The following is a 60484-nucleotide window of genomic DNA, read 5'->3' as shown; positions in this document are numbered from 1 at the left end:
CGCCCCCCCTTGTAAAAAAAGTCTCCAACTATTTCGGAGTGACTTGATTTAAGTGTGCCACGTCTTTCCTACTGCGAGCCAGACTGATACCCCCAGTCTCCCCGAGGGGTTTTCCTAGAGCACCCCCAATTGGCTTGAGGTAGGAAAGCCCTCATCCTCTTCTCACCCCACCCTCCCCACCAGGCTGAGACCTCAAAACTGCAACGATGTCTTCAAATCCACAGAACCCAACGTCCAGCATGGAGAGTGGATGTGGAGGAGTATAGGAGGGTGAGGTAATGAACTCCAGGAAGGTGTCAAACCCACTTGTTTTCAGGCTTCATTAGAAAGTGGGGTACTTCAGGGCTGGGATTGTGGCTCAGCAGTAGAGCGCTCACCTAGCACGGGCGGGACCCGGGTTCTATCCTCAGCACCACATAAAAATAAAAGCATTGTGTTGTGTCCATCTACACCTAAAAAAAATATTTTTAAAAAAAGAAAGTGGGGTACTTCACCCAAATGTGTCTTCAGATATAGGTCCTGGGGTTAAATTTCAAATCAGCAGCTGCACCCCCTCATGGGATTAAACTGGTAGACCAGCTTTTATGCGCAAAGCAATTGAAATGCAAGGGAGGAATCTAAAAGCTGCCGCATGGGTGGACACTGTGTGCTGTTGGGTGTGAGTGAGGGCATCAGTGTTTCTGGGTGTGCCGAGTGGGCACATCTGTGATGAAGAACGGAGAGGGGGTGGGGCAGTCCTGACAGGTACCAAGTAGATACCTAGAGACCCAAGGGCACCGGTGGGCAGCCAGCCTGTGGGAGGCTGGAGGGGCTGCCTGGAAGTCAAACTGAAATCCAGAGAGGAAAGAAGACAGGTTTAGGGAGGGCAGGGAGAGATGGGGAGTTGCAGAGAAAATCTGTGGAGCCCTCCCTTATCTCTCCCCACTCCTCACTTCCTCTTACTTTCCATCCCCTGGGCCCAGAATTTCTGGGGCCAAAGGGAAGAGGAAGGGGGCAGCCCAGAGTTTTAACCCACCTGGTTCTTGGAGGGGGCTTCGAACCTTCCCTGGTTGGGCTGAGGACCGTCCCAGGTTGGTTGATGCTGCACTGCTGCCCCCTGGTGGCTATAACTGGCTTCAGCGGCAGGAGATGAAAAAGAAAATGATCCTGGTGGCAACCAGGCTGTGTCTGGGAAAGGGATAGATTCAGGGACCAAGGATTGGAACAGAGAATACAGTGTGCATACTGTGACTTGCCAACATATCCCAACTTGACAAACGGGCAACCATGCTTAACTGAACCATGTACCCCCAAACTTAGTTGGGGAGGGAGATCATTCTGTCCTGGGCAATCCCTTTCCTATGGGAGACCCTCTTCACAGCTTAGCTTTAGGACTCCTCAGCCCATGGTAGCCGTGCAAGGGTACAACCAGGACCCTTCTCTGGGCTCAGCACCCCAGGTCCCTTGCCCCACTCCGGAAACTCCATCCTCTCTATGCCCCCAGAAGTCCTTGTCCTCAAACAGTGTGGCCTCTGAAGCTGCACTCCATTCCCTGAAAAGTGTGACCAGCACAGGGATCTCCTAGAAGCCCTCTGACTGCATCCAGGCAGAAGTTAGGGCTTATCCACCATCCATGAACTGCTTGTAATATGGACCCCATCAGCGCGTGGGTAGGTCAAATATATCTGACTCACATGGAGGGGAAGGCCCAAGTGTTGGTCCCTTGGAGTGAAGTTAAAAGCACAAAGATGAGGGGTGCATCAGTTGATGCTCCAGGCCCACCTCACTTGAGATCTGCACACTTCTCACCCACAAGCTTGTACTCCACCTAAAGCTAGCCGCCTCATCCACAACCCACAGAGAGCACCAAAGCCCTGGGGGTCAATGGCATTCAAACCCCAGCTCTCACATCAAAGCCATTTCTCTTTTGGGATCAAAAGCTTTCAGGTACCTCACTAATCAGATAACCTTGGGCTTCTAAGTTTCCTCAAGCTGAGGAATCATTACAAAAGGAGTAATTATATACATATCATATTCGATTTTTAAATTTGTTATTTGTTTATTTCATTTTTTATTTTCACCATCTGTCTTCTCCTGCAATAATGAGCATTCCCAGGAAGAACAGGGGTCTCTGCTTTAATCTCTGTGACGAGCACAGTACCCACACATAGTAGGCACAATTACCTGCTGAATTAATGAATGAATACAGTTTGTAGTGAGGAATAAATGAGGTAGACTATATAAACACTTTTGCATAAAATCCAGTACCAATGGGTACTGATTATATGTTAATTCCTTTCCTTACCAAGCAAATTGTTAAAGATTTCATATAAGCCTCACAGTGGCCTTTTGAGGCAGAAACATTATTATGATTGATCCATTCATTCATTTATTTGACAAACATTTAATAAGTGTCTACTATGGAGCAGATATGATTTGATATACTTGGTAAATAAATCATTGGTGAATTAAAAAGTCAAAGAAAGAAGTAATAAACAATAGACAAAATAAAATGTAACTATACAATGTGTTGAAAGGCGACAAGTGCCATGGGGGAAAACAGCAGAAAGGACTGGAGGCAGGGAGGTTGCTGTTTTAAAGAGAATGTTCAGTAAAGCCTCAGGAGCCAGTGAATCTAAGAGGGCATCTGAGGGAACACTTGAAGGAGGGGTGGGAGTTAGCCAAGGAGGAAAAGCCTTCCCAAAAAATGGACCAGCAAGTGTGATGACTCTAAGACCTGGCTTCCTGTGTAAGGAGGACTGTGGTGGAGTGAGCCCGGAAAAGAGGTCAGAGGTTCGGGAGATCTGGTTGGACACTGAGCAAGATGGAAAGCCTGGGAAAGGTTATAAGCAAGAGATCCAATCTGACTTCCATTTCAGGACTGTCCTTGCTACTGTATTGTGAATAGACCAGGGCTGGGGACATGGCTTAGTGAAAGAGCACTGGCCTAGAATGTGCAAGGCCTGGGTTCAATTTTTTAAAAAATAGGCCACAGCTGGGCAAGGTCAGAAGCAGCGAGAGCCAGGAGGAGCCATTGCTGAAATCCAGATGAAAGTGGAACCGGGGCTGGGACCAGGTCAGGGGCTGGGAACCAATACCTGTTGTATTAAAGGAAGAGCCAACAGGATTCCTGATGGATCGGGCTAGGGTGGGGGCCAGAGAAAGGGAGGAATGGAGGGTGCTGCAAGGTTTTTGCACACAGTGACCCTGAGCTCCAGAGGACTAGTGACAGGCCACAGAGCCGGTTAGCAGGTGTGGGCGGAGGAATGGAGCATGGGATCAGGGTGGTGCAAGGGCCCCCAGGTCTAGGATGGTGTCTGGGAGAGGGCTGGGCAGAGTAGGGGTGCCAGTCACCAACCAGCTCCAGGGAAGCTGGGTGTTGATTTGAGCAACAGCTTTTTCCTCTTCCCCTGAACTCCCCTATGATGGCCTTTTAATTGGGTCCATTTGTTCCAAGACCATGGGCTGAGCAGAGCAGACGCCAGATTATTAAATAGATTAGGAAATGACCCTCTGTCTTGAGTTGCCAGAAAAATCAGAGCAGCTTAACAGTGTCTCTGAGGAGTAACGCAAGTGGTCCTCCGTGCATTGCGGAGTCCATTCTAGGCACCCTGCCCCCCACCTCCCGCCTTCATCTGCAATGTCCTCCCCACTCCCTTCCCTCCCCATCTTCCCAGAGCAATTTTTGTTCAAAGCAACATCTTCTATGATTACATTTTCCTTCTTGCATAACTTTTTGTTTTTCCTGGAATTAATTATTGCCTAAGAGGGATATATTCTAAGGACAAAGAGAACGATAAAGGAATCTTAATCACATTACTACTAATAATATTGGTGTTTTTACTTTGAAACTACCACATATAGTAGAATATAACGTACATGTGATTATGTTGATGTCATTGGAAAAAACATTTTCAACATGAAAGAGATAGGAGTACGAAATCAAAGGAGTTACAGAAAAACTACTAAAGTCTTCAATTTAGGAATTGAAAAACATCAGTATGAACTCATGATGCATTTTTCTCTTAAAAAAAAAAAAAAAGCAAGTATTTCCAAGCTGGCTGCCGGGGTACATGCCAGGAATCTCAGCTACTTGGGAATCTGAGGCAGGAGGAGAGCAAGTTCCAGACCAGCCTGAGCAACTTGGCTGTACAGCGCTTTCCTATCATGTACAAGGCCCTGGGTTCAACCTCTAAAACCACCAAGGGGGAAAAGGTTAGGTATTTCCTAGCTAACCTTTCAGTTTTGAGACTGGAAATAATATAAGATGGGCACGGAACATTTTGTCATACAAAAAAAGCATGTTGTCACCATTGCTAATGTTGTGTTCAAAGGACATAGGAACTAACCTGAATGTGTTCCACTAATCACAGATGGGATATTTTAAATATCAAAAAAAGAATAAAAACCAGGGATGGTGCTACACACCTGTAATCCCAGCAACTCAGGAGGCTGAGAAAGGAGGATCCCAAGTTCCAGCCCAGCCTGAGCAACTTAGCAAGAGCCTATGTCAAAATAAAAAATAAAAAGGACTGGGATATAGCTCAGTGACAGAGCACCCCAGGATTCAATGTCCAGGGCCAAAAAAAAAATAAATAAATAAATAAAATAAAAAAGAATAAGATCTATAATAGATTGAGATAGATACCTATTTGAAACATGTTTCTTTTCCCCCCTGAATTTAGCATTCCTTTACTTTTTAATAAATTTATTTTTAAACTCATAAATAAAACACAAAATTGTAAATATTAATGTGATATTTTGATATATGTATACATTATACATATAAAGTCAGGTTAAACACATCTTTTTACTTACATGTTTATCAATTTCTTAGAGTAAAAACTTAAAAAATTTTTTTTTCACTACTAGAGATTGAACCCAAAAGGGCTCTACCACTGAGTACATCCCCAGCTCTTTGAATTTTTTATTTTGAGACAGGGCTTTGTTAAGTTGCCCAGGCTGATCTCAAACTTGCAATCCTCCTGACTCAGCCTCCTGAGTAGCTGAGGTTACAGGCTTGTATCACCTTCCCTGGCTTCTTCTAGCTTTTTGAAATGCACAGAACATTATGGTTATCTATTGTGAAATTCATGTTTTGATCCAGAAGTTTATAATGATACTAAAAGTAGATAAGCAAGCAAACTCATAGGTCAGGTTTGTGTGTTGCTAGTTTATCCATGCTTTACTCTGAAAAGTAATTTAGAAGGAAAATAATCTAACATTTACCCTGTCTTTCCTGATCAAACCATATTTCAGAGCGACCAAATGATTGATGAAAAATTCCTTACAGAAGAACTTGAGCCAATAAATGAAGAAGGAATGATAGAATTAAACATTGCAATTTTGTATTCCTGATAAAGTACTATTCTAGGCCTGCGCTGTCCATTAGGGTGGTGACAACCCATAAATTGCTACTGAACTCTTGAAATGTAACTTGTTTATACTGAGTTGTGATATAAATATAAAATGCACATTGGGTGTTGAAGACTTAGTACAAAAAATTTTTAAATATCTCAAAACTTTATATTAATTACATATTGAAATGTTAATATTTTGGTTATAATGGATGACATATCATACATTATTAAAATTAATTTAAAATCATACATGTGCCTTGTGTTATATTTCTATTGCACAGGCCTGGACAGTGATCATGAAGAGACGCTGTGGGTATAACCATTTGATAATACCTGAACCCAATGGCCAGTATTAACATCAGAAAATAGAGAGAAACAAACGTTGTCTTGCTGATATGATTCAAAAGGAAGTACATTCCACCATTTATGAAAAATCCATACCAAAAAGTAAACCGGAAGTTGATCACACCTCTAGATCTAACTACCAATTTTCAGGAAATATAAGGAATGGAGGAACAGATGGACGGCACAGGGAGGCAACTAGCCAGATCCAGAATTTGAGAAGTTTTATCAGATAAACAACCTGGTTTATTTAATAAGCAAATGGGCAAAAAATGGAGGAGAAACAGACATCAGAATGGAAGTCAAAGCCAGGTCCCAGCTCTCCTCTCAGCCCCAACTTTCTAAATACCCAGAAGCCATCTTGAAGGGAAATGGGGAGGAAATGTGAAACTGATAAGAACAATATTCTGAGTCTGTAAGGGTGTTTCTGGAAGAGGTGAGCATTTGAATTGGTAAACCAAGTAAAACAAATGACTTTTGCCAAAGCTGGCTGGCATCATGCAACCTGTGGAAGACCTCAATATAGGCAGAGGAAAGACAAATTCCCTCCCTCTGATGGGGCTGGAACATCTGACCTGCCCTTCATTTGACACTATGCTCCCGGTTCTCAGGCCTTCTGACTTGGGTTGAATTACTCCACCAGCTTTCTGGGTTCTTCAGCTTGCAGACAGCAGATCATAGGACTCCTCAGCTTCCATGATCATGTGAGCCAGTTCCCATACTAAATAAATAAATTACACGTACTATTTGTTCTGTTTCTCTAAAAAGCCTAATACAAGATCCAAATTTTAATTTCCTTGGTGTTTTGTCACAGCAGGGTTTTGTTCCTGACTGTCTTCATTCTACCGATGGAGGAATGGCCAGTCCTCCTTCACTAGACTCTGCTACTGCTTCCCCACAGGCATTCTTGGTTTGCTCTTTGCTTTGTCATCTCCTGAGCATCTCCTAAGCAAGTCTCACTGTGCTATTGTTTATATAGGGGACCTAGACACTTTCCCAATTCGGTTTGGCACAACTCTGAGTCCTGATTTTTTCCAAAACCTGAATGCACACTGAGTTCACACCACCTGGAGAAAAGTTAAATGTCATGGTTTGCTACCTAAACCCAGGTGGGCCAGGTACTTTGGAAGGGTGCTCTTTCTTGTCAGTCCTATACCTGGAAGATGTAGCAGGATTCCAAAGAAATGCCTTCCAACAGTGTGCAGGCTCAGCATGGAGCCACAGACCTTGAGCTCATGATTTTGTGTTGTTGTCCTCAGCACACTTATCCCCTTTCTTATCCCCTCTGACACTACCTAAGAGCCTCTGCCAGCCACAGCCTCAAATGGTGGCAGATGGAGATGGTTCCACACAAAATAAGCTCCTCTTGTGGCCCTCTCCACGAGACAGCAGAAGTCAGGATTTTTTTCCCCTTGAGATGTGTATCCATCCTTTTATTCTCAAACAAGTGCCCCAGTTAGTAGTTATTTCATCTTTCCAGATTATTGTGCATATATCTACCATCTCATCTATCTATCTATCAATGCCCTAAAAGCTGTGTGCTCTTTTTTTTTTTTCTTTTTTTTTTTTTTGTGGTCCTGGGAACTGCACCCAGGGCCTCACACCATTCTAGGCTAGTGCCCTACCACTGAGTTGCACCCCCAACTCTTTTTATTTTTTTGAGACAGGGCCTTGCTAAGTTGCCCAGGCTAGACTTGAACTTGCCATCCTTCTGCCTCAGTCTCCCAAGTACCTAGGCTTAAAGGTATGTGCATCATGCCTGCAAGTTGTGGGTTTTTCTTTCTTCCTTTATAGGTACACGAAAGGCTGTGTACTACATGCATATTTCTAGGCCTAGCTTCTTACAAAGATTTTCTTTCTTCCTTCCTCCTTCTCCCCACTCTCTCTCTCTCTCTCTCTCTCTCTTGGCTATATCCCTAGCCATTTTTATTTTTTATTTTTAGACAGGGTTTAAGTTGACCAGGAAAACCTTGAACTTATGATCCTCCTGCCTCAGCCTCCAGAGTAGCTGGGACCACAGCTGTGCACCATCACACCTGCCTATTCTGAAAATTTCTTGAAGGTGTTTCTACTCCAATACATAAAAGTCTTCCTTATTCTGTTCAAACAGCCATAATGTGTTTAACCATTATTTATCTACTTATTTATGTTTTTTCCAATTTTCCAGTATTGATTTGTTGATTTTCTAAAGAGGTGAAGTGAATGGAAACGTCAATTTTTTCTTTATTATGAAGCATAAACCATTTTACCAAATTATAATGTCTTGTCAAATCTCACATTCAATAAATCTGTTATAAAAGGGACAGGGATTTAGTTTTGACCATCCCACAGTGTACATATACTGCATAACATCATGTGTGTACAATAAAAACATACAATGTTAATTGATTTTTTAAAAACGGGCAGTGATCTATTGGTACCAAGTGAAAAATGTGCTCCTTTTCCTTCTTATCAACTTGGCTTCTTGCTCCACCTGTTGATTTTCTGGCCCTCTTTGTGGGCTTACATCCCAGGGCGAGTGTTGTAGAGGTCAAGGGACTCCACAGAGTTGGAGAAGCAGACCTTTGAGGACTGTCACCTCCTTTATCATAGGCACTATGCTCCTTTTAATGCCAGAGAGCATGCTGACTTTTGTGCCAGGAGGAGCTCTGGGCATGGGTCTGGTAAAAGTGAGTTATATGGGGCCTCCCGTCTGTTTGAATAGAGCCAGGAAAGGAATCCAGAGCCCTAAGGAAGAGATATCAGGGCAGGGATTCCTGAGCTGTGAACTGCAAAGTAACACTTAGTTGGACTGTGGAATGTGGTGAGAATGGGAGACAACTTCCAGGAATTGGTGCTCCCATACGGGATCCTGGCTGGCCGTGGCTGCCGGACTGACAGGCAAATGGGAGCCATTTGGGAGCTTCTGGACCTCAGGAAAGGAGTGAGAATCTTGGGGCTAGAGCTGAAGGAATAGCACTGGCCTAGAGAGGAGGCATCAGGCGCCAAAGGCTGTGGGGACAACAGGGCAAGGGCTAGAAATACCAGACACAGCTCATCAAGCAGCGGGTCTTGCTGGATGCTGCCAGCTGCTCAGGCTTCTGAGGTCATGGGCTGAGGCTGGGAGGGGGAGGGGGGAAAGAAGAGGAAGAGGAGGAAGCAAGTTTGCTCCAGACACAGTTGAACCAAGGGCTTCTTGACCATCCTGGGCCCAAGTGAATGGGACCTGGTTCTTGGGCCTGGTTCTGTGCCTGCAGCATTTCTCTGAGGCCCAGCTCCCTTGGCCTCAGTGACAGCACACTGCTCAGCTGCCTATATTACTGCTCTGGCTGAGGAGGACCTCAGTGCTATCCCCAGGCACCTCCTCTTGCCTCCTTTAACTGATGGCTCCATCCCAAAGAGTAGAAATGCCTTCACCCACCTTATGGCCTGGAAAACCAAGCTCTAAACTGATAGATCCCAAATCTCTAGCTTGCTACCAATACTGAGAGACTGGATTTGATTTTATGAAAGAGACATCAAGTTTCTTTCTTCCTTCCTTTTTTTTTAATTTTTTTGTTGTTATTGTTGTTCCTGGGGATTTAACCCCCAGGGGAACTTTACCAATGAGCTACATCCCCAGTGCCTTTTATTTTATTTTAATTTTGAGACAGGGTCTTGCTAAGTTTCCCAAACTGGCCTCAAACTTGCAATTCTCCTGCCTCAGCCTCCCCGAGTCACTGGAATTACAGGCAGGTGCTTCCGCACACAGCATCACCAAGCTTCCGGGTGTGAGTTTGGAGATCAGACCACTCAGGTAAGCTAATTGGAGTGAGTATGTCCCAGGACTGGAGCAGTTTCCATGGAAATCAAAACAATGTTCTGCACAGGCAGGAGGACCTGAGGACAGCGGATGACCAGGCAAGAAAGGCTAAGACTGAGGGCAGAATACTGCATCCAGAGACGCCTCCCACTCTAACTCCTCAAGACCCCATCTCCTGCTGCCTGGGAGCTCAGCCTGTGGGGATCAGATGGGGCTCCTTCGCCTCACAGCAGCCTTTGTGGCACCTAGAGCACTCACCATCCCAGCCATCTTCTCACAGAGAACCCCAGGCTCTGCCTGGCCTTAGCAGCACCCTTGGCCTCAAGTGAGGAAAGTTCAAGGATCAGCCAACTGATGACGCTGGAGTTGGCAGACAAATGCTCCAGCTTCCCTGCCCCTGGGAGAGACAGCTCCGGGCATGTTCTGCACAGCCTCCCGGAGGTTCCCAAGGGACTGACCCCCCAGTGCCGATCTGCTCTGCTCAGCCATCACCCTGAACAGCTTCCTTTCTTCACTGGATCACCTACTTGTCCTTGGGCCTTTGCCTCAGGCCTGCTCTGGAACCCAGGCCAGACACCCGCTCCTGCTCTTCCACCTTCACATCCCCTCTGCTGAAGTCCTGCGATTCTACCTCCTCCAGAGCCCAGCTCCATCTTCTAATCATCTCCCCACTTATCGGCCCTCCTCCACCCCAACTGCCTTGGTCACTTGCCTGAACTACTGGCCCCACCTCCTCGCACGACCCTCCCCCCCCCCAACTTATTCTGTGCAGCCAGCACAAGTCATCTTTCTAAAACACAGCTCGGAGCTTGTCCCCTCCCTGCCTAAACCCTTCAAAGGCTCCCATGGCCCTCAGGATAAACTGAGCTTCCCAGCCTGACATTTGAGATCCTGCAGGACCTGGTCTCTGCCCTCTGGGGAGCCTTGTTCTGTCCCCTGCCTCCCTTCCACTGGACTGTCCAGTATGACTGAACTTCATGAAGTTCCCAGAGTTTGCCGGGCTCAGCCCCACCTCCGGTCTTTACTTGATGCCTCCTTTCCCAGAAACGCCTTCCCCCTTCTTTACCCAGAGAATTCTAGTCATCCTTGAACACCCAGCCCAGGCCACACGTGGGCCTTGACCGCCCCCAGTCTCCAAACTCCTCTGGGTTCTTATGCCTCCGTGTAAGTCTTTCTGTCCCAGTATCTGCCACCTCCTGGTCTGTTCTGCCCTGATGCTGGCACCAAGAGCATTCACTTTTGTGTCCCTGGTGCTCTGCAAAGCCCTGGGCATAGAACAGGCATCAGAGAACACGTGAACAGTGATGATGGCTTTGGATACGAAGAAAACCCTGTGTCCATTCCTTCATTTAGATATTTACAGACCACCAGGTTAAGGGTGGGGGAAATAGGTTGGTGAATCACAGACACAGATCCTGGAAGAACTCTGCTGGGGAGGGGAGAAAGGCAGCATCGGGTCAGAGTGATCAGGGCATCACAGAGGCCAACACTGAAGAGGCCCTCAGCCCTGCCAGATGGGGAGGGGGCCAGAGAAGGCTTCTGGGGAGAGGTGTCACCTCTCTGCACTGGCCCACTCATTTCATCTTCACAGAGCATGTGGAAGAGTTGGAGAATCAGGAGAAAAAGAGAAGACATCATGTATCCCCAATAATCTTTCGTCTCCTTTCCCTTGAAGGTGACCACTACCTCTTAGTCACAAAATTCATGTCTTTGAATACTTTCTGTTTCAGACACATGATGCTTGTGTGATTTTAGTCTTCTTGAGGTGGCATTCTAATTAATTTTTTCTCTGCTGTATAGTGTTCCATTATATGAATATAGAGTCACCCTTTACTATTAGAATATAATCTGTTCCTGATAGCACATTTGTATGTAGTGAAAACTCATACTACAGATTTTTTTTTTTTTTTTTTTAGTACCAAGGATTGAACTCAGGGGCACTTAATCACTGAGCCACATCCAGCCCTATCTTTTTGTGCTTTATTTAGAGACAGGGTTTCACTGAGTTGTTTAGTACCTCGCTTTTCTGAGGCTGGCTTTGAACTCTTGATCCTCCTGCCTCAGCCTCCTGAGCCACTGGGATTACAGGTGTACAGCACTGAGCCCAGCCTCCTATTGCAGAATTTTAATAAACAAAAAAGGCTTCCAGTTTGGGCTAGGGATATAGCTCAGTTGGTAGAGTGCTTGCCTCACATGCACAAGGCCTGGGGTTCAATCCCCAGCACCATAAACAAACAAACAAACAAACAAAAAACTGTAAAAAAAAATGTTCCCAGTTCATTCAAAAATCCCAACTAACTTCCCACAAATATCATTACAATTCTTTAAAACTAATAATAAATCCCGAGGATCTGTGCATAATATAAAGTTGTAGAGTCCAACATAGTCACAAAAGTCTATTTCTATTTATTTATTTATTTGCAGTGCTGAGGGTTGAGATCAGGGACTCCCACATGCTGGGCAAGTGCTCTGCCACTCAGCTACATCCCCAGCCCACAGGTCATTTAAATTTAAACATAGCATGGGTGGCGGTACACACCTGTCATCCCAATGATTCGGGAGGTTGAAGCAGGAGGATTACATGTCTGAGACCAGCCTCAGTAACTTAATGAGAACCTCAGGAACTTAGCTAGGCCCTGTCTTAAAATTAAATAAATAAATAAAAGAAGCACCCTTGGGTATAATCCCCAATACCAAAAAAAAAAATTGATGTTAAAAATTCAGTTCCTGGACTGGGGTTGGGGCTCAGTGGTAGAGCGCTAACCTAGCACACGTGAGGCACTAGGTTTGATCCTCAGTACCACATATAAATAAATAGAATAAAGGTATTGTATCTTCCTACAACTAAGAAAAAAAAAGTAACTTTGTATTTTAAAAAAAAAATCAGTTCCTGGTTACCCTACATACGTTAAATATTTTTTTAAATATGGAATGCTTCATGAATTTTTGTGTCACCTTGCATAGGGGTCATGCTAATCTTCTCTTCATTGTTCACTGCTTTTGATACATTTTAAGTGCTCAAGAACAACAGAGGCCAAAGGCTACCATATTAGATAGCACATATAGGATATCTCCACCATCACAAAAGTTCTAAAGCATTGAAACCACTGATTACTTCATTCTGGGGCACTGAATGAGCTCTGCTTTCTCCCACACAGAAGTCCTCTTGCCTCGAGTGGATGAGGATGTGACTTATGTCTTTCATGTAAGCCAAGCTTATGTCTATCTAGCCCTCAGGATGAACTTGGTCACTTGCCCATTTTCTTCGAACATACGGCCTTTCTGAAGTCTCTCAGGATTACCTAGTTTCTCCTCAGGCTTTTCCACTTTATTAAAAACAATTTCTTTAAACAAGGAGGGAAGAGAGCAATTATGTCCCAAATAAGCTTAAAGACCATGAGCATGAGACGCGACCACATCCTCTGGAGAGGAGGCTGAGTTAGGACAGTGCTCTCTGTGTCCTCTCCCCCAGGTTCAGGTTGGTGAGCATGTGCAGATTCACTGTTGGATTTTCTATTAATAAAAATTTTGCAAGTCTCTACCATAACAAATTTCAAAACAGGGAGAGTTCAGACAGCCAGAGATGGCCTCATAAGGATCTATTTCTCCTTTCTTCTGTTGATGGGTATTAAGATTGCTCCCAGAGTCTTGCTGTTAGATCAACGCTGTGATGTATGTCAACACATGCATGAGTTTCTCCTAGTTCTCTGCAGTGACGTAGAATGTTCCATCTTAGACTTAGGTGCATCTTCAACTCCACTAAGTATTGACAAAATGTTCTTCAACTTGGCTCTGCTCAATTGCTTGTCCCATCAGCAGGGTATGAAAATTAAGGCTTTCTCTATACTCTTAACAAAATTTATCAAACTTTCAAATTTTTGCTAATCATGGTGTTTCACTGTGGTTAGAATTTAAAATTCCCAGGTCAGGCGCAAGGTTGAACACCTTTTTGTACATGTATCAACCATATTTGCTGCTCTCTGTGAAATGCCTGCTCCTTTCTTTTGCTCATTTTTAATTAGGTTGTTTTTCTCACCAATGTGTGGGAGTTCATTTATATGCTGAATAATAATCTTTGTTATTTTGTTGCAATGATCTCTCAGCCTGTAGTCTGTCTTTTCACTTTTGTTGTTGTTATTGTTGTAGTTTTTAGTGTTTTTAGATGTTGAATAGAATTCTCTTTTCACTATATTGAGCTTATCAATCCTTTTTCCTTTATGGTGCTTTCATTGTTGGTGGTGTTTTGTTTAATAAATCTTTCCTTAATCCTGGCACACACTAGGAATTCAGAATATGTTGAATAGCAGCTCTGAAGGGAGCCCAGAGGAGGGGCTGACATGAGTGCTGTCACTGAGATGAGGACGTGGAAGGGACTACAGTAGGAAAGTGGGTACAGTGGTCCTCAAAGGGGATCTGTCCAGGGAGGAGTAGATCTTGGGCTCAGGAGAAAGACGGGGCTGGGAATGGAGAGCGTGAGTGTCCAGCAGACATGGGTAAGGAGAAAGGGTGCCCTTCCCCAGGGAGAAGCATAGAGCAGAGCAGAGGGTAGCACTGAGCCCTGGGAGGGCGAGGCAGTCTGGGGAGGAGTCTGGGAAGTAAAAGAACCAGGAAGAGTGCTGGACAGGCCACATGGAGAGTCATCGATAATGTCCATAGAGTGACTGACAGCTGTACACATTGTTTCTGAGGCATGAAAGTCACTGATCCTTGGCAAAGTCATCCTGTAGGTGGTTTAGGGACAGAGACTACATGAGACAGGCAGAGGAGACAACCCCTCCCCGCAGTGCTGACAGCAAGAGGAAGACTTTCCTCTCTTGTGACCTCGGTGCAATTCCCTCTACCTGGGATATTCTCTCTCTCTCTCTCTCTCTCTCTCTCTGGTACCAGGGATTGAACTGAGGGGCACTTAACCACTGAGCCACGTCCCCAGCCCATTTTTGTATTTTATCTAGAGACAGGGTCTCACTGAGTTGCTTATGGCCTTGCTAAACTGCGGAGGCTGTCTTTGAACTCTTGATCCTCCTGCCTCAGCCTCCTGAGCTGCTGGGATTATAGGTATGCACCACCAAACCCCACTTACCTGGGATTCTCTTCCCCTCACCTTCATTTGGCTGAGCACCTCTTCCTTCCTGTCTCAACTTTAATGTCATTTCTTGTTCTTCACCCTCAGTGCCTAGTGCACAACCTGGCACAAAGTTGGAACTCTAACTGTTGAATAAAACCTGCAATGGTAGCTGAGAGGAGGGGCTGGCTTATGTCTGGGAACTGCAGGTCAGGGGAGGTTTCAGAGACAGAAGAACTGGAGGTCCCTGGCCATTAGTGGGATCTTAGGAGATAAAAGGGAAGCAGAGTGACAATCAGGAGGAATGTTGACCTTGGTGAGCACCAACATGCCAGGCACCCCATTACTCTCCTGACACTCACTGTCCCTGGCATCACTCCCATCCCTGCTCCCTCCCGGCCCCCATCTTCAGTCTGCCGTCCCGCTAGCTAAGTGACTTAGAGCAAGCTAGTCTCCCTGAGTCTCAGTTTCCTAATCTGTAAAATGGGCTGATAACAATGAGCTCCTGGGTTTTGTTATGAGCACCAGAAAGCGGTGTATGGTGTGGAAAGTGCCACACACCCACACTTCAGGGATAGTTGGGCCCTTAAGTCAGACTATCTGGCTTCAAATCTCAGGTCTACCACTAACTAGCTATGTGACCTTGAGCAGGTCACTTCATCTGTCTGTGCCTCAGTGTCCTCACTTGTAAAATGGGAGTAATGACATCTCTGGCATTGGTATAGGTTTAAATGAGGTAATGCATTAAAATAACTCGGCACATAGTAGGTGCCCAAGAAATTATACTTCATATTCTTCCTCACTCCTCCCCATGTCCCCTGCCGCCCCCAACTCCACCATTCCGGAACTGTAGGATATCAGAGTTGGGAAGATGGGAGAAATCACCATACCTCAACCGCACACCCCCATACACGCCAGAGTAGGAGTCCCTCCGAAGGGAATCCTCACTTGAGACCTGCAGTCGGGTCTGAGCCCAGGAGCCGCCCCCTGCAACCCGCGGCCTCTTCCAGACAGGATCACCGCCTCCTTGTCCCCCTCCTGGGCGAACAGCCCAGCTCAATCCTGGCTGGGCGGGACTCCAGCGCGGGTGCCAAGCAGTCAGAGTCACAGCTCCTCCCCGCCGCCTTTTGCTCTCACAGCGCGGGCGCCAGAGACATTTGGGGCCCCTGCAATCACAGCCTCTGAGGGCACCTGCCGCTCCGTTTGTGGGTTCGCCGCCCAGCACCTGAGCGACGACTAGACTTGTGGGAACTGGTGCTGCGCTGAGCAGGTGAGGGATGCGCATGGCGGACCAAAGGGACAGCGGGTGGGGGCGAGCATGCAGGGAAGGACTGCTCACTTGGTGACGGTCCTAATGAGATTCCCAGGGGTGAGTCGGGGTGAGGGGGGGGGCATCCTGGGCCGTGACTACTGTGAGCAGAGGGTTGTGCACAGTTAGTGTGTGTCCTGCACAGTGTGCCACAAGTGACCAATGGATTGTGGAGTGTCTGACTTCCAGAAGTGTGTAGGATACCCATCTGTAGCTGGGAGTGACTTTGCCAGGGTAGCCCAGGGCTTCCACCACGTGTGCGCCATGTGACAGGAGCCCTTGTCCCCAAAGTGCACTGCCTGTGTGTTGTACAAGTTGTGAGATGTTTTGTGAGCATAGCTGTGGCCCCTGTGGTGTGCAGAGCCAGGAATTGAGCGTTGTGCGGTGGTCGCACAGACAGGTTTCCCATGACCCCAGGGTGGCTCTCACTTTTGCACCCAGCACTTCTGAGCTTGGGAGAGCTGACCCCAACCTTAGTGGAGGGAACACACCAGATCCCATACTCGACCGTCCTCCACCCGACTCACACACACATCTATAAGCATGAGCTCTTCCATTTTTTTTAAATCTCCAAAATTCCTATGGGTTTCACATCCCTGTTTATAATATTTCTGCATTTGTTTTAATATAAAAATACTGCTCTGATAAAGGCTCACCTGTTGACTCAAGGTTTGCATGCTCCTATCCTGTGCTCAGAGCCCTCCAGCACCTTGTACAGCCCCTGCCTGTCCCCTGAACTGAGAAACAAGGACTTAGACTCCACAGAGCACGTTTACGTGGGTGGTGTGCGGTGTGTGTGTGTTGGGGGGTGTCTTCGTGACTTCTAGTAAAGGGGCAGGGGAGCTGGGCTTCTGGGGGAGAGCCCTGACCTTCAATGGCTCTCACCTCTACTATATCTACAGGACCCCAGGGGACCATGGAGAGTGGGTTTCTTTAGCAGGCTGCCATCTGGGATTGCCAAGGTGAACGGGCTATGCAGAAGTGGTTCAGACCCCAGCCCTGGCACATTACCTGATGTCCATGGGTGAAGCCCTCTGTGCCTCAATTTTTTTGCAAAATGGAGATGTTAAAGCATTTGCTTTCTAAGGCTATGACAAGAGGACTGACAAGAGTTCCTGGATATAAGTTGCTTAGCACAGTCTCTGGCCCAGAAAAACCCTAACAGTCAGTGACAAAACTGTAATGACAGTGATCGAGACTCCCACATGAGTGGGTCCCTGCCCACCCAGAACCCTCAGTTCTCATAGAGCCAATAATTCCAGTGAGCTGGGCAGGTGGGAATCTGAGACCCCCCCATTTGCAGGACCCGTTCCTGTCCCCAGGTGGTACCATTGTTGCATTCTCAGTGACTCCCTGATGCCTGGGCATATGGAGTCAGAGAACGCGCAAGTCTGCAGAGCATGGGAAAGAGGCTAATGGGGAAATGCAGGGCAGCCTGGGGCTTGGATAGAGACCCGCCCACCCTGATAACCACTGCAGGATCAGACACTTGTGCACTTCCGGGGTGGGATGGGGGGAGGGGTGAGAACTGGAAGAGACAGGGCTGGAGTCCCCCTGCCAGAAATGAAGAAAGGCAAGATGAGCAGGATGAGGGACGTTTGGTCCTTGGACCAATGCAGGCTCCGAGAGCTGGAAGGGAGCCTGTAAGGACAGAATTGAGCTGCAGGCCCAAGCGGAACAGTAGACCCCTCAGGCAGGGCTTTGTTTCTGGGGCTAAAACATTTGTGTTGGCAGAGCAAGAGCCCCTATTCCTGGTGACTTCATCGGGCCTGTTTTAATAAGGTGCCCAGAGGCCTTGGAGAACAAGGGGACATAAAAGGCAGTGTTGGGAGTTGTGGAAACATTTGAGGGGAGGGCACCTAAATATATCTCCCGTGGCAGGGTACCATGATGGGCTGGTGGGAGGCTTGGGCAAGGGTAAGGGCCATTGTCCTTGCTCCCCAGAGACCTCCAGCAGGGAGTGCTTCTGCTCCAGAAGCCCCAAGTACCACTACAGAAGCTCTGGAGGAAGGAGCCCTCCTGGGCAGAAGGAGGCCTGGCCCAGCCCTGACTTGCCTGGTGACCAATGAGGCCAGTTTTCTCTTCTCAGCTATTAAGGAGCTGGAACCACGTGAAGTTGGCGTCACTTCTGGTCCCAGTTTCCTTTCATCTACAGTTCTGGTTATAATTGTTTATGATTCCAGTCCTAGCCCTACAAGTCTATAATTTTTCAAACATTCTAAAAGTCTGTAATCCAAAGTCCAACTTTCTACAATTCAGCTCTAAGGATCCCTGATTCCAGCTCTCATGCTGGAGGATTCTGCCCCCAGTTTTGGCAATCGAACATTCTCAAGCTTCTAAACTACCAGAGAAGATGGACCGGGGCCCACTTGGGCAGAATCAAGAAGCCCCAGAAAACGCCCCCTCCATCCCATCCAGCCTGGGCTAAAGGTCTGTTCCTGATTTTAAAAGGCCAGCTGCTCTTGGGATGGTGACAGTGAACCTAGAGGCTCCTTATCATCAGGCAGAAGTGGTCAGAGGAGCCTGTGGCTGGTGCTCAGAGGAGGGTGTCTTCGGAGAGGGAAAGGTTCAGATTCCGGTGTATGCATTCCTCAGGATGGGGGGAGCTCGGGGGGCATGGGCACCTTCAAGGGCCTTTTAGAGGAAGAAAAGAGAGAACAAGAAATGGGGCTAGCAGGGCGCAGTGGTGCACCCCTGTAATCCCAGTGGCTCAGGAGACTGAGGTAGGAGGACCATGAGGTCAAAGCCAGCCTCAGCAAAAGCAAGGCACTAAGCAACTCAGTGAGACCCTGTCTCTAAATAAAATACAAAATAGGGCTGGGGATGTGGCTCAGTGGTTGAGTGCCCCTGAGTTCAATCCCTGGTACCACCCCCCCACACCACAAAAAAAGCAAAAGAAATGGAACTAAAGAGACCCAAAGGCAAGTCCTGTTCTCTGAGACCCACCCTCCAGTCTTAGTGGTGGACAAGACTCCAATGGAGTGAGCGGGAGCCACAGCTGCTCAGCCAACCTTGACCTCAGCGCGTGCTGGGAGTGGAGGGACTGCAATGCCAGCTGCAGCTCTGTGACTTTGGACCAGCCCTTTTCCCTCTCCAGAACTCACTTTCCTCATCCGTAAAACCGGCAAGTAGGACTACGACTGCTTGCCCTGCCTGTCTTCTACCACTGGGAAAGTCAGAGCGGTCCTTGGAGGACTGACCATCCCTAGACATGAGCCCAAAGAGTGAGTAGTGAATGAATGAACGAATAATCAAGTGAACAGATGTGAAAACCCTGCAAACTGCGTAATGACCATGATCTCCTTTCCGTCCTTCCACCCAGCCTGTACTGCCGTGTGAGAAACTGATCTCAAACTAAAAGACTGACAGCCTGCTGGGTGGGGGGCTGTTCTTTGGAGAACCCAGGATTGGCTGAGAGTTTAGATGGGGGCTGGGAACTCTCCAGGTGTCACCTGTTGCCCCGTAGCATTTCCACTGCCAGTAGTCCTGAGGGGTCCTGGGTTCCCAGGAGGTGGAGTGTGTGGCCCAGGACCAAGTAGCTGTTGGCACAGATAGAGGGGGAGGCAGCCCTCGTTCTCCAGGCCCAGGCAGTGTGAGGTGCTGGGTCAGTTCCCACAGCAGCCCTGGCAGGAGGGAGAGGCTTGGGCACAGCCTGGACTTCTTCCTTCATTTTTCCTTCTTGCTCATTCTCCCATTCAATATCAAGCCCCCATGAATCTGTCCCCAAGTATCTCTCCAGTGGTTCCCTTGTTTCCATCCCTGTGACCTTGGCCAAGCTCTAAAATCCTCCCAGCCCACCTCTCCCTCTACCCTCACCCATCAGAGTGACTTCTCCAACACAAGCCTGACCACTCTCTCCCTTTCCTGAAACAGTCCCATGGCTCTATTGCTCAGATGATGCCAAACTCCATGGGCTTCTTGTTGATTCAGGCCACCCCCATTGACCCTTGCAGACCCCTCTAGCCATAGTTCCTTCTCAGCCACACCCAACCCCTGCTCTTTCCTACATCCTGCTCTGCCCTGAAACGGGAATGGTGCCTCAGGCCTTGTGAGCTCTGGTCATGCTTCAGGACCAGCTCGTCCCCTCCCTGGGTATATCAGAGAGTCCACAGGAATGACTTTCTTGTGCACAGGCACAAGAAAGTGTGCCTGGATTCTTGTTCTGGATGCCATGTGCACTCCCTCAGCACTCTGCAGAAGCCCCCAGCTGCCTCCTGCCTGCCTTCACTGGGCAAGGTCCACACTCTATTTTTCTAAGCCTGACTGACCTTGGCCTTACCAGAGTTCTGGAGAGCAGGGGTAATGTTAGAGAATCACATACGAAAAGACAAGTCTAACCAGGTCTTCAGGCCTCTCTGCTCTTGGAATCCACTCACTTCCCTCCTGGGACCCTCTCCTAAGCATCCTCTAGTTCTTCCCTTAACCCCCATTAGAAGCTATGTCACAGGCACATCACCCATCACCCAGGCCCCAGTGTTCAGGGCCTCTCCCCACCTCAGGGCCAAAGCTAGAAGGAGAAAAGTCCTGCAATGCCATTGTCCCATCTCAACAACCAGTTCTTGAGCCCCAGAGAAGACAACCTTGTGGCTCTGAAAAAGCACCTTGACTCTCGTGTCCTTGCATCACTGTGACAAAGTTAAAAGGTCACTGGAGTGCTTCTCTCCAATCACAACTGCCCTGGCCCCAAGGTGCATTTGGGCTTCTACCTCACACAGCAAAAAGACCTGAAGAAGCTTTGCAAATTTTTTTCTTAATGTTCTTCAAAGCATTCCTAGGAATCAAGGTCAAAAGTCTAAGACTTCCACCCCATCTCAGCAGCCCTTGCACTTGGAAATTTTACCAAATACAGTATCATTTTTTTTGTGGGAATGGATGTGGGCAGCTCTGAAAGGTCACAGCCTTTTCCTTTCCTGCACTCTGTGCTGGTCTCTTTGCTTGTATCTCTCTCCCCCTCTTCAGTGAAGCCCCTGGAATTCCAAGACCATGACTTTGTACTTGTTATATGTGCTTCCATTTATATATCCCAGTGCAGCCCTAAGTCTGCACAGAGTTGGTGCTCAATATTGCTTACTGATGGGGGCTGGGGTTGTGGCTCAGCAGGAGAGCGCTCACCTAGCATGTGCGAGGCCCTGGGTTCAATCCTCAGCACCACATAAAAATAAATAAAATAAAGATATTGCGTCCAACTACAACTAAAAAATAAATAAATAAACATTTTTAATAAATAAATAAATATTTTTTTAAAAAATAATGCTTACTGAATTAGATTGTGCATCCCTTTGTGGCACTCATAGAACATTAAGCAGGATTATCCCAGTGATTAGATCCATTCCCCCAGACAAATATTTGTCTCCCTTTTATCATTAGAGAACCATAAATCCTTGCTATATTTTTCTTTTTTACTTTGTCCTCTGAGAAGCCCATCTTAGCCTAGGTTTTATCTCTCTCTATAATATGTGTGTGTATATATATATATATATATATATATATGTATATATATGTGTTGTAGATGAGCAATATGTGTGTGTATATATACATATGGCACAATATATTTATTTTTTTAATCTATTTCTTTTTTGGCCCTTTAGTAGGATCTTGCAGCTTATGTGGCTTTTTCTTTCTTTCTTTCTTTTTTTTGGTAGCAGGGATTGAACCCAGGGGTTTAACCACTGAGCCACATCCCTGGCCCTTTTTATATTTTATTTAGAAATAAAGTCTCACTAAGCTGCTTAGGGCCTCACTAAGTTGCTGAGGCTGGCTTTGAACTTGCTATCCTCCTGACGCAGCCTCCTGAGTTGCTGGGATTACAGACGTGCACCTGGCCATGTGTGGCTATTTTCTGAGCTACCTAGACCTTTCTGAACAGAGGTGTGAATTCTAAAGCAATCAATAATAAAACCCCATTATCTCCTAGATTATTATGACAAGGTCCACTGGCTTCTTGTATTTGTTACTTTTCTCTCTCTGCCACACTGATGCCTGCCCAGTCTTGGAGGGAGACACTGCGGCTATATGGGGCAGTGGATTGGTTCAAAGCATTATGTTCAAAGCCTGACTCAGCCACTACTAGCTCCATGAATGCTGGGCTAGTTGCTTACCCACTGGGTGCCTCGTTCCCCATCTGCAATATGAGGGTAATTATGTTACCTGCCTTAGATGGTGTGAGGGTTAGTTAAGCTCTTCTGTGTGTTAATAGCTAACAATTCCTGGCCAGTGGTGAGCACCATGCAAGTGTTTGACAGTGTTTGTGCCATTCCCTTCAGTGGGGACCATAGGGAGGGCTGGCTCTGTAGAGCATTCTATATCAGTGCTTCTCAAATGTTAGCATGCCCCAGCGTCACTGGGAGTTCTGACCAGTAGGTCAGCATGGGGCCTCATCCTGTAATTGAGTTGTGGCTGGGATCCACTGAGATGATCCAGAGGGGAATGAAGGACCCTGAGACTCGTGCCCCTGAGCCCCATTCTGAAGCTCCAGGCAGGCAAGACGCTATGCTGAGGACAAGAATCATGATTCTCTTGCACACCACAAAGTCACCAGCATTCAGAAGGGCTCAATAAATGTAGATTGAAGGAACGGACCAAAAGCCCAGTGAAGTACGGATTGAAGTTTGAGGATAGTGGTCAGGGCTCCCTTGGTCTAGGTATGGCTCTGTCCTCTTTGGAACATCCATTATCCCAAATTCTGCCCTTTGAATTCCAGAATTCAGAATGATTAGCCTGAAGCCTTATTTTGAGCTGGTAGCTGACTGAGTAAGTCAGGGACCACACTCCCAAAGGGACCTTTGCCTGCCTTCTTTGAGTGTTCTGGCCAGGGTTTGTAGGATGGCTGAAGAGGAGAGCCCACCAGACCACCAAACCACCTATCCTTGGGAAAACCTTGTAACCTCTGGGAGGGAGCAGAAGGTCTGGCATCCATCCAAAAATCAGCTCCTCCCTTTCCATCTTTCCTGGTTCAGAAAGTTCCTTATCTGCAACTTGTTGCTGAGCTAAACTAGAGCCCTGCCTGTGCCAGGCAGGATGTGGGTGCACACATATGTGGGTACATGTGGGTGTGCTATGGGGGAGCATGTCTTCGAGTGTGGCAGGTGCCTGAGCATGTGTGCACTCACACAGGTGGACTTGTGTGCCAGGGTCTGGATGTGCTGTGCGTGCCTCAGAACAGGATCACACCCACAGAAGTGTGCTCCTTGCACCCCTGCCAGCTCTCCACGGCCACTGCCTTCCTAAAATGTCCAACAGCAGACCCCAGGCCCTGGACAGGATGAGGGGTTCAGGGTGCAGAGCAGGAAAGCTGAGGCTCAGCGAGAGGGCCCAGTATCCCCTGTCTGAGGACACCACCAACCTTGCTGCCTCTAAGCCTGGAGTGTGGTCAACTAAATGGTTCCTGCCAGAGCTCATCCCAGGCCATAGAGACCCTTTTCAGCCCTTGCCAGTGGGTGGGGATAGTTCCATTCCATAATGGGGGAAACCACTGGTTCAAAAAGATGAGACCCACCCAGGGCCAGGAAGGAGGATCCTGAGACTGAGCCAGCAGTGGCTGCCTGGGGGCAGGGCCTCCTGAGGCAGGGCCCCAAGATCAGTCAGGGTGTTTTTGGTCAGCATCAACCAATAAGAACATGGGTATAAACTGCAGAGCACTTGACTCATTCTAACAGAGGCCATGGGGTCCCTGCTGGTGAGTGAGGGGAGGACAGTGACTAAATGGGCCAGTATCCATAAGCAGCTGAGGGTCTGAGGACAAGGGGGCTGTGACCTTGGCAACCCCCCCCCCCAAGAGCTGAGCTGGGAGGGCCTAGTTAATCCTCTAAGCTGTCCCCATCTTCTTAAGTAACTACTTTTGTTCTGGGGAAATTCAAGAGCCTGCGGTGCCTGGGAACCCCACAAATCTCTCTTGGCATGTGGGCCATTCTGGGACTGTGGCAAGGAGTGCCCGCCTGGGAAAACAAGGCTTGTGGACTGAGGGTTTGCAGGGCTCCCCACCGAGTGGGCAGGCACAGGCAAACACACATGAGAACAAACACATACTCTAGAGCACAGACACGCTTGTGCCCGTACACTCGACACAGCGATTCCAAATACACATCCCCTGGGAATACATGTGCATCTTCCAGGTCAGATCCACACACGGCTGATGAGCCTCAGAAGACATGCATGTACCAAACATTCACATACAGCTGCCATGCATGGCCTCTCCCCTCCTGGGGGCCTCAGGTGGTGATGGGTTGCCCTCAGTTACCTGGAGGCTATGTCTGCTCCTCCCAGGGGTCCCCCATCTGTCCCTTTCTCCTCTTTTCACCTTCTCACCAGAGGAACAGAGGACGGCCCTTCCTGTCGATGCCTGCCACCGGTCGGGAGCAGAGATGGATTTGTCTTTTTAAGAACAGGTTCTGTGGAATTTCCACTTATTTCTCATCAAGGATAAGGGCTTGCTCTTGGAGCTCCCTAAGGACCCCAAATTGTGAGGAGGCTGTTTTCAGATGAAAACCATTTCATCTGAAATGTTTTTTTTTTCATCTGTCATTTGGGGAGTGCTTCATGATGCCTCTAAGATGCAGGTGCCTTCATTTCTTCCAGATCGCTTAGAGAGTTGAGGCAGACTTAAACAAAACTCTCCCAAGCTTGGCCTGGAGGAAAGTGCTTTAAGCCCCCTGGTGCTTAGAATATGAGAATTGGGCCTGCTTCAGAGCCCAGAGCAAGTGGCAGGCTGGGACTACCAAGTGGGCTCGACATGAGAACTTCATACTCCTTTACCTGTGATGCCTGAGGTCACAGCCAGCTCCCTCTCAGGACAGCGTTCTTCTCTGAAGCTCAGACTGTAATTTACCTGTGTGCACATGCCACAGGAGAGGGAAGGAGGGAGAATAAAGACACCTGTACTTTGCTGCGTGACCTAAGAAAGACTCTGCCCCTCTCTGGGCCTGGCACCCTCCTCTTTGCAGCAGAATGCTGGGGTTGTCTGGGGGATATTCTGCCCTCTGAGCCTGCAGAGGGCTTTCCTAGAGAGAGAAGTGGAAGGCAAGCTCAGGATGTTCCAAACCAAAACCTGGAGATCCTGTGACCTGGAAGCCCAGACTTGGTCTTGGTTCACTGCTGGGATCCACCCAGGCTGGGCCTGGTACAGCACAGGGCCAGGGTCTCCTTTTGGCTGGATGGGCCTCCTCCAAAGAGAAATAAGAGGTGGTAGGTGGAGAAGGGGGTCCAGCAAATCCAGGTAGGGCCAGTCCTACAGATCTGAGACGGCAGCTCCTGAGTCTCTGCCCCTTACCCTCCCTCATGTTTCCTGAGGCTCTTATCACTACCTATTTACTCATTAACTAAAATAAATCCATTTCCCCTGCTAGAATGCTGGTGCCTCTAGGGTAGGGATTTCCTTTTGTGCCCTCAGGTGCCTCACTCCCTGGATCGAGCAGGTGGTCATTAAGTACTTGTAAAAAAGATGAGGAAGAGGAGGAGTGCTGAGGAGGAGGAGGAGGAGTAATCTTAGAAATGGGGAAGGGCCATCCCCGGCCTATCACAGACCAGAGGCAGAGCCACCCTCAGTCTAGGAGGGATTGGAGCTGGGGAGGGGGCTCTGCCCTTTCTCCCAATCACCTCTACCTGAGGCTCCCTCCTCAGTCCCTGGGGAGCACATGTCTGGATCTGTGGGGTTGGAGCCACAGACAACAGAACTGTTGTTCTCAGGGTCTCAGTCTCTCTTAATGGACCTTTCAGGCACTGCTGAGAAAACCAGGGTAATTGTTCCCTGTGGCAGTGATGAACAGGAACAGGACTCTCTCCAGACTTGAGAGAAGCCAGGAGAGGGCTGGGTGGGGGTGGGGAATGGTCTTGGGATGAGTGCCTTCCCTGGCCAGGCCCTGGCCCTTAAATCCTCCCTCTCTCCATCCTCCTAGCAGCCTTCGGTCTAGACTGCTTGTGCCCATTCTTGGGGTGAGGTGACTTGCTCCCAGCTGGGTGCTGGTTGAGTCAGCCTTGGCATTAGACACTTGAGCAAGGAGGTCCTCAGGAGCTGAGTGCGGCCCTGCCACTCGCCAGCTCTGCGTGGCAGCAAGTCACTTCCCCTCCTCCTCTTTCTCCGTTTCCTCATCTGCTGCTCCCCGGACTGCTGCAGGAGGCAGTCTGTGGTGCAGGGACTGACTAGCAGTAGGGGTTGCTCCACAGGGCAGGATCCACTCCCGTGTTCATGGACTGCAAGCAGAGTGCTCACTAACGCCGGTGAGTTTCCCAGGTGGGCCTTGGGTACTCCCAACTCCTCTGGAAGCTTCTGAGAGCATGCTGTGTTATCTACTTGCTGCCACTGGCGGCTCACTGCCGGGCGAAGCAGGTGCAGGACAGGTGTGGGGGGATCTGCCCACTTGTACCTGGAGCCTGCTGCACAGCTAGAAGGCACGCAAGGCAGGAGGGGAGGAGGCAGTGACCTGGGGACTGGGCTGTGCCTTGGTGGAGGAGTGGAAGAGTGGGACAGGATTTGGAGCCACATTGGTCTGAGTGTGGATCCTGAATGACACAGGACACTTTTCATTTCTGGGCCCCGATTTCTTACTATGGAAAGTGGGGGTAGTAATGATCTTTCCCTAAGATTTGTGGGTGTGTTTGTTTTGTTTTGTCTGGTGATATTGGGAATCAAACCCAGGGCCTCACACATGCCAGGTAAGCACTCCACCACCCAGCTACATCCCCAGCCCCTCCCCTGAGTTTTTAAAAACTGTTCATTGTAGTGTGGTGTTGAGGGTCCCCTTGGGACAGAAGCTGGGCCCTGCCCCAAAGGTTCCCCAAGAGCCTTGGTGGGAGTGAACAGGCAGGATGGCATGATCAAATTCCCATTTGGTCTGCAGAAGAGGCTTTAGGAAGCCTCTTTTTTTTTTTTTTTTGTATTGAGGATTGAACCCAGGAGGGCTCGACCCTTGAGCCACACTCCTAGCCCTTTTTAATATTTTATTTAGAGACAGGGTCTTACTGAGTTGCTAAGTGCCTCGCTCAATTGCTGAGGCTGGCTTTGAACTCTCAATCCTCCTGTCTCAGCCTCCCAAGCCGCTGGGATTATAGGCATGTGCCACTTATTTCTGTCTTCCCCCTTAAATCTTGGACAGACCAAGCTGACTCCATGTGAACAATGGGGAAATTGTGTCCCTTAGTCCAGGTGTGACTTGTGAAGTTAGAGAAAGCAGTGTGAATGAGTGTGTCCAAGGGAGCAGTATTTTCTATTGCACCCAACTCTGCTGATCCCACCACAGGGACAGCAGGCAGCACTCTGAGACATGCTCAGCCCTGGCTCCTGAAGGTCGTGGGATTTGCGTGTCTTACCACCTCTAGAATGGGCTGAAAGCCAACTCAGGGACAATCTCTCCACCCCTTGGTATGAAATGAAATGAAAAATGAGAAGGCTGTTGGCAGACTGTCAAGTGCTGTGCCTCTACACGTGTGTGCAAGTCCTTGGGTGTGTAGGCATGAGAATGTGCAGCTTGTGAACGTGTGCATGTGTGTGTAGCCTGTGCACACTCCACACTCTCCAGATCTGGCCAGGTGGGACTAACTTACACTGCCGAACTTACTCTTTGGCTGGGGCTCTTCTCCTCAAAGTTCTTATAATCATTTTTTTTTTTTTTTGTATTTCCTCGCCATTTGTTAGTTTACCAGAAAGGGAGGGGGCCACCAACCGGAAACCTAGCAATTGTGTCTGAGCCTGCCCCCCTGGCCCTATCCTGTGGCTTCCCTGGAGACCTGGCTGCTGGGAGCTCCCGCATGGCCCTGTTCGCAGGGCCAGGAGCTTGCTGGACACCTCTGTGCACTCCACCTGCCACCGCTTCTCCCTCTAAGGCTCTGTCCTGGCTGGCTGCTTTTGCATCATTGTCCCATCAACTCTTTATAACATCCCAGTATCCTCCAGGGATGCTGTCATTGTTCCCATTTTACTGGCAAGGAAATGAAGGCTCAGTAAGGGAAATGACTTACCCAGAATACCTACGGGACTAGTGGCAGTGCTCCGAAGTTTCAACCCAACTCACTCTGGAAATTTCTTTCTTCACTGTTGAGGCTGACCTGGTGGGCACGTGCTGCCTGGTTGACCGATGAACCCAGGAAAGAGCAAATGAGTAAATCTCACGTTCCGTGTTGAGCTGAAGGAGAAGGTTAAGCCGCCCCAGCAATGGCTGTCATTAATCCAATACCTACAATATGCCCAGTGTTTCACATAAAATGGACACAGCCCAGGCGATTGTCCTCTCCATTTTGCAGTGAAGGAAGCTGAGGATCAGAGAGGTTAAAGTGTCCTGTCCGCTGTGGGAGCTGGGATTACTGTGTCAGACTCCAGACCCAGAGCTCTGAGCTAGGATTTCTGGTTCCTTAGTGGAGGGCTGAGTTGCCAGAGCCTGGTGACAGATGGCCGTTCCAGAAGAGAACCTGGGGCAGGTCAAGAGTCTCAGGAGGCTGGGTTCACAGGGCAGGTGCTGCTTCACAGCACCCCAGCCCACCCCTCTCCCTGGGGCCATTTCCCCATTTGCCTCTGAAGTGGGTTTCTATTTTAGTCTGGCGTGGGGATCTGGCAGCCCAGCCTCTGACTCTTCTGCGCTGTCTGGTGACATGTCTAGTTATAGCCATTGTCCTGCTCAGGGAACATGGCATTTGTTCTCTTCCCGACACCCTCCCCCGCAACCTCCTGGTCTGAGGAGATGGCCCAAGCTGGGTCAGTGACCTCTGTGTCCACCCATGTACTGGACACCAGGGGCCCAGGAGCTAGGAGATCTAGGAATTCATGAAGTCCTCAGTAGCTGAGGCAGAGTCAGGCCCCCTGACTCCCAGGGCAGAACTTGTTTTCATGGCCTCAATGGAGTGAGACTGTTCAGTGGCACCAGGAGGCAGATCTCAGCTCAGAATAAGGAAAAGAATCTGTGTCATGCCAGAGGAAAGGGAAGCAGCCACTCAGATGGGCCCGCAGTTCTGGAGTGCCTTGTGCCTTCTGTTGGGGGATCAGGACATGACAGGGACAGACTCTGGCCAGGGGAAAGAAATCAGACTTCAAAATCCAAGCTGGGTTTGAATCCAAGCACCAGCATTTGCTGACTGTGGGATCTCAGACAAGTTACTGGACCTCTTGGAATCTCAATTTACCCATATGTAAAATGGGGTAATAGAACCCACCTGAGCAGTTTGTGGAATAGATAAAATAAGAAGCATATAACATTATCTGTATATCTTAGGAAGTCTTTATTCACCTCCCTCGGTGCCATGGAGAAATTCCCTTAGGCAACAGTTTGTCTGATGGTTGAAGCAAGAGACAAGATTTGTAAGATGTTAGAATCAACCCTGAAGAATCGCCAGTACTTGATATTATGGTGCACGGTGTCTCATCTCATGTCCTTGTCTTGGTTCTGGCCAAGCTCCTGAGGTAGACATGCCTCCCTAACATGGGGAGGAGCGCAAGAGAGGTTAGTGCCTCTGTTTTTTTTTTTTTTTTTTTAATGTGCAGGAGTAAATCAGAAAATAGATTGAAAATGAAACAACAGCCCTAGGCTTCCAGACCAAGCAGAAGATCTCCCCTCCCAACTCTTGGATTCATTGGTGAGATTCATTGAGGATTTGCTGTAGGCCATAATATCCACATCAGGTTTTATTAAATATTTAACTGAGTTAATACTGTAATTCACTTTTTTTTTTTTTTTTGCATCAGGGTTTGAACTCAGGGGCACTGGACCACCGAGCCACATCCCCAGCCCTATTTTGTATTTTATTTAGAGACAAGGTCTCCCTGAGTTGCTTAGTGCCTCGCTTTTGCTGAGGCTGGCTTTGAAATCATGATCCTCCTGCCTCAGCCTCCCAAGCCCCTGGGATTACAGGTGCGCACCACCACACCCCACAAGAGCTGGTTTTCTAAAGAACAACACTCCTCCTCTTGGAGGCTGCTTCTCCCTTTTCATTCCAGCTGCCAGGAAACTCAGTCAAAATTCCCTGATCACCTACCTTAGGATCAACATTAGACTGAAGCTTCTGTGTAATTTCTAAATCCCTGATCCTGGTTCTAAAAACATCAAGATGTAATTCACATTCCATAACACTTAACATTTCAAAGTATGCAATTCAGTAGATTTTAATATATTCACATTGTCCTGTGGAAATTCACAAGATCGTGCATTCATCATCACTATCTAATTTCATAATATTTTCATACCACGAAAAGAAACCCTGTGCCTCTTAGCAGTTACTCCCCATCCCTTTTCTCTTCCCACCCATCTGCCACAGAAACTACTAATCTTCTTTTCTTATGAATGTGCCTATTCTGGAAATTTCATGTAAATGAAATCAAACAATATATACTTTGGGGTGTCTGGCCTATTTCACTCAACATAGTGACTTCAGGGTTCATTCACATGGCATGGATCAGAATTTCATTTTCGTAGCTGAGTGATATTCCATTGTATGGGCATGCCATGTTTTGTTTACCTGTTCATCAATTGATGGACATTTAGATTGTCCATCAATTTTTGGCTGTTATTAATAATGCCAGTATCTATGTTCAAGTTTTTGGGTAGATATATGTTTTCAGTTTCCTTGGGTATATACTAGGCGTGGAACTACAGGGTCCTACAGGCGTTCCATGTTTAACTTGTTGAGGAGCCTCCAGACTGGTTTCCAGAGTGTCTGAGCCATCTTAGACTCAACAGCAGTGCGTGAAATTTCTGATTTCTCCATGTCCTTCCCAACTCTCTTCTTTGTATATCTTTTTCATGACAGCCATCCTAGTGGGTCTAAATTAATAGTATAGCGTCCGTCGACTTGCATTTCCCTAACCATTCCTTTTTGTGTGTTATAGATATTTTTGCCATTTTATTGTATGTATTTCAGAGGCCTTTTAGGACATCTTTTAGGGAGCAAGCTCCCCTTGGAATGGGAGAGTCCTGGGTTTGGATCCTACCTGTTTCTATCAGCTATATGACATTGTGTATTATTGGACACTGAGTCTCAGTTTCCCAACTTGTTAAATGTGAATTAAAGCCAGGTGTTGTGGCACACGCCTGTAATCCCAGTGGCTCGGAAGGCTGAGGCAGGAGGATCACGAGTTCAAAGCCAGCCTCAACAACTTAGCAAAACCCTGTTTCTAAATAAAAATAATAATAAAAAGGGGTGGGGATGTGGCTCAGTGGTTAAGAAGTCTTGGGTTCAATCCCTGGTACCAAAAAAGAAAAAGAGAAACCAGTTCTTTAGGTACTTAGCTCTAGTACCAAGACTCTGTACCCAGTAAACAGCAGCTCCTCTTTCCCCGTCTCCTCCCAGCTCCTGGAATCCACTATTCTACTTTTTGTCTCTATAACCTGGTCCACTCTAGGCATCTTATATAAGTGGAATCATACAATATTTGCCCCTTTCCATATGGATTATTTTACTTGGCATATTATTTTCAAGGTTCATCCATGTTATGGCACATTATCAGAATTTCATTGCTTTTTAAGGCTGCATAATAATATGTTGTGTGTATATAGCACATTTTGTTTATCAGTGTCAATGGGCATTGGGTTGATTTTTGGCTATTGTGAATAGTGCTGCTGTGATCCTTGCTGTAGAAATGGTTGTTTGAGTCCCTGCTTTCAGTTCTTTTGGTTGGAATTCTAAGAGTGGAATTGTGGGATGGTATGTTAATTCTATGTTTGTTTGTCTATTTATTTATTTATTGAGAAACGGTCATACTGTTTTTCACAGCTGCTATATCATTTGACCGTCAGGTCAGTAATGCAAAGGGTTCCAATTTCTCCATCTGCTCACCCACATTTTTTACTTCTTGTTTTAGGGGTTTTGTTTTCATACTAGCCATCCTAATGGGTGTGATGTGGTGGCTCCAGGTTTTAATTTTCATTTCCTTAATGGTGATGTTGAGCATCTTTGCGTCTTTATTGGCCATTTGCATATCCTCTTGGAGAAACATCTGTTCAAGTCCTTTGTTGATGTTTGAATTGGGTTGATTTTTGTTGCTTGCATCAAGTTGCAGGAATTCTTTATATATTCTGGATATTAGCCCTTTATCAGACATATGATTTTCAAATATTTTCTCCCATTCTGTGGACTGCCTCTTCACTCTGTTGATGATGCACTTTGATGCTCAAAAGTTCTGAATTTTGATGAGATGCCATGTATCTATTTTGTTGTTTTTGTTACCTGTGCTTTTGGTATCAAAGTGTTCGGGGCTGTTTTGATTGCAAGTGTCAAATGTAATTAACTTGGGCAAGAAAAAAATTCATGTAAATAAAGAGTCCAAGGTAGACCTAGATCTGACATGGCTAGATCCAGCAGTTACAGTGATTCTATCAGCATTCTATTTTTTGTATTTTTTGTTAGTCATATTTTCATCACTATAATCAAAGTACATAACCAGAACTACTTAGAGGAGAAAAAATTATTTGAGGCTCAAAGTTTCAGAGGTTCAGCCCCTGTTCATTGCTCTGGACCCAAGGTGAGGCCAAGAATCATGGCGGAGGTCCTGGCAGGGCAAGGCTACTCGGTTGAGTGCAGCCAGGAAGCAGAGGGAAAGAGAGTAAGGCTCCAGGGATAAAATATAAGCCCCCAAAGCATGCCCCTCCTGTGACCTACTTCATTTATTCCCCAGATGCCAAGAGTTACCACCCAGTTCAATAATCCTTTCAGATTATTAATCAAATAGATTAATCCACTGATTGGGTTACAGCTCTTATAATCATTTATTTCTGAACCTTGTTCCATCGTCTCACATAAGCTTCTGGGGGACAGCTCATATCCAAACCTTAGCAGTATCCTTTCTCCTGACTTTTTGCTGGGTTCCTACATTCTCACTTCAGTTCTTTCCAGCAGTACCATGGTCCTCACCGTTGATAATCCAGGAGAAAAGAGAGAGGGAAGCTTTCATGCTGGCTCCACCTAGATTGCTGAGGCAACTCTAATTGGTTGTCCCTGTTGGCTCTGGGTCAGGTGTCCACCTTGAATGAAAAAGATCAGCACTGAATAGGGCAGGAGGCTCCCCATAGAAAGAGGTGCTGAACAGTCAACCATTCCTCCCCCCAAAGAATCTGGGAATCTGATGGGCAGCCAGGGTTGGGAGGTCTGCTTGAAAGGGCGTCCCTCACCTTAGGCTTGTCAGCGAGGCCTGGGAGAAGGAGAAGGACTCCTAGTTGTTCCCTGCAGACTTCCTGAAGGAGGCAGCCCTGTGGCTGGTAGGAGACTGAGACCAGGACAGGCTGAACTGGTATACTGACAGCTCCAGCCCTGCTTGCCACCCTCAAGGGCCTCATTCAACCTCTGCCCTCCCTGTTCCCTCTACCTGAAGTGCCCTTTGCCGCATGTTCACTTGGCCATTTATTCCTGCCCCCTCAGTGAGCCTTCCCTGCCTGGGCTCCTGCATGACTCAGGCACTGATGTCTGCCTCACGTTACAGGGCACAGATATATGTCCCCTGTCCACACTGAGCTCCTGGGGGTGGACCTTGTTGTCAACCTCAGTCTCTGAGGTTTCAGTGGGAATTTTCCAGCTGCAGATGGCGGAAGAGGGAAGGCCAGAGACTGACAGAGCACTGACCAGGGAGCAAAGGAGAGCACAGCTGGTCCCAGGAACAGAAAGTAGATCAGGGCTTGACCCATCACGTGCAAGGGGCAGAGCAAGTGCTGAGAACCGAGAAGCCACAGTCTGCCTCTCTTCTCAGGAACTGGGAAGCTATAAAGGGCTTGGGAAGAGGAGTGAAAAGATCAAATTTTTGTTGAGCAAATGTCCCTCTGGCTGTAGAAAGGAGATGGATGACAAATGACAGAATGGAGCACAAACAGGTCCTGGTGACTGATGTGATGGGGGCCCTCAGGTCTGCAGCAAGGGAAAGGGCAAGGAACAGGCCTGGCCCACTGGCCTCTGCAGATGGGATTGGACACAGCAGGCACCTGACCTGGCCATTTTCACCAGTAGCTGTATCTACCCTGTCATCCCACACCCCCTTTCAACCTATCACTACCCCTGCTAGGGTCCAGATCAAGCACAAAGCCAGACTCTCAGGGGCCTGATGGAGGCTGCAAGTTCAAGGACCAGAGCTGGGACTCCACCCCATGGGAGACCTGGTAGGGCTAAGAACAGGGCGCAGCCTGGCTGAGCTCTGCTGATGGTGCATCTGGCTTCTTGGGGCAGGGAGGGGCTCGGGTTCCTCCACCCAAGAAGAGGTCTAGCCCAGATCCACAGTGCTCTGGAACAGATGGCACATGGCTCCTTCCTGTTTTGTCCCTGTCAGCCATGCCTTGCAGAGACACAGGCTGGGATAGAAGGGAAGTGACCCTTGGGAATGGTGTAGGACACAAGAGCCAGGCAGAGGAAGACACTGGTGCTGTGGGTACTCCTCTCTCCACCAGCTGAGTGCCCTCAGGATCCAGGGGCAAGGCTGGGGCTAGGAGCCAGGTACTGTCCCATGCCCAACACACACTCCAGTGTCCAGAGGACTGTGCTGTCCCAGGGCCAAATGCCTCTTGTTTCCTCTACTACAGAATGGGTATGAAGGAGATGAGAGGACTCCTCAATCTCTAAGGGCTCCCCTGCCCAGTCCAAGAGAGGAGGGCCTCCGTGGTCCTGGAAGGTGAGGCAAGTCTCCACTTACCTAAACTGTGCCTTGATTTCCCTGGAACGAAGTGCTAGCCAGGAGCAGCAGGCTTGGGGCTGGAACACAGAGCTGGGAGGATCCCCACAGGTTCACTGCAGGGTTACAGTGTCCTCTTGCCTGCTTCCCGCCTCAGCTTCCCATATGTGACCACAGGACTGGAGTAGGGCGTCTCTGACGCTCCTTACTATTCTGTCTTTCTAGCACTCTGGTTGTCAAGGCTCGTGGAGGGGTGGAAGCCTGCTGTGAGCCTCATTTTCAAGGTCCCTGATTTACTCCTATCTCTGGCCAGTCCCTGATGCCTCCCTGTCCATACCCAGGGTCCCACTTTGGACCCTATTTTCTCTGGTCTAGACTTTAAACACAACCAATCCATCCTCCATCCAATTTAAGGGACCTCCTAAATCTCAAAGTTAATGACTCTGGCCTGCTTGAGAAGCCATTGAGGAGCCAGGGTCAGTGGTGCACACCTGTAATCCCAGCCGCTCAGGAGGCTGAGGCAGGAGGATGGTGAGTTCAAAGCCAGCCTCAACAAAAGTGAGGCACAAAGCAACTCAGTGAGACTCTGTCTCTAAATAAAATACAAAATAGGGCTGGGGATGTGGTTCAGTAGTTCAGTGCCCCTGAGTTCAATCCATGGTACAAAAAAAAAAAAAAGAAGCCAATGAGGGCTCTCTGTAGCTGGCACCTACAATAAAGAGACCAAATGTGGGGCTGGGGATGTGGCTCAAGCAGTAGCGCGCTCGCCTGGCATGTGTGCGACCCGGGTTCGATCCTCAGCACCACATACAAACAAAGATGTTGTGTCCGCCGAAAACTAAAAAAAAAAATAAATAAATATTTTAAAAATTTTCTCTCTCTCTCTCTCTTTAAAAAAAAAAAAGAGAGACCAAATGTGTAGCCTGGCACTTCGAGGCCTGTTGGGACCTGGCTCTTATGACCTCCAGCTTCTCCTTCTGCTGGGCCCCTTCGCACCTGCAAACAAACACTCCCAGATACCCTGTACCCACATCTCTAGTGGGTCTCCACCTGGAACAACTTCCCTTTCCTTGTCTACACTCCACTGAAGAATCTCCTCTTCCAGAAGGCCTTCCTTTCTATTCCAGGAAGCGGTTGAAGCCTCCTCTGCCTTCCTAGAGATCCCCAGGTTTAGAAGTCCTAGCACACTTTAAGACATCCAGTAAATGTTCATCGAATGAATGAATGAGTGAAGTTGCAAGGTAGGTCGTTTCTTGTGAGGTTGGCTGCTTGGTCATATAATGATGAGCAAGACTAGGAGCTCCGCTCAGTGACAACTTACTGTATACCAGATGCCGGGCTCTTCAGTTCCATTATTTCATTTGAGACTCCAACAATGCTGCAATTATTCTTAATTTTTTATAATTAAAGACTCTGAGGCTCAGAGAGAGAGAAAGTCACTGCCCATAAGCTGAACAAGCAGGACAGGACCAGGTCTGTTGGGTACCAAGCTTTGCAGAGAAAGCAGTGATGGGTGGCAGAGGGGTAGAAATACCAGGAACGGGTGTTTGATCCAGTTCTGGCTGAAGACTTCTGGGTTTTCCAGGGAGCTCTGAAGAGAAACCTGTACCAGGAGGGGATAGCCACATTTTGTATCCCCCAGAGGTGCAGGGGCAGCTCTCACCTGCCACCCTCTGCCACCTTCCCCTGCTCCATCATCAGTTCCTCCTGTCCTGTGATAAAGACCACTGATGCCTTCTCAAACCAATGAACCAATGTCATGAGCTATGCAACGGAATCATCTCCAGCCAGTCTACCACCTGCGCTCTCTATAACCCCCCAAACAGATGTTCTGGAGGCGCCACTTGCCACCCTGTGCCCCACCCACCTTCTGGGCAGGGTCCAGACCCTTTCCTGGAAGCCACAGAGGCAGCTCCCCTCCCCCAGCCCTGCACCAGCCTCCAGTGGTGCCTAGATGTCAAGCCCACAGTCACCTGCAAAGACGCATTCCCCCCCAGGCCTGTTATGTCAGATCCCTTAGGAGATGTCCTCGGAATGGAGCTCAGTTGGTGGCTGGCTCCTCCATCCCATTTCACCAGCTTCACCTAGGAAACAGGGTGCCCACTGCTCTTCCTGGAGCTGGACCTGAGGACTTCCACCCTGCCCTGTGCTTGAACCCAGGGGTGTGGGAAGTGGGGTCAGAGAGGAAGTGTGATGTGAGGGGAGGAAGAGATGCAGCTGGAGAGGCATGTGAGAAGGGGTTTTCTGAGAGGAGAGAGTGGGCTGAAGGGAAGGAGCCACAGATGTGGTGTACTGATGAAGAGGGGCTAGAGGAGCTGTCTGGCTCTGGGGGCCTGAGGAGAGAAGGGAGCAGAGAGGCTTTATTAGGTGGCAGGAAGTTGTAGACAATTCCTTTGAAAGGGCCCTCTTTTTTTGGGGGGGGTGTACCAGGGATTGAACTCAGGGGCACTTGACAACTGACCCACATCCCTATCCCTATTTTGTATTTTATTTAGAGGCAGGATCTCACTGAGTTGCCTAGGGCCTTGCTAAATTGCTGAGGATGGCTTTGAACTCCTGATCCTCCTGCCTCAGCCTCCCAAGCTGCTGGGATTATAGGCTTGCGCTACTGCACCCAGCTTGAAAGGGCCTTCTTTACAGTGAAAAAGTTGAGGGTGTAAGGCTGACAAGATAGGACCCAGACTTAGAAGAGAGAGGAGGGAGTGAGGGGCAGTCTGATGGGCCAGGCATGAGGAGTACAAATTGACCGGCTGTATTCATCAGAATCCTGGGTTTTGGGGTAGAGGTCTAGACTCGCAAGGAATGGGAGGGAGGACAGGATGCTGGACCAGGTGGGGTGGGGGATACTAGATCAGAGACCCAGTATAGAGAGAGTGTGTGAGCAGGTTGGAAGGCTGAGAGACTCTTAGGAAAGCCAGTTGGGGCTAGTGTGGGCTCTGAGAGGTGGTGCAACATCTAGAGAAGACTTCAGACAGGGCAGGAAGGAAGGTCTGCAACACAGCCCCACCTACTCGCCCTGTTTACCCCCTCGGTTGGATTGCTCACAGCCTCAATCTCATACACCACCAGGTAGAAGCAGCCCCAGGGGTGGCTTAAGGGCCTTCTCTCCCTACATTTCTTCTCTATCTTCTCCCAGTCCCTAATAAATATGTGCTGTAAGTACAAACCACAGCTTACTGTATAAGTAGCCTCCAGCCGAGTCCCCTACATGCCCAAGTGAGGTTTCTTCCCCTAAGTCCTCTCTGTGTAGACCTTCTTGAGCCACCCCTGGAAATCCATGCCCCCAAAATATTTATTGAGCACCTACTTATGTGCCAGGCACTGGAGATGCAGCCGTGAACAAATGTGAAAAACCTGGTGGAGCTTCCATTCTGGTAGAGGGAGAGAGCCAGTAAGCGAGCAAGTAGAATAGTGTTACAAGAGGGTGAACACTAGCTAGAGAGAAGAACAGAGCAGGGAAGGGGAGCAGGAATCCACAGGTACATGTGTGGGGCAGGAAGTTGCAATGTCAGCTAGGTGCTGGGGAAAGCCTTGCGGAGAAAGGTGTCATTGGAATGAGGAACTGTAAAGGAGGTCTCTGCTCTTCACATTCCACATGCCACCACACTTCCAGGGTAGGAGCTGCCTGTCTCAGGGCTTGGTGTGATGAGGCACTTCTCCCAGGGAGCTCTCTCCTGATGGAATGCAGCAGCCTGGGAGAGGAGTGAGCTCCCTGTCATGGGAAATATACAAGAAGGAGGCAGACAAGCCCTGTCAGGGAGGTTTCCCAGGGGTTCCTCCTCTTGGGTAGGAGGTAAAAGAACTCTGAGTCAGATGATCTTAAGGCTTCTCCAGTTCTGAGAGTCCAGAACTCAGAACCCCCCTTGTCATTGACCCCTGGACTCAGGGGCCAGTGGTATATCTTATCTCCACCAGGTGGGCTCAGGCCTTGGAGGTGCTTGGGAGCCATCAGAGCAGCAGCCAAGATAGGGAGCTGCCTTTGGGGAGGAGGCTGGGCTCCCTGAGGCTCCTTGCATGCTGACTGGAGTTGTGCACAGACTGTCTGCTTTGGGGCCTCAGTGTCTGTGAAATGGGCGGAATCATAACCCATAACTACTCGGCAGTGTTGGCGGTCTGCCCTTCTTGAGGTCAGGCCTGGGGGGCCCAGGCAGGCTCAGAGATGCTATTCCTGTAGGCCTTTCCTTTACTCCTCCCGACAAATTTTCTCTGTCATCAGTCAAAACAAATATATATTTTTTAATTTATTGAACAAGGCAGCACCAAGGACAGAGCCCTGTTCTCATCTTTACTGACGGGATTCACTCATGCCATGTTTCCCTGTGCTTCTTGGTAGCTGGACTCCTTGATGGTCTTTGGGGCCCTAAAGGCAAAGCAGATCTTGTCCCCAGTTCCTGACCAAGCTATAGAAGGAGGGAGTCTGTCTGATATTGACCCTTGGTCTGGCTTCTCTGCCCTGACTCCTGTTTCTTTTCCTGTCCCAAGCTCCTCTGTTCCTGAGGGGCAGGTGTCATGGTGCGTCTACTGTGTGATTTGGCATGTTCCTAATCTCTCTGGTTTCAGTTTTCCTGTAGGGAAAAGTCACCTCTTTCCTGAAAACAGATTTTATCATTGTTCAGATCTGTATTGTCTTCCATGCTCGCCAGTGACTCGCCATGCCACCTTGGGCGAGTCACCAGCCTTCTCTGAGCCTGTCTCCTCATCTGAGAAATGGGAGCAAAACCAACCACCACCCAGGCACTTATAAAAGAGCAAGTGAGACCCTGGAGCAAATGCACCCAGCGCAGTACCTGGCACCTACTGAGTAGCTAAGAAGCTAGCAGCAAGTAGCTTAGAAAAATGAGACTCAGGAAGGTGAAGTGACCTTCCCAGGTTGCACAGCAAGTGGGTGATAAATCTAGGATGGTGCCCAGGCTCCTGGCTTCCCATTTTCCCTCCCAGGAGCCACTGAGAATGACACAGCTCTTACTCATGGGAAATGAGCTGGGGGTGGGGGAGCTTCCCTGGCTGCCCCTGTGATAATCAGTCTCAATCTGGCAGACCCTCTGTCCCCTCCTGCCCTCTTCTGGTGGCCTTCAGATACGTGGTAGGTTCTCACCTCCCATGCAGGAACACTGGTGTTTGGGGACCAAAACTGTGGGCAGGGGTCTGTGGAAAGAGGAGGGGGAGGCATGGGGCACAGTTCCACAGGCAGGACACCTGATTTCAAGTGACAGAATTCTAGGTCCAATGAACTGAGACAAAAAGTGAATTTATCAGACATACCACCAAAAAATTCTGTGGCAGTTAAAGTTTCGGGTGTAGTGGGAACCAGGTGCTCCATGATGTTCTCAGGAGCCCATGTGTTCCCATCTCTTCACTCTGCCTCCCTGTGGCTTTATTTTTGGATGGTCTCCCTGGTGGTGAGTCTCTGGTGCCTAGGACAGTGCCTGGCACAGAGTCAACTGGCGATAGCAGATCTAGATTCACTTCCTGCCAGCTTTGCAAACCCAGTGGCAAACTTGTCTCCTTCCCAATCTTCCAGCAAACGCCCCAGAACTGATTCCCAAGCACCCAGGGAAGGTGGCCTTTGCTGGGTTTCTGTTCTCGCAACTAAAAGGCTCAGGGGTCACTCCAGGTAAACTGGCTAAATGGGCTGCACAAAATAACCACACAAAAGACACAAGTAGCTTTTTCTTTGGGGTCACTGTGACGGCTCCTCTGACCTTAAGGGTTCGCAGAAAGAGAGAGAGCGAGAGCACTCGCTGACCCCTTTTATTGAGGAGAAGCTATTCAAATGAGGCAAGGGGTCAGGTTTCAAGGGGCTGAGTCTATCTTCATGATGTCCACTGTCAGCAGGTTGACTGACACCTGGGTAGGCCACACCCAAGGACACAGCAAGAGAAGGGGACACACACAAGGCATTTCCATGGAAGATTCTATCCTAAACAGGGCAAGGGGTTATATTACAAAGGATCGGGTGAGCATAGCTTCACCCATGGGGCTGTAGCAAGATACACCCATGCACGAGACACCAACCCTCGAACCCATGAAGGGTGGGGAAAGCTCTGCCACATTTCTGTGGCTGAGCGCCTCAGCACCCAGCTGGGGAGTGTGACTCAGTCACGTGCAAGGTTGGTCTCCCACAGGCCTTCCCATCCCCAAGGTGGCCACAGGGCCTGAGGAGCCCACTTGCAGACCCACCTCTCCAAGATCCTCCAGACTCTGAGAAGGAGAGGATCCCCCAAAGGCAAAGCAGGGGCGGGGCTTCATCATGAAAGAGGGTCTGGTGGGGAGAATCTGCACAGGAACCCAGCAGTGAGTGACTGCAGGGCAGGCCACGTGCTGGACTGCAGCCATCTCTTCCCGGATGGAGCCCGGTTATCTGGGAGGATGGGCAGGTTCTGAAGGCACTGGGGAGGCTGCAGCAGCCAACTTCTCACAGCCAAGCAGCCTCCTCTGACTCCAAGCGGCCCCCTCCACAGGGAGTGGGCAGAGCCCAGGGTACAAGCAAGGCCCACAGCCTGCCCGCCACACTGGATCCAGGACCAGGGTTTATAGGAAGGCCCTGAGGGGTGCTGTGGCCCCCAGGGGGCAGGAAAGCAGGACCCAGAGCTCCTCCTGCGCTCCCCACCTGCCCTGCCTGGTTGCTTTCTGGCCTTCTGCTCTCTCCCAAGCTCCTCAGCCTCACCCTCCCTGCAACCTCTCAGCTCTGTGTCCACTAGGGCTGCCAGCATCCCCAACCTCCTTCAGCCAGAGAGAAACTCTTGCTAACTTTGCCACGCCTCAGTTTCCTCATGTGCCAAGCGGGGACAGTAATCATGAAGATTGGTGGGCCAGTCACCAGTGAGGGTTTTGCACAGAGCTTGGCACGTTGCCCATGCTCCATAAAGCCCTGTGTCTCGGGGCAGGTGGGGACCCTGGGAGCGCCAGCACCTGGCAACTAGGGGCTCAGAAGATGCAAGTTCCTTCTTTGTTCAGAAAGAAACCAACGGAAGTATTCCCAACCCCCAAGTCCCCAAAACTGCTGCTTCCCTTTCCTTGCTCTCAAAATGGAGGTTTCAGTTCCAATTTTAATTCCTGTGGAGCAGGAGAGAAGAAAGGGAAGTGGAAAAGGAGAAGAGAAAGCAAGTGCCCTCCCCTCCCTGTGCCCCGCTGCCAAGTTTGCCTGTCTCTGCAGTCAGTCTGATACCACATGTAGGACCAGAGCTCTCCAGCTGGGGATGCCATCCACTGTCATCTGGCTCCCAAGGAGGCATGGCCTCGGGTTGGCCTGAGGTGGGCTTTGCAGCACCTCTGCCCCAGGTCAGATGTTGTCCAGGGTCAAGACTGGGTTGATACCTGGAGCACGGAGGGCATCATGACCCAGCAAGGTAGTTGCCATAACTAGCCCTGTTTATTAGCCCAGAGTCAGAGAGGGTAGTGGCTGACCCCAGGTCATGCAGCAAGTTGTTGGTGGATCCCAGCCCATCTGACTCCTCAGGGGAAGGAAGCTGGGTCTTGACCCCTGTCATCCTGTGCCCTTGCTACTAATCTCATGCACCAGGGGCTCAGCAAGGGAGTTCCCGGGGCTTGGTTTCCCAGCAGGCAGGCCGGCCAAGGTCGGGAAGCTTCCCAGGCCCATCTGTGTCTGGCCGCTTTCTGCCTCAACTGGCTGGCGGGCGGTGACTCAGGCTTTGGGCTTCTGGTTGACTGGCCCCTCATCCATTCAGACACAAAGGCCTTAGAGGCGGGACAGGTGTGGGGTCATCAGAAGGGCATCCTGAGACCATTGAATCTAAGTAGCTGAAAGAGCTTTGGCCTTGTCAGTTCTTCCTTGGGTCCAAACTCAGCTGCTTCTGCTGCAGAATTGACCTCGTGGTTGTCACCTGAGCCAAGAAAAGGAAATCAGCAGAGGTTGTCCTCCTGTGGGGTGAAGGGCTTCAGTGTTTCTGCTGAGGATGTGCCTAGAGTGGAGACAGCAGCACTCTTGGGGCCTGTACCTCAAAAAGGCAGGATTTGGCACCAGCCCTGTCACCACTACCAATGTCCCCAAGGCTCCTATGAGCCATATTGATCAGAGTGAAGGTCTGAGAACTTGAACTTGTATGGAAGGATAAGTAGTAGAAAGGACAGAGAAGTGGGTCAGAGGAACTGAGGCTAGGCACCCAGTCCTAAGGTGGCTCAGTGCCAGTCCCAGAGGGGCAGTTCCTGCTGTGTGCTGACCATCCCGGACTGTCCACTGGCGCCATCTCATGGCCGCAGGCCCTCACTGCAAGAAGACACCTGCCCCAGTGGTAGGAACCAAAATATTCAGATGTTCCAACCCAAGTCCTGCCCTGGGACTGACACCCCCTAGGAATCCCTCAGAGCTGTACAGATAGTGACCTGCCCTGGTGGGGGTATCCATGGGAGGTCATCCTGGGGGATCTGCTACTGGGTGGTAAGTAGCCCAAGCTACCTGTTCTCCTGGTCCCCAGCACCGTTCAAATCATACAGGGAAGTCCATGGTTGGACAGCGACCTCCTGAATAAGCAGTAAGTGCTCAATTTGTGCATGACCAGGTGTTTACCAGCAGTTCAAACCTGAACTTTCTCAGTTTGGTCCAAACTTTAAGCTCCAACTCAGTTCCTCAACTTGCTTGCCTGTAAAATAGGTTTGGGGTGAGCTCAGGGCCCCAATTGCTCTTTGGTTTTAGAGGTGTCCTCAGTGTCTTACAGACTGAAGTGAGTCCTCACTCCCTTTGAACGATCATCCTCCCAATATTCTGGTGGCCACTGTGACCACAGTCTACTGAGACAGCTCAGGGAAGGGGTGGGCTTGTCCCAAGGAAGATTGTGAATAGGGACAAAGTGGGGAAAGAGCCCAGGCCTCCGATCCCAGCATAGCACTCCCTCCCTGCCCCCTACCTAGTTGCTATATATGCTACAAACCAAAGCCAACTTCCTCCAGGTCACCCTCCTTAAATGCTGCCTCAGCGCCTGGATCTGGCTTTCTGGGGACAGTGAGGAGCCACCTCTCTTTCTCTGGTTGTCCTAACAGCTCCAAGGCCTGGTTTGGTGGTAAGGAGGGGCTGGGAGGGCTTGGCCCAGGCTGGAAGAATCCTGCTTAGGTGAGTTCCTGGGGGCATCCCCTCTCTCCTCACCACACACACGCCTCCTGAGCTCTGGGCCTGCTTTGTGGAAGGGACAGTGAAGGGGTTGTGAAGGGGACATGGGAGGAGCTGATGATATACAATAGATGCTCAATAAATGCCTATGGAGAAAAGGAAACAGGAGGAGAGAGGGATGAGCATAAGCCAGTAGTTGAGTGGATTGGCTCACAGAAGGAAGGGGAGACGGGCTGCTGGTGGATGAGCTATTGAATGATGAAGAAAGGAAGGGGGGATGCAGGAGCTAATGACTGGGAAAATGAACATGGATTCCCAGTGGCTCTGGTGTTACAGCTAAGGAGGGACCAAGAACTTTAACCATCCACCTACCCATTTGACAAGTGAGACTACAGCAAGGGCTGGGAGAAAGGAAACTGATGGGCCTGTGGGGGCTGGTGGCCTCTGGTCTCCCCTTAGCCTGCCCAGTCCCCTCAGCCCCCTCTTTCCAGGAAAGAGGGGTTCCAGGAAGGACACCTTTCTCCGCCTCCTTGCCCCTCGAGGCCCAGTTTCCGCCAGGCTGAGGGGCGGCAGGGAGGCGGTGGCCCCTGCAAGGGCTATTTCAGTCAGAGACAGCCCTGCCAGGAAGCAGAGGAAGCTGTCCACCCACTGGAGGTGATACAGCCCGACTGAGGTCTGCGTGTGGAGAGCCCCACGTCTGGCTTCCCTGGGCCCCAGTACGCTTGGGACCACCAACCTACCACAGGGACAGGAGGCTGCATGTGAGTGTCACTGCGTTTTGGGGCCGTGGGCTGGTGGGGGGTGGGATGGAGGGTAGCTGGAGACAAGGAGCTATAACTTCAGGCCAGCAAGCTGGGTCCAGCACTGACCTAAAAGAGGCCCACAGGATTCCACCCAGCTGGGGGATCAAAAAAGGAAGAAGCAGGATTGGGCCTGGAGCTTGGTGAACACTGAGGATCCTGACAAATGGAGATGGACTGAATGGCACCTGTGCGAAGGGAACGGCAAAGATGGGCAGGCCGGAGAGGGCGTCTGGCTCTGTGACTGGCAGTGGCTGTGTGGCTGTCTCTATGTCTTGGGAACAGTGTGATTGGGGAGGAAGGGTATTTCCCTGAGGGCAGAGGATGCTGGGAAGGATATGGTCAGAGCCAACTCTTTGAAAGCCCACACCATGGGCAGCTAGTGGGGCAGGGGTCAGAGCTGGTCCAGGACTTGGGGCCTAAGAGTTGACCACAGACATGAAGACCAAGTCCAGCTGCTACCTAGAGGTGGGGGCCAAGCAAGCCTTCCCTCAGGCAGCCCCTGCCAGGAACAGGGAGGACAGCTCAGCCCTCCCAACCCCTCAGAAGATAGAGTGAAGCTCTGATAGGGAGCCAGAACCAGGCCTCTTTCCTGGGCCAGAAAGATTTGCCCAAAGAGCAGGACAGTTCCCTGGGCCCTCTCTACAGCCCCTGACTCCTTCCAAGAGGGAGAGGAAGGTCCCCAGAGGACCAGGGAGCAGGAGAGGCAGAAACCAACAGGAGTCTCAAGCCACCTGAGGCAGAGGGCTCTCTGTAGGGCAGGGTCTGATGGCGACAGGCCTCCCAAAGGAAGGTTAGGGACACATCTCCCTTCCACCTACACCGGTTCTCGCAGACCCTGCCTTCCCCACCTCACTCCCCACCTGGGGTATCCTTATACCCTTCTCCACCCACAGAAATCCTCCTCAGCCACCAGGGGCTTGCTCCAAACTTCAGCTCTGAGAAGTCCTTTCCACCCTGTGGCTTCCACTGGTCTTCCTCAGACTGGCACATCTGTAGCTATATAGACTGGAGCTCTGCGCCTGTCTATGTCTATATACTATGCCACCTCCACGCATTCAGCAGGCAGTGAGTAAAGGCCCAGCAGGTGGAAATGGGAGAATGAATGCATGCACCAAAGAACGGCCTGGATGAATGAACATAGAGATGAAAAATGAACCTCCTCTTGCCCATAATCGTCTTGGGTTCCTGGCCACTCTGGGGGCGGGTGGACTCTGTGCTTCTTCCTCTGTCCCTGCCCCACACACCCACATTCTCTCAGCTGGACACAGAGCAGTCCAAGCATACGGGCTGAAGACCCACCAAAAGTCTTTGGTAGCCAAAGGTGATATGGGGGATGGAGTGCAGACCAGAGAATCTAAACATCATTTTGTTCAGGATTTGGGTAAAATAGCTGAACACAGTGACATATGCCTGTAATCCCAGGGACTTGGGAGGCTGAAGCCAGACAATCATAAGTTTGAGGTCAGCCTGGGCAAGTTAGCAAGACCCTGTCTTAAAATAAAATAAAAAGAGCGGGCTGGGATTGTGGCTCACAGGTAGAGCACTCACCTAGCACGTTTGAGACCCTGGGTTCAATCCTCAGCACCACATAAAAATAAATAAATAAAATAAAGGTATTGTGTATAACTAAAAAAAAAAGAAAACCTGTTTTTTTAATAAATAAATAAAAATAAAAAGGGCTGGGGGGGCGGCTGGGGTTGTGGCTCAGCAGTAGAGTGCCCGTCTAGCATGGGCAAAGCCCTGAGTTCGATCCCCAACACCACACAAAAATAAATAAATAAGCTACAACTAAAAAATAAATATTAAAAAAAAAAAATCATAATAAATAAAAAGGGCTTGGGAGGTAGCTCAGAGGTAGAGTACTATTGGATTGAATCTCCAGTACCCCCCCACACACACAAGAATTTGGGTAAAATAATTTCACTAAAATCAAATTTTAAAAATTTGCTCTAATATAACTTTTTAAAAGTCTCATAAGCTCATTTATCAGGTATAGTCACATTAAAAACGGCTAACACAGTGCCAGGCACCGATCCTCACAACAACCTTATAAGGCAGGTACCCTATGTCCCATTTTACAGATGGGGAAACTGAGGCACAGAGGTTAAGTAATGTGCCCAAGGCCACGCAGCTTATTTGTGGCAGGGCTGGGATTTGAACGTAGGAATCTGAATCCATATACTCAGACTTGATTCCTTTCCTGGGCCATAAAGATTTGCCCAAAGAGCAGGACAGTTCCCTGGATCCCCTTTGAGTACCTTTGCAGGACTTCATATTTTTTCTGGGCCTCGGTTTTTCTCATCTGTTAAACAGAGTGAGGACTGGATTATCTCAAAGGCTTTGCTTTCCAGATCCATTGGATTTAAGTAGTAAACTCTCCCTAGACATCAATGATATGGAAATGTCATTATCCAGGAGGCTCCAGAAGTCATACTCCAACAGGAAACCCCTTAAGGAATTTGGGCTGGGCTGCTAAGTTCCCCAAAACCCAGCCTGAACCAGTAAGAGGTGGGACAAGATGTAAGATGCAATGACATGGTATTTATTGAGCACCTACTGAATCTCAGGCCCATGACACATTTTACTGTTCAGGCCAGCAAAGGCAGGCGGCATGACCTGAGCTGTCCAGTGTGACAATCTGGGAGCCAACATCGGAACCCAGGCCTGCCTGCTTCTGAAGCTGCCCTTATCACTTCCACATCCCATGTCTGTGGGCCATGCCAAGCTGCTTCCTCTGAATCAGGTGGTCTGGTTCTGGCTATAGCTCTGCTTCTAACTCAGTAATTAAGTTTGAGTTGTCCCTGCTCATCATTGCCTCTGGATTTCCATCTATATAAAACTGATCCCTCACCAGTTGTCTTCAGGAAAATGGTTTTCACTAAGGACACCAGGGGGCGCTGTGGCGTCCACCTTTGCTAGTCCTACCTTGGTATCCTCAAGTCAATTGGAAAGAAACCTTAGGGATGCCTTGGGTCACCTCCTTGCCCTACTTTACAGATGAGGAGGCTGCTACCAAACCAAGAACATGGCTTTTGGAAGGTGGAATTCAGACTGAGGAAGTTGGAGCTGTCCTCAGGAAGCTCATGATGTGTGGATCATTCAAATGGGTTAACTAAAAGATACCAGGAACCTCTCTGCCCTGGACCCCAGGTCTGGCTCTAAGATACAGAGAGGCACCAAACCTGGCACTTCTCAGAAATTCCTCAGTCTGTGAGAGACAGGTAGATCCACCATAACCACAATCTCCATACCCTAGGGAGCTCAGGGGAAGCCCTAGATAGCATGACTTAGGGACTTAAAGGTGAGTGCAGCATTTCCCCCATTTCACAGATGAGGAAACTGAGACTCAGAGAAGTTAGATAACTATCCCAAGGTAAGCAGCAGAGCTGGGTTTCAAACCCATGTTCATCAACTTCTACTAACAAAGAAGGAGACACATGACCAGGGTTTTGAAGGATGAATAGAAGTTCCCTAGGAAGGCTGATGGGAAATAAATACTATAGAATAAAAGTAAATTGGATTTCTCCCAGGTTTGAGCTTCATTGTACAGTAAGTTTCCCTGAAGTGAGAGCTATGTGGGGCCTCAATGAGGTGGTAAGTATAACAGATGACAAAGTTAGTGCTCTAATTGTCCAGATAGAGAGATGGAGGCCCAGAGAGGGCCAAGGCCTACTGGTGGTTGGTGAGCATGTCACTGACAAACTGTGTTTTGTTTCCCCAGCCTCTCCAAATGTAGGAAGCCCAGCTGGGCAGAAATGGAGTGGGACAATGGCACAATCCAGGCCCAGGGCTTGCCACCCACCACCTGCGTCTACCGCGAGGACTTCAAGCGGCTGCTGCTGCCACCTGTGTACTCAGTGGTACTAGTAGCAGGCCTGCCACTCAACCTCTGTGTCATTGCCCAGATCTGCACGTCCCGCCGGGCTCTGACTCGCACAGCTGTGTACACCTTGAACCTGGCCCTGGCTGACCTCCTGTATGCCTGCTCCCTGCCCTTGCTCATCTATAACTATGCCCAGGGTGACCACTGGCCCTTTGGAGACCTGGCTTGCCGCCTGGTACGCTTCCTCTTCTATGCCAACCTGCACGGCAGCATCCTCTTCCTCACCTGCATCAGCTTCCAGCGATACCTGGGCATCTGCCACCCCCTAGCGCCTTGGCACAAGCGGGGGGGCCGCCGGGCTGCCTGGCTGGTGTGTGGAGCTGTGTGGCTGGTGGTGACAGCCCAGTGCCTACCCACTGCCATCTTTGCTGCCACAGGCATCCAGCGGAACCGCACCGTCTGCTATGACCTGAGCCCACCCGCCCTGGCGGCCCACTACATGCCTTACGGTATGGCCCTCACGGTCATCGGTTTCCTGCTGCCCTTTGCAGCCCTGCTGGCCTGCTACTGCTGCCTGGCCCGCCGTCTGTGCCGCCAGGACGGCCCTGCAGGGCCCGTGGCCCAGGAGCGGCGTGGCAAGGCTGCCCGCATGGCTGTGGTGGTCGCGGCTGCCTTTGCCATCAGCTTCCTGCCTTTCCACATCACCAAGACGGCTTACCTGGCGGTGCGCTCTACCTCCGGCGTCTCCTGCCCTGTCCTGGAGACCTTCGCCGCTGCCTACAAAGGTACAAGGCCCTTCGCCAGTGCCAACAGCGTTCTGGATCCCATCCTCTTCTACTTCACCCTGCACAAGTTCCGCCGGCGGCCTCATGAACTCATGCAGAAACTCACAGCCAAGTGGCAGAGGCAGGGTGGCTGAGTCTTCCTAGGCGGAACCCAGGGCCGTGCCTGTGGCCAGGACACCAGAAGTTCCACCAACCCCAAACCACACAGAGAGTTAAAATGTAACTCAACTAGTCACAGATAGCCCCTTGAAGACCCCAGATCTCTCTGTGGTCACAGAGACCAAGAGGCCTGGGCCTCCAGAAGCTTCCAGTCAGTCATAGACAGTTAAAAAAAAAAAACATGCTAAAGGTTGGGGATGTAGCTTAGTTGTAGAGCACTTGCCTGGCATGCATGAAGCCCTGAGTTCAATTCTCAGCATTGCCAAAACCAAACAAAAAGATTGTTGCCGGGCACAATGGCATACGCCTGTAATCCCAACAGCTCAGGAGGTCAAGGCAGGACAGTCACAAGTTCAAAGCCAGTCTCAGCAACTTAGAGAGTCCCTAAGCAACTTAGCAAGACTGTCTCAAAATAAAAAAATAATAATAATAATTAAAAAAAAAAGAGCTGGGGATGTGGCCCAGTGATTGAGTGCCCTTGGGTTCAATCCCTGGTGCCAAAAAAGAAAAAGGAAAACCATGTTAAGCTGCTCATAGAAATATAGTGTGACATGTACTGTAACAGAGGCTTTGTACTGTATGCTGCGCTGGAGTACATCTGTGGAGTCCCGGATGAGGGGGATGAGGGAAGATGCACAAGGAAGTGAGAGCTTCCAGGATGTGGAATTTGAGCTGGGTTTTAAAAGATGAATGAAAGCTCTCTGGTGAAGAGGAACCAAATCCCATTTATTTAGCAAACCTTTACTGAGACCTGGGTGGTTCTGAGGCCCCAGAAGAACCAGACCCAGCCCTGCCCCATACAGGCTCCCAGGTCCTGGAGGTGCAAACACAGACACAGTGATATCAAGGCTGGGATAGACAGAGGCATAACTGGAGGAGGGGTGCCCAGAAGATCTCATGACCCAGGCTAAGGTGTTAGGAAAGATCCCTCTAGGAAAGGGCCATCTGAGCCAGATGGCAAAGGCTGAGTAGGAGTTCAGCAGATGAGGTGGGGACACTTTAGTACAACCTGGGCCAGTCTCCTGCTGGGCTCTGCCCTGGGGCAACTGGGCTGAGCATTAAGGAGCAGGGCATGTGGACTCCATGTGTCCCACAGCCACTCTCCAGACAAGGACAGGAGGTGGCAAGGTGCTGCAAGCTCAGCAGGGAGAGGAATGGGGGACACTTCTTAGAAGAGAAGGCACTGGTGGAAGGCACTGTGGGCACAAAGCCTCGAAGTAGCAATCAGCTGAGTATGGCTGTAAAGCAATTAAACCTGAAAGCTTGTATACAGGACCAACGCCCAGAAAAGGAGCTGTGGGGCCAGAGCATTACCTGCTAAGAAAAGCCCAGAGCCACCTCCCCTTCATTGCCTCTTCCAAAGTGGATCTCAAGACAAGGATATCCTCGGGGCCTGGGCACCACCATGACCCCCCAAGAGAGGGGAAACAGCACTTCAACACTGCATCATTCTAAAAGCAGAAGCCAAAAACTTGAGAAGACTTAGGGCCGCCAGGAGGCTGCGACCCGGAGGTCCTGTGCCTGGGAAGCCCTGGTCTCATGGCAGACTGTCCTTGCTGTGTTCCACACCTGTCCTCTCGGGTCCCTCATTTTGACCTGTCGGAGCCTAGAAGGCTGCCTTGCTATCCCCTGTGGAGGCGCCTCAAACACAGATCTAAGTCTCTAAGATCTCAGTACAAAGCCGAAAGGCATCTTTACTGCAGGCAACTCAAGGAGGCAGGAAAGTGAAATCAAGGGCCCAAGTCCTCATCCCCACCTCTCCCCCAGCACTTTCCCTGACCATTGCTCTGGGGCTCCTCATCCTCTGTTCTGGTTTCTCTTCCCCACCCTAAACCAACCCTCCTTCCCCTGCAGTCCTCCCAGACAAGTTTCTCTCATGTGGAACCATCTAGCCTGCCCTTGGCTGCTGGTGCAACAGACAGCTATATAAGCAAGGAGTCCTCCATTTCAGAAGGTAGAGCTGGGAGAGGAGAGGGCAGAAGAACAGGGCTGGAGAAGAACTGTGAGTGAGTTCTGGAAAAATCTTTAAGCCCTCTGTAATCTCCAAGGTTGCCGAGTAACAGGGACATCCAGAGAAGGGTTTCAGGAAATTTAACTCCTAACACTGTCAGAGGTGTATTTGTAGATGGTTGAGGAAGAGAAAAAAACAGGCCCAACCCACCTTGGGAATCTACTTACTGTCCTTACTGGAGAAGCTGGTAATTTGGACAGGAAGAACTTTGTATTCTTTTGGCCACAGTGAGAGAGATGTGTGGGGACATTAGAAGACAGGGTGTTTTCAATTCCCCATAGGATGCAATGGGTGCCAAGCAGGTCAGATGTTACCCACCTTGCATCCAGCCTGTTCAATAGGGAATGTGGGCAACCACAAGCAGAAGCCTGACTGAGCCCTGTTGAGAGGGCCAGGTTACTGTCCCAGCCAGCTACAGGAGCTGTGATGTGTTGGTTACTTTTCCAGGATTGGAAGTTGTAGGCCACAGGTAAATTGCTTTCCCAGCTTCCCTTAGTGAGGCAAAGTATCATAGAGGGTACAGAGCCCCAACCAGGCCACCTGAGTATGCATCCAGATTCTACCATTTACTAGCTATGTTACTCTAGGTAAGTTACTCAATAAACCCCTTTGTGCCTCAGTTCCCCAACTGAACAATTGGGATAATAATACCTGTCTTGCAAATTGTTGTGAATATTAAATTAATTAATATGTGTGAAACAGTCCCTGCAACATGATAAGCATGCAATGAATGTTACTATTATAATTATTTTGCCTTTTGGAACACAAGTTCCTGCAGAGTCTCTCTCTCTCTCTCTGTCTAGGAACAGCCACAGGAGGTTTCTAAACAGTTGGCTTTAAGTAAGGATTTGCAATACTTTCTCTAGGAGGCAGAGTCTTTTAAGGAAAAAAAGCTCTTCACACTTTTTCCAGAATAAGGACTATAATTCGCAAACCCCATCTGTTCTGATAAGAAAGAAAAACCATTTGTTGCATGCCAGTACCAAGGACTCCAGATGCTGTGTGGGGGCTTGAGTGCCCCTTTCCCTCTCTCTCCCTTTGTCTCCTTTCTCTTTCCCACCCTTTCTTTCCTCCTTACTTTAACGCAGAGCACATCAATGTTGGGGTGGGAGCTGGGGCTGACCCTGGGGATGCTCTGCTCCCTGGGATGGGAGACAGAGGGGACACAGAGGGAGTAAGGAGGTAGTGTGGTGAGGCACCTGGATGTGGTTCAGAAAGGCCTAAAATGTGGGTTCAGAAAGGTCCAAGGTGACTCTCCTTTGAGTTGGAGATCTCCTGGGGGATGGGGCAGGGCCATTAGGCTTTGTAATGAAACCTGGTGGGAGGAGAGAGGTTAAGGGTGTCCCTGGTGCAAGAGAGAGTATAGGCAAAGGCCTGCAAGCTGTTGGAGGAGGGATAGGTGGTATAGTGACCCACGTTGAAGCTGAGAGTGAGGGCTTCAGTGCCAGTCCAGAAAAGTCCTTCATTGATATCAAGGCCTATTTACTGGGCCCTGTGGGTCCCGGGCACTAAGCAATGTGCTTTACACACATTTTCTCATTTACCCATTATAATACCTCCTGTGACAGATGGGGAAACTGAGGTCACAGTGTTGGAACTAACTTGTCAAGGGTCAAGGTCACACAGCCTTTTTATAAAATACTGGATTCCCCCTCTTCATCCTCTTTCCCCTCCCTTTCTTCACCTGCTATTCAGGTACACTTCCCCTGCACAGTCCCAGTAACTGGGGTCCCCAAGAAGGTGTAACAGAGGCAGCTGGAGGCCAACCACAATATCACTTCTCCCCTTTAGCTAGGCACATGGCCTCCTAGGATGAAAACTTTACTCCCCAGACTCTTGCAGCTAGGCATACCAGTGGCTTACTCCTAGCAACCGGATTTCAACAAAGCACCCAAAGAAAGTTTCATATGAGGAAGGAGGAGTATTTTTAGAGACCGGTGGAGTCTTTGCCCTCACCCCTGCCCCTTCTTATTGTTTACAAGGTAGAGAGGACGATTGGGGTACCATCTTGGACAGTGAGGGCAAGGGCCCCTTCTGTGGCTGGTAGAGTAAGAAGCTGGGAGCAGCTTGGGTCTCCAACCATTCTAATCTGAACTTTTACATGAGAAATAAATACTTAAAAAAAAAAAACTAGTTTTTTAGGCATTTGTCGCCCACAGTCAAAACTAATTCCCTTAGATTCCATCCTGAGCTGGTGGACCTAGGTGGAAGCCTGGCTGGGACTGGGGTGTGGGTCAGGGTCTAGGATCAGGGTCAGGGTCTGGGCAGAGGGCAAGGCCTCACCCTAGTGGGAGCTAGGAGCCAACTCTCTGAAGACACCCAGGAAAACAATTCCTGAAAATGTGCAAATCCTGGGAAGGGGACAGCCCCAGTGTGGCTTGAGGCCAAGGGTGTGCATAGGCTTCCTGGGGGAGAGTGAGAACAGAGGGCCCCTGTTTAGAGTCCTGGAAACTCCAACAGTAGCAGGCTGTGGAAGAGGAAGCCAAGGAGGTGGAAGGCAGGGGCCTGGAGGTCTCTAAACTGTGGTGGCATGATGGAGCAGTGGAGTTTGTGAGGGAGTGTATCACAGCTTGGAAATGAGGTGTCCCCTCCCAAGAGGTCCTGCGTTAATATAGCCATATTCAGATGTAAAATGATAGGAATATGAGAGCTGTAATCCAATCAGTCTGTTCCAGTTGGAATGGACTGACTATAGGCAGATGGGGCTTGGCTAGAGGAGGTGGGTCATTGGGTACATTCCCTGGAAAGGCCCATCTTCCCGGTGGCCCCTTCTCCCTCCTCTCTTTGCTTCCTGCACTAGGAGGTAAGCAGCACTCTTCTGCCAAGCCCTTCCACCATGTTTTTCTGCCTCATCTTGGGCCTGGAGCAATGGAATTGGCCATCTATGGACCACTGGCCATCATTTCTCTGGAATCATAATCCCCAAATAAACTTGTCCTCCTCTAAGTTTTTCTGATCACAGTGATGCAAAGCTGCCTAACACAGATGGGCTGGAAGGGGGAAGTGGAGGTGGGGAGTGAAGGTGCCGCCCCTGACCAGTGGGGTTGGGGGCGGACTGAACTAAAGTCACTTGTGTGAATTTACAGTGTCCCTGTAACCCGGCCTCAGGCTCCCCAAGAAGAGGGGCAAGAGAAGGTCACAAGAGGCTAATGAGAGAGAGAGAGAGAGAGAGAGAGAGAGAGAGAGGGGACAAACACGTTCTTCAGAAGTGGGCTTTTATTTGGGGGGACACTATTTCTTAGAACATTCTATCAAAAAAAAAAAAAGTCAGAATGGGTAGGATTACAAAGGAACAGGTGAGTGTAACTTAACCCCAGCGGTGACACCTACACCTGGAGCCACACCTTGTTATTCCAGCTGGGGTAACGCCCTTGTTACTGCTGAATGCAATAATTGTTCAGGACCCCGGGGCATCAGGATTTAAAGGCGTGTTCATCCAGGGCAGCTCCCCACAGGAAAGAAGACAGGAAGGACCTGAGAAGTAGCTTCCAGGGCAAAGACCTTAGAGTGTCGGCTCTCAGCACTTGATGACAGGGAGCCAGAGGAGTGGGAGTCAAGGACTGGGGAGCTAGAGAATCAGAAATTAAGGCCCATCTCAGGGAGATTCCCATTCCAAACAGGAAAAACCCCAGGACACTGGATCTGTCCTAGCAATGGATGCTGTTGCCACCTTCCTTCCTCATTTATTTGTCTAGAAGACACTATGTATCTCTGAGATGAACTCAGATCCAGACCCTTCCTTAGGAAAGAATCTGGGGGCTTAGCGGTACAAACAAAGAAACAGTTCATCCAATAAACGTTTATTGAACAACTACTATATGCCAAGCATCATAGTGGGCAGTGGGTCTGATGGTGGAGATAGGCAATAATGAATAAACACATATATCTAGATCATTACAGCTGGGGAGGACAGCTTAGAATATAAAGAGGGTCAGTCAACAAGGAAGGTCTCACTAGGGAGGTGACAAGGTCATGGAATGGTGGGTGGCCCAAAGATACTGGGAGCTGGGGGTGGGGTGACCTTATTTGAAGGGTACAAAAGGTTCCTTAACTGAGGCAATATGGTCTCAGAAGGACTGGGCTTAGTGCAGAGGGGTGTTTGGACTCTGGGAGTCCAAACAATTTCCTTAATTTCTCTAAACTTTTCCTTATCTGTAATTCAGTGACAATACTACCAGCCTTCCCCTAGCTGCCAGGGTACTGAGGATGGAAAAGCTGGAGCAGAAATTTCATAAATCACCAAAAATTACTAGAAGAATGGGCAAGAAACACAAAAAGGCACTTCAAATTAAATAAATAAACAACAACAAAAAACACAGATGATCCAAAAACAGAGAAGAGATTTTCAATCCCAGCTTGATATGCTTATAAAGTGGGCCCACCATTTCCTTTCATGTGCCCTGGAGTCTGCACCACACCCAGCAAATACCCAGGTGTCCATCAGCAAGACAGGGAACCCAGACACAGCTATGCTCACACATTGGAATACTGTGTACAGCCAGAATGAACCACACAAATGTGCAATGATATGGATGCATCTTAGCAGTATAATATTAAGGGGGAGAAGTCTCCCATATTATAATATAGCAATATGCCCCTTTTATAATAAAAAAGTTAAAACAACTAAAGTGAAAATATATCATTTGAGAGAATATGCAAATACAATAAAATCACACAAAAAGGAAAGCAAAAGAATGCTGGGAGAAGATTTGAGATGAGGGTTACCCTAGGCAGTGGGGCAGCTGGGGGCTTATAGAATGACATGTAGGTTATTGGAAAGATGCTAGTTGTTTTTGTTTGGTGAGTGCCAATTAAATAATTGAGCTGGGCACAGTGGTGCATGCCTGTAATCCCAGAAACTTGGGAGGCTAAAGCAGGAGGATCTCAAATTTAAAGCCAGCCTCAGCAAAAGCAAGGAGTGAAGCAACTCAGTGAGACCCTGTCTCTAAATAAAAAATAAAAAAATAGGGCTGGGATGTGGCTCAGTGGTTGAGTGCCCCTGAGTTCAATCCAGGTATTCAAAAATATAAAAAAAAATTAAAAAGAATACATCATGAACAAAAAGATTATAAATAATCCAATCCTGTGCACTTGAGGTCTAATTAATTATTCAGGAAGATATTATTATTATTATTATTATTATTATTATTATTATTATTATTTTGGTACTGGGATTTAACCCAGGGGTACTTAACCACTGAGCCACATCCCCAGCCCTTTTTTGAATTTTCTTTAGAGACAGGGTCTCACTGAGTTGCTTAGGGCCTCGCTAAGTTGCTGAGGCTGGCTTTGAACTTGTGATCCTCCTACCTCAGCCTCCCTAGCCACTAGGATTACAAGTGTGCACCATCAGGCCCAGCAGGGGAATTTCAGATGGTTTCTATTTGGATTTGGAATGCAGTCAGGAGCCAGACTCCCCATTAAGCAGCTTCTTCCTGGAGTTTATTTCTCACGGGGGACTCCTTACTTGTCTTAAGACCCATACTCACCCTTTACCCTCTTTTTCTTACTTTTAGGTGGACACAATATCTTTATTTTATTTTTATGTGGTGCTTAGGATTGAACCCAGTGCCTCATGCATGCTAGGCTAGCACTCTATCACTGAGCCAAACATCAGCCCCCTTTACCCTCTTAAGTACCCAAAGCCCGTCACGGACTGTGATTGGTGACTATCTAAACCTTCCCATCTTCATTTCTCCAAAGGCTTCTAGAACTCTGACCTCACTGGGTCACCATGACTAACTGGGTAGATGGTTTATTTGCATTCCCCCCTTCATAGATGAGCCTGAGGACCGAAGGAAGGGGGCACTTCTAGGGTAGGCCTGGCTTCATATTCTAGCAGTGTTCCTGGCTCCACCCTGGGGCCCAGTGCACCCATTTCCTCCCAGATGAGCCTTTTCAGGGCTAAAAGCATTCATGCCTTCTGTTTCTGGAAGATGACAGTCTCATCCTAGATCCCGAGAGACTGGGGTGGGAGAACTCCTGAGGCAATGCAAGCAGGCAAGCCACTCTCTGAGTGGGTAACTTCCCTTTGGGCAACGGCCCACGAGCAACCCTTAAACTACACTCCCTACCACCAACAAAGCCCAGCCCAGCAAGCTCACCTTAGAGCCAAATCAAAAGGCTACCACAAGACTCTAGAATCTGGTGAGTCTCCATCAATTTACCCAATTGTGATATGGGATAAGGACCACTAGACTCTCTGTCCAGAACTGACAAGAAGGCAGAATTTAACAGGCTATCAAGGAGCTTAGAAAAGTACAAATTTCAGATGGTAGGAGCCATCATCACGAGAGAACACAATAACTCTTGGGATAAGAGTCTAAACACACCCCAAAACTTTCCCCAAAAGAGCAGAAAGAAAAGACTTTAAAGGAAAATGACTCTGACTTCAAATGTCAGAGTCAGAGAGGGCACATTTGGGGAAACCTGGCAACTAAAACCCAGTGAAGCCCAGAGATTTACCCAAAATCACATAGCCAGGCAGGGCAGAGAGGCATTAGGCAGGGCAGTCTCTTTTCCTTGCTCACCAATTTTCAGGTGAAGAAAGTGTGTTTACTGCTCAGTCCCTTTGAAGCTGAGCTGAGACAAAGTTGAATGAGGGACTCACTGGAGGTTTGTTTCAACTCAGGAAGGAAAGACTTTCTCCCTACAGGGATTTCCCACAAATCAAGGGGCTTCCCAGAGGGTAGGGAATGAGTTCCCATTTTGAGGACTATGTGAGCAGCAAGCAAGACCTTCCATAATCACTGAGTGTCCACCGTCCTGCCCTATACCCACATCCTGTCCCTCTCCTCTTGAGTGGAGCCTCCCAGCCTAGTCCTGCCCCATTAAGGTCTCTTTGATAGGCACTCTGGTGACTGAGTAAGACAGATTGCTGACTTACCACATCTTTCACTGACACCCAGCTACTGCATGGATGTAGGAAGGCCAGGGTAGGTTTGACCAGCCTATAGAGGGCTGGGGAAGGGTTGAAGGAGTATGGGGCAGTTCAGGCTGTCCTTTGTTACCAGGGAAGGTGAGCTCCAGCCCAATAAGGAAGAGAAGAAGGCTGCTGGGGGGCTCAAATGAAAGAGAACTACTTTATCAGGATCTGGGGTGAGGTTAGACTGTCAGTGTTTGAATACCCTAAAATCTGAATAATAATAATAATAATAATAATAATAATAATAATAATATTTCAGTTCTGGGAATTGAACCAAAAGGTGCTCTACCACTGAGCTACATTCCCAGTCCTTTTTATTTTTGAGACAGGGTCTGGCTAAGTTGCCTGTCTGGCCTCAAATTTGTGATCTTCTTGCTTCAGCATCCCCAGTTGTTGGTATTACAGGCATGCACCACCACCATGCCTGCCTAAAATCTGAATTTGAGTCAGCAGGAGCTGCCATTTTTTCCTGAATTTTTTCCTGACACTGGTCAAAGTCACTTCTCCAAAAATATCTATCTCCAAGGGTGGCTTGAGGATTAAATCAAATGAATGAAACAATATTACCCTACATCATAGGCGTTCTGCAAATTTTCGTTTATTCAGATGGGGTCCTGTGCTTAAATTGGGCCAGCGAGGATGAAAGGGACCTAACAGCCAGGCGAGAGTGGGGAAGCAGGTGGCTCCAGAATACGCGAAAAAGACTCGCCAGACGGGCAAAGGAGCAAAGTAGATTAGTGTGAAGCAGGAGAAACAACCTATACGTTTCTTGCCAGGATGGAGCAGTCGCTGGAAGAAATTTAAATTTGGCAGTGGGCAATCAAGCGCATTCCTGTCGGAGCCCTTTTTGAGGGTGAGGCCGAAGAAGGGACAGGGAGCCTTGTGAAGGTTTGTAAAAACTAAGCGGACTTGGAAACACTAAAAGGAAGTGAAGGGGCTGGGGATGTGGCTCAAGCGGTAGCGCGCTCGCCTGGCATGTGTGCGGCCCGGGTTCGTCCTCAGCACCACATACAAACAAGGATGTTGTGTCTGTCAAAAAAATAAATATTAAAATATTTAAAAGGAAGTGAAGTCTTCCCAGTTCTCCGATGGCTGGGGGTAGAAGTGGCTTATCTGTCCAGGGCTCAGAGGCCTGGGAGGATCAGGCCGGTAGAGGGCGCAAGAGCCACGTACCCTGGAGTTCAAGAGAAGAGGGGGAGAAGCGCAGGGCGGAGAATCGAGAAGAGAAGCCTCCGGGAGGACCCCGGGAGGTGGGAGGCAAGGCAGCTGGAAAAGTTGGATGAGGTATGACCCCCCAGGGGTGGGGCTTCTGGGATAGGTAGCAAGTTTTGAGGGACCATCAGAATTGGACAGGCCACGGGGAGGTAGTACTGGTGGAGCGTTTGAAAGTGTGAGGGGTGGGACGTAGGCGTGGTGTTGCAGGATTCGCCGCAGAGGGTGGGACAAGGGGCGTGACCTGGGAGGAGTGAAGGGCGGAGCGGGAGCAAAGAACGCGGGCCGGCTTGCCCCGCCCCCGTTCCCCCCCCCGCCCGCCAGATCCCACCCCTTTCTCGTACTGGAGAGTTTCTCCGTGTACCTGAGTATCGGTGTGTACTAGAGTTTGTGGGTACGAGGTTGCCATGTTGGAGCCCCTCGGGCAGAAGGTGTTCCCGCGCAAAATCTGGTGAACTGCGGTGGGTGCTCTACTGCGGCTGTGTGTCTGCGAAGCTGACCACGTTCAGAGCTCGCGTTTGTCTGAGCGTGTGCCTGGGGAGTAGTTCGGCCCGCTGCGCTCCCGAGGGACTTCTCTGGAGGGTCTCGCCGGCCTTCCGGTGTTCAAGCATCTCGTTTCTCCTTCAGCTCCTCCCCGATTCCCTACCCCCTCCGGGCTCCCAGCCTCGCGCGCGCCCGGAGCCCACCCCCTCTTTGGGCGCGAGGCCCCGCCCCCCGCCCCCTTTCCTCTGCCACAAAGTTTATTTGCAACAAAAGGGAGCCAGGAGAGAGCAGTCTAGAGGGAGGGAGCGGGAGCTGGAGAGGGAGCGCGAGGGGAGGCAAGCCGTCCGCAGAGCTGAGGAACCGAGTGTTGGGATCCCTTCCCGGCGGAGCCACGATGTCCCCGGACGCTCCGGCCGAGGCGAGGGACCAGCCGGGAATTCGTCGCTGAAGCGGGAGCGGCCGCCTGGGATGGAGCCGCTGCCTTCCGCGACTGCAGAAACTTGATCCGCGACAGATAAACCTCTGCTCAGATTTCTGCGCCCTCCCAAATCCCTCGCGTGGCGGGTGCAGGACCCAGGCCTTCGACTCCCGCCACTGCGCTTCTTTGGAGCGGGGGCAGAGGGGGGGTTGGCCGCGGCTCTCCGAGGCCAGCCCCCCCGGAGTGAGTGCTGCCGCCATGGCGGACGGGTCGCCCCGGCCCCCGCTTTACCGCAGTGTCTCGTTCAAACTGCTGGAGCGCTGGAGCGGCGGACCCGGACCAAGGGAGGAGGACACGGACACCCCTGGTTTGCGGCGCCGCGCCTCGTGCCGGCCGGCCACGGCCA

At 49.4% G+C, this 60484-nt stretch overlaps 2 protein-coding genes, 1 long non-coding RNA gene and 1 other non-coding gene across 9 annotated transcripts in view; 2 read left to right on the top strand and 2 right to left on the bottom strand.

Moving 5' to 3' along the window:
- Nucleotides 1-12382: 12382 nt before the first annotated feature.
- Nucleotides 12383-12488, bottom strand: LOC125612235. The gene has a single exon (XR_007342565.1). It is a non-coding gene; the product is annotated as a U6 spliceosomal RNA (small nuclear RNA).
- Nucleotides 12489-15643: 3155 nt separating this feature from the next.
- On the top strand, nucleotides 15644-49196 carry P2ry6 (pyrimidinergic receptor P2Y6). 6 transcript variants are annotated; one of them, XM_048788100.1, is made up of 3 exons: nucleotides 25650-26045; nucleotides 35523-35636; nucleotides 47984-49196. In XM_048788100.1, exons 2-3 carry the CDS (start codon nucleotides 35620-35622, stop codon nucleotides 49002-49004), a joined length of 1038 nt encoding a protein of 345 aa, XP_048644057.1. In that variant the 5' UTR covers nucleotides 25650-26045; nucleotides 35523-35619; the 3' UTR covers nucleotides 49005-49196. The 6 variants fall into 6 exon arrangements, with proteins under 6 accessions (XP_048644059.1, XP_048644057.1, XP_048644061.1 ...); XM_048788102.1 differs by lacking the exons at nucleotides 25650-26045; nucleotides 35523-35636 and adding an exon at nucleotides 15644-15794; XM_048788104.1 differs by lacking the exon at nucleotides 35523-35636 and having other exon boundaries at nucleotides 25650-26058.
- A 9345-nt stretch (nucleotides 49197-58541) lies between these two features.
- LOC125612018 lies at nucleotides 58542-59857 on the bottom strand. Its single transcript, XR_007342274.1, has 2 exons — nucleotides 59542-59857; nucleotides 58542-58994 (listed from the first exon to the last, which is right to left on the bottom strand). It is a non-coding gene; the product is annotated as an uncharacterized LOC125612018 (long non-coding RNA).
- Nucleotides 59858-59906: 49 nt separating this feature from the next.
- Nucleotides 59907-60484, top strand: part of Arhgef17 (Rho guanine nucleotide exchange factor 17) — a 57971-nt gene continuing 57393 nt past the window's right edge. Inside the window, exon 1 of the mRNA XM_015503051.2 lies at nucleotides 59907-60480. Within this exon, the coding sequence (XP_015358537.1) occupies nucleotides 60337-60480 (144 nt within the window). The 5' untranslated portion in view covers nucleotides 59907-60336. The remainder of the gene's footprint in view (nucleotides 60481-60484) is intronic.

This window comes from Marmota marmota, unplaced genomic scaffold, assembly GCF_001458135.2.
Source record: "Marmota marmota marmota unplaced genomic scaffold, marMar, whole genome shotgun sequence".
In the NCBI taxonomy this organism is placed as follows: Eukaryota; Metazoa; Chordata; class Mammalia; order Rodentia; family Sciuridae; genus Marmota; species Marmota marmota.
This window is presented reverse-complemented; position numbering and strand designations above follow the sequence as displayed.